Genomic DNA, 72,089 nt, shown 5'->3' on the forward strand with positions numbered 1-72,089 from the left:
TATGGAATTTATAAAAAAAAAAGGTTTTGAAGAACCTAGGGACAGAACAGGAATAAACACGCAGATGTAGAGAATGGACTTGAGGACACGGGGAGGGGGAAGTGTAAGCTGGGACGAAGTGAGAGAGTGGCATGGACTTATATCCACTACCAGATGTAAAGTAGATAGCTAGTGGAAAGCAGCCGCATAGCACAGGGAGATCAGTTCAGTTCTTTGCATCCACTTAGTGGGGTGGGATAGGGAAGGTGGGAGGGAGACGCAAGAGCGAGGAGATATGGGGATGTATGTATATGTATAGCTGATTCACTTTGTTGTACAGCAGGAACTAACACACCATGGTAAAGCAATTATACTCCAATAAAGATGTTTAAAAAAATAAGACTTGTAAGAATTTGGCCCCCAATATCCATTGTTATTGATACTCAAGGTACACTTGAAATTCATAATCATTTCCCTGTAACAGCAATCAAGTTATTTTGTTTGAAAAACACTGTGAATGATAGAACTGGATAAAAGAAGGAAATAATTTCTTTTCCATCATTATATCATCCAGCACTGAATCACTGGGTTCCGATTTGTGGAAAGGCACATTGTAGGAACACAGTAATTATTTGTTGAATAAGTGATAGAAAGAATTAATGAATGGGGTAGGAAGAAAGATTCAGACTTAAAGGAATGTGGGTCTTAATTGTAGCACTCATACTGAGTCTGTCATACAAACAGCAGAACAAGGGAATGTCAAATGTCTCCAGGGACTAAATTCTGGGACGTAAGAACATGTCATTATACAGACCTCATATAAACTCTGCCCAGCCTGAGGCTGCTCTGGCTGGCTGGAGCCCTCACTGCATTTTTTTATATTGTTGTTTTTTATTTAAGCAGCTAGGTTAGTTCCTGGGTTAATAGTATTAATGACATTCTGAGTCTTGATTTTTCTCCATTTTTAATCAGAAATGGAGACATGTCTTTTTAATAGTTTTAATCATTTCTAATTTTAGGAGTGTTTATGAAATCAGTCTGAATTTTAAATGGAGCTACAGGTATCAAAACTGGGTGATTTTTTTTAAATTTTAGAAATACACTAGTTTTCAGTAGAACACCAAATGTGTGTAAGATTTGCATACCCTTGTACAATTTCCATTCATTTACCCTCACAAAAATGAGATAGATTGAATGTCTTATTCTATTAACCTTTTATAAGGAGACTCTGCTTCTTAGCTGTCAGTGGAATTTAAAGTATTGTTAACTCACAAATCAACAGTGTGATTATAAAGCTTCTTGAAGCCAATCACCGGAATGGATTAAGTAACTAGCAAGATTACATGGTGTTTCTAGCCTAATGTGGCACAATTCAGATTGCAGTAATTGGTGTCCAGTGAAGAAAAGTATCTGTCAAATCAATAAACTTACTCTTGTACATTGATTACTGAGCCTAGCTGTTAAAAGTCATTGATTACCTCGAGGACAGCTATTAAAAGTAGAGGCCAAGAAGCTGACTAGGATGTTTTACTCTAATAAAAAGTAGCTCTGCTAAAGTAAATAGTTGTTTCTCAGCAATAAGTCGATATCTGGAAGAGCACATCAGTCATTTCCCAAAGCAGATCCCCTCGGCCATGCTGACCTGCTCAGCCTGTGTATGTTTCTTCCAATTCCATTTTGCTGGGTTTGGTGGCAAAAGACAGAATGGAGGAGGGAATATTTTGACATCTTACTGCAATATTGTGCTAGATTTGGGGTATTGGCACTCTCAGCATCAATGCCCAACCCCTTCTGTGTTGCCTGCTGTTTTAGAAGCCACCACATGGCCTCCCTCCATGACAGCTCTTACTCCACAGTCCAAGAACTAAATGAGAAGGTTGTACAAGCTACCACTTCTGTGTATTTAAGGTATACAAGCACAGATCAATGAGATGACTACTGGGTGGTTTCATAGACTTAATGGACCAACTGTGACCTGGAGCTCCACCAGGAATGCATTGACCTGGCCTCTGTATGCACCTGAAGTAACGGGGGTGTTAAGATGATGCTTTGAATTTCTGGGTATCACTGTCAATTTGCATTCTATGTCCAACAGTCCTCTGGATGTTGATGCATTCATTCCCTTCTCCCTAGTTCATAGTTATCCAACCAAATGGCCTTCAGTCCCAGTCTCTTCTTCAGTAGGGGGCTTCCTGGTGAGAAACGGGACTCAGGTTTGGAGACCAGATAGCGGATCATAGCTTTTAATTGGAGTGATTCCCATCAGCTTCTTGATCATCCATCCTTGATTTCTTTTACTGCTACAATTGGCCCAGCTCCCAAAGCCCGCTTCTCTTACCAGCTGTTGTGGGTTAGGTTCCCTAGGAAGCAGATTCTAAAATGCAGTTTGAGTGTTTACTTGGGATTGCACTGGGGATCAGTATCTGAGAAAGGGAATGGAAGGACTCAGGAGTGGGATGAGGGAGAAGGTGAGGGGCAATAGAGGCTCTCAGAGGACCCCACAGAATCCCACAGGGGATTCTAGAGCCAGAACACTGTTGTCTTTCAGATGGGCTGAGACAGCCAAGCCGTTATGATTCCTGAAAGTCACTGGATGTGGGCTACTCCTGGAAGGGAGTGTGACTTTGAGTGTGGTGGGTCTCTGCAGCTGAGGGCATTCCCTGAAGGAGCAGAAAGCTGAAGGTCATCTGCACACAACAAGCAGTGACAAGTTGTTCATGAGACGGATCTGAGCCGCACACCCCATGTCCAGCACAGTAACCATTATCACTTGCATCAGGACCCTTTTTGTGAATGAGTGGGGGCACTCCTAGTAATGCTGTGGTAACAACAGGCATAAACCAGGACTATCTGTCTCAGGCAGACATCTAGTCACTCTGGCTGTGATAGCACCTGATGACACCCCAAACAGACATTGACAAATTACACCAGCGCCCTGTGATGTGCTGGTGTGGAAAACTGTTCATTCCTCCATTGCTCTTTGAACTTCTACTTATTGACTCTTGGGAGGGATCAATTCTTTGAGGGATATTAACAAGGATACAATATGACGCCTCCTCTCCATGAGTTTGCTGACTGTACAAAAGACTATAATGAAGATTTTCTCAAGGCAAAACTGTGTTTTTGTGTGAAGCCGTTAAGGATAGGTCAGTGCCATTAAATTAAATATTCTCAGGCTTATTTCTCTAAATCATGACCTAGCAATGTAGAATTTTTTTGTATCTCAAAAAAGTCCTTTACCTTGTACCATCAATTATTAAGAGCTGTTTGGTACAGGGTGGCTTAAGGAATCTTGATCATAAGAGAAATGGAGGGTGAAAAATGAAAGAGAATGTGAGAGATATTGAAGGATTGAGAATGTTCCACTAGGACCTTCGTCTGTCCTTTCCTTCCCACCCCATTGGCACATAACCCTAGCCCCTAATTATTCTTCCCCATCCCATCTTGATAAAATTCACCTTGTCCAAACGATTGATGCTAATGCACAAGAACAGGCCCCCCTTCCCAGAACCATCCCTAACCAACTACTCAAAAAACTAGCGGAACTTTAGCACATCTCTCTTGCTTAAAGTCCTATAAAAGAATCTCCCCTTTTCCTCCAGATTAAAGGGCCCCTTCAGAACCTCTCCTGACCAACATTTAAGAATAAACGTTTATACTAATGGTTCTCTGGTTGATTTTCTTCTACTAGAAGAGAGATATTAGAGAGAAGTAAGGAAAATTTGGGTATCAGGAGAAAGTTACTGCTTCTGTGACTGTCAAGATTAATAGGTGAGCTGGACTAAAAGGACAAATTGAAGGCTTAAGGTCACAAATATGGTAGCCTGGACTTGGGATATTCTTTCTTCATCTGAGAAGCATCAAAGAAATAATCTCTAAATCATAAGGAATACAGTCCTTGTGGAATAAGAGTATAGTGGTCTCATTTCTGTAGCCCTTGGCATTCACAAATGAGATTTCACTTGAGATTTACAGCAAGATCCTGAAATAGATGAGAATAGATATTAATAATATCAACATTTGATAAATAAAGAAACTGAGGCTTAGGAATACTGTATGAATTGCCCTAAGGTGGTCAACAGTCAGTGAAGTGTTAGAACAAACAGTTTTCTCTCATGACTGCTGGAAACTGATCTTGCCCTGAACTGAGAGAATCATAGTGGGAAAACAATAAAGCCATCTAGACTCTGGGAAGGCACCTTTTTTTTTTTGTCATTGCTTTATCTTAGCACTAGCAGAGCATCTGGCACTTAATAGGTGCTCAGTAAATATTAACTGAATGGAAAGGTTAAAGAACTGAGTTCTAATGAGATCTACTACACGAGCTCCTGTACATGGCAGTGGTGGTGAGAGAAGTCGTGTTGAACAGAAAGTAGACAGAATTCTTAAGGGAACTAGGTGGAGAGGGAGTGTGCTAGCAAGGGCCTGGAATTGAGTGGCAGAATACACCCATGCAGAAACAAGGAATTTCTAGGTAAGGCTAATTTACGAAGCACAACTGGATTGTGTTTGCATTTATTCTAACTATTTTAATAATCTAGGCTTTGTTGGGTTTAGGATAACTAGCTAATGATTTTAGGTGGACAGATATAAGAATAAAGACAATTCATCAGAAAGCAGCCCCGAGTCTTTGTCTTCTCCTCCCATGTGTAGGGGCCACTGGGACTTTGAACCAAATGACAAAAGCTATGGTTTTTTTTGTGTGTGAATTTTATTTTATTTATTTCTTTATACAGCAGGTTCTTGTTAGTTATCCATTTTATACATATTAGTGTATATATGTCAATCCCAATCTCCCAATTTATCACACCACCACCACCACCCCTGCTTTCCCCGCTTGGCGTCCATATGTTTGTTCTCTACATCTGTGTCTCTATTTCTGCCCTGGTTCATCTGTACCATTTTTCTAGGTTCCACATATATGCGTTAATACACGATATTTTTTTTTCTCTTTCTGACTTACTTCACTCTGTATGACAGTCTCTAGATCCATCCATGTCTCTACAAATGACCCAATTTTGTACCTTTATATGGCTGAGTAATATTCCATTGTGTATATGTACCACATCTTCTTTATCCATTCATCTGTTGATGGGCATTTAGGTTGCTTCCATGACCTGACTATTGTAAATAGTGCTGCAATGAATATTGGGGTGCATGTGTCTTTTTGAATTATGGTTTCTCTGGGTATGTGCCCAGTAGTGGGATTGCTGGGTCATATGGTAATTCTATTTTTAGTTTTTTAAGGAACCTCCATACTGTTCCCCATAGTGGCTGTATCAATTTACATTCCCACCAACAGTGCAAGAGGGTTCCCTTTTCTCCACACCCTCTCCAGCATTTGTTGTTTGTAGATTTTCTGATGATGGCCATTCTAACTGGTGTGAGGTGATACCTCATTGTAGTTTTGATTTGCATTTCTCTAATGATTAGTGATGTTGAGCATCTTTTCACGTGCTTCTTGGCCATCTGTATGTTTTCTTTGGAGAAATGTCTATTTACGTCTTCTGCCTATTTTTTGATTGGGTTGTTTGTTTTTTTAATATTGAGCTGCATGAGCTAGTTATATATTTTGGAGATTAATCCTTTGTTGGTTGATTCATTAGCAAATATTTTCTCCCATTCTGAGGGTTGTCTTTTCGTCTTGTTTGTAGTTTCCTTTGCTTTGCAAAAGCTTTTAAGTTTCAACAGGTCCCATTTGTTTGTTTTTGTTTTTATTTCCATTACTCTAGGAAGTGGATCAAAAAAGATCTTGCTGTGATTTACATCAAAGAGTGTTCTTCCTATGTTTTCCTCTAACAGTTCTATAGAGTCCGGTCTTACATTTAGGTCTGTAATCCATTTTGAGTTTATTTTTGTGTATGGTGTTAGGGAGTGTTCTAATTTCATTCTTTTACATGTAGCTGTCCAGTTTTCCCAGCACCACTTATTGAAGAGACTGTCTTTTCTCCATTGTATATCCTTGCCTCCTTTGTCATAGATTAGTTGACCATAGGAGCATGGGTTTATCTCTGGGCTTTCTATCCATTCCATTGATCTATGTTTCTGTTTTTGTGCCAGTACCATACTGTCTTGATTACTGTAGCTTTGTGGTATAGTCTGAAGTCAGGGAGTCTGATTCCTCCAGCTCCATTTTTTTCCTTCAGGACTGCTTTGGCTATTCGGAGTCTTTTGTGTCACCATACAAATTTTAAGAGTTTTTGTTCTAGTTCTGTAAAAAAAAATGCCACTAGTAAATTGATAGGGATTGCACTAAATCTGTAGATTGCTTTGGGTAGTATAGTCATTTTCACAATGTTGATTCTTCCAATCCAAGAACATGGTATATCTCTCCATCTGTTGGTATCATCTTTAATTTCTTTCATCAGTGTCTTATAGTTTTCTGCATACAGGTCTTTTGTCTCCCTAGGTAGGTTTATTCCTAGGTATTTTATTCTTTTTGTTTCAGTGGTAAATGGAAGTGTTTCCTTAATTTCTCTTTCAGATTTTTCATCATTAGTGTATACAAATGCAAGAGATTTCTGTGCATTGATTTTGTATCCTGCAGCTTTACCAAACTCATTGATTAGCTCTAGTAGTTTTCTGGTGGCATATTTAGGATTCTCTATGTATAGTATCATGTCGTCTGCAAATAGTGACAGTTTTACTTCTTCTTTTCCAATTGGTATTCCTTTTATTTCTTTTTCTCCTCTGATTGACATGGCAAGGACTTCCAGAACTATGCTGAATAATAGTGGTGAGAGTGGATATCCTTGTGCTGTTCCTGATCTTAGAGGAAATGCTTTCAGTTTTTCACCATTGAGAATGATGTTTGCTGTGGGTTTGTCGTATATGGCCTTTCTTATGTTGAGGTAGGTTCCCTCTATGCCCACTTTCTGGAGAGCTTTTATCATAAATGGGTGTTGAATTTTGTCAAAAGCTTTTTCTGCATCTTGGAGATGATCTTATGGTTTTTCTTCTTCAATTTGTTAATATGGTATATCACATTGATTGATTCGCATATATTGAAGAATCCTTGCATCCCTGGGATAAATCCCACTTGATCATGGTGTATGATCCTTTTAATGTGTTGTTGGATTCTGTTTGCTAGTATTTTGTTGAGGATTTTTGCATCTAAATTCATCAGTGATATTGGTCTGTAATTTCCTTTTTTTGTAGTATCTTTGTCTGGTTTTGGTATCAGGGTGATGGTGGCCTCATAGAATGAGTTTGGGAGTGTTCCTTTTTCTGCAGTGTTTTGGAAGAGTTTGAGAAGGATGGGTGTTAGCTCTTCTCTAAATGTTTGAGAGAATTCACCTGTGAAGCCATCTGGTCCTGGACTTTTGTTTGTTGGAAGATTTTTAATCACAGTGTCCATTTCATTACTTGTGATTGGTCTGTTCATATTTTCTATTTCTTCCTGGTTCAGTCTTGGAAGGTTATACCTTTCTAAGAATTTGTCCATTTCTTCCAGGTTGTCCATTTTATTGGCATAGAGTTTCTTGTACTAGTCTCTTAGGATGCTTTGTATTTCTGCAGTGTTTGTTGTAACTTCTCCTTTTTCATTTCAAATTTTATTGATTTGAGTCCTCTCCCTCTTTTTGTTGATGATTCTGGCTAAAGGTTTATCAATTTTGTTTATCTTCTCAAAGAACCAGCTTTTAGTTTTATTGATCTTTGCTATTGTTTTCATTGTTTCTATTTCATTTATTTCTGCTCTGATCTTTATGATTTCTTTCCCTCTACTAACTTTGGGGTTTTTTTGTTCTTCTTTCTCTAGTTCCTTTAAGTATAAGGTTAGATTGTTTCTTTGAGATTTTTCTTGTTTCTTGAGGTAGGCTTGTATTACTATAAACTTCCCTCTTAGAACTGCTTTTGCTGCATCCCATAGGTTTTGGATTGTCGTGTTTTCATAGTAATTTGTCTCTAGATATTTTTTTATTTCCTCTTTGAGTATTTTAGTGATCTCTTTGTTCTTTAGCCTCCATGTGTTTTTGTTTTTTATGTTTTTTTCCCTGTAACTAATTTCTAATCTCATAGTGTTGTGGTAGGAATGATGCTTGATATGATTTCAATTTTGTTAAATTTACTGAGGCTTGATTTGTGACCCAAGATGTGATCTATCCTGTAGAATGTTCCGTGTACACTTGAGAAGAACCTGTAATCTGCTGTTTTTAGATGGAGTGTCCTGTAAATATCAGTTAAATCTATCTGGTCTGCTGTGTCATTTAAAGCTTGTGTTTCCTTATGAATCTTCTGTTTGGATGATCTATTGATTGGTGTAAATGAGGTGTTAAAGTGCCCCACTATTATTGTGTTACTGTCGATTTCCTCTTTTATAGCTTTTAGCAGTTGCATTATGTATTGAGATTCTCCTATGTTGTGTGCATATATATTTATAATTGTTATATCTTCCTCTTGGATTGATCCCTTGATCATTATGTAGTGTCCTTCCTTGTCTCTTGTAACATTCTTTATTTTAAAGTCTATTTTATCTGATATAAGAATTGCTACTCCAGCTTTCTTTTGATTTCCATTTGCATGGAATATCTTTTTCTATCCCCTCACTTTCAGTCTGTATGTGTTCCTAGGTCTGAAGTGGATGTCTTGTAGACAGAATATATATGGGTCTTGTCTTTGTATCCATTCTGTGAGCCTGTGTCTTTTGGTTGGAGCATTTAATCCATTCACGTTTAAGCTAATTATCGATATGTATGTTCCTGTTACCATTTTCTTAATTGTTATGGGTTTGTTTTTGTAAGTCCTTTTCTTCTCTTGTTTTTCCCACTTAGAGAAGTTCTTTTCGCATTTGTTGTAGAGCGGTTTGGTGGTGCTGAATTCTCTTAGCTTTCGCTTGTCTGTAAAGCTTGAGAAAAGCTATTGTTCATACCTAGAGTAAATGCAAATTGATGAAAGTGGAAAGGAGGATAAGTTATGACTAAGATGAATGTTCCATATATTTTAAACCACTGCTTTTTATACTCAGGACTTTAATCCAGGTGGTATTTATTTTTGTGTCTGGTGTAAGAGAGAGATAGAATTTAATTTTTTTCAGGTGGACAGCTGTTATTGCATAGGTAGCTATTATTGACTGGACGATCTTTTCCAATTGGTCTCAATTGCCCATTGATCTCAATTGCCACTAATCTCATTGATTATGGGTTCATATATAAGTCGATCTCTTTGTGTTCTCTCTATTTTATTTCTAATTTCTATGAAATGTATTACAAAATCCAAATTCTGCAAACAAATGTGCATGTATATGTTATAAGAATAGTATAGCAAATATCATACAGCTTTATTTCTGTAGCTCTGTTTCACTTTCTTATCCTAATCAACTCTTTACAAAACGTTTTACCACTCCACATTTATTTGAATGATAGCTGGGTAAAGCTGGAGATCTTTTAGTCTAACTCATCCCTTCATCAGTAAGGGAATGGAAATATACCACTGTTAAAATGAATTGACTTTTATGTGTATCAACATGGATATTTATAAAAACAAGTTAGAGTGGAAAAGGTGAGGGGCAAAGGATATGTAAGGTATAATATGATTTACATTTCTTTTAAACAACACTGTGTACAACATTTTATGAATGATATTTAATACTAATTTTGCATACACACGTAAATTACAAGGGTATACTTATAGGTCCTGAAGGACAGACACCAATTTCAGAATAGTGGAAACTTCTGGGAAGGGAAGGAGGTAGAGAGGGAGTAAGATTTGAGGAGAATATAACTTTAAGCATTGTATCAGTTATCTAGTGCTGTGTAACAAACCACCTCAAAACTTAGTGGCTTGAAAACAGCAAACTATAGCTCATGATTATGTGGATTAACTGTTGGGACTGCAACCGGCTAGGTATTTCTTCTGGTCTTAGCTGGGCTCACTCATACGTTTGTAGTCAACTGGCAGGTCACCTGGGGGCTGGTTGGTGCTGGGGAGATGGGAGTGACTGGGGCTCATGTCTCTCATCACCCAGCCCCAGTCCTAGTCATATAGTAGGTGGCAGGACTTCTTTTAAGCCTAGGCTCAGAACTGGTACACATTGACCAAATCAAGTCACAAAGTCACATTCTATTGGCTAAATCAAGTCATAAGTCCAGTCAGGTTCAAGGAGTACAGAAAAAGGAAGTGCAAAGCTTCATTGGAGGGGGCATGCCTACAGGGAAGAGTGGAAAATTGGATCCCTATGTATTTTCATAATTGACCACTGCCACTTCTATAGCTTTATTTTTTTAATTAAAAAAAGAATTGTCAAAATCCTAAAATTCCGAGAGGTAGATATATGGGTACCTGTTATTTTTGTACCTTTCTGCATGTTTGAAATAATTTGTAATTGATCATTTTAATAACATTGAAAACATGATTATATGGTCATCTTTTGACACCAGAAATATTTCCTGGAATCCCATCAAATCAATGCCAATGACCCGCAGTTACACACCTAAGATTCTTATCACCTGGGTCTTTTAACACTGTATAGATAAAATTTGCAGCTTGCTGGGGACCTAGCTGAATTTTCATTGAAATAGCAACATTCATTCTTCTGATTTGTTCCTGTTGTTCTAATTACTTACCTGGAGAAACCGTTTCCTCATTTCCTAACCCATCCTACCACAGGCCTCTTCTGTGCTGGGTTAGACCCTGGCTAAGGAAAACATCTGTAGACTGCAGGATAATGATAGCAGAAATTATTGCATGGATCTCTGTGAAGTTTTGTGCATGTGTCCACTGATATGCCTATTGCTACAAAAGGAATGAAACAAAATGTTTAATAGACACAAAAGATATTGCTGTCACTTCGCCATTATCTATGGAGAGGTTTATCCACATCTGAATTTTAATGTTGGGGTAGAATCCTCCAATGTAATTCTCAGCTTTCCTTTCCTGCTGTTAGGTTGTGTGTAAGGATAACATAGGCTGATTCTAATAGCAGCCTAAGAAAGCATAATTAAAGATGCAAACATGTTGTCGACCAGACATCCCAAATGCCAACACATATTATTTGGGTAGTCCGCTATTTTGGATTATCCCTTTGTTTCTCTGGGTAATTGAGAGTTTTCTGTATCCACAATTAACTCCATCATCTATGTATAGCTAAGTCCTTTTAATTTTTTATTCAACCTACAATGGAACCTGCTCTACCCAAGAATTAGGCTTTTTCCCTGCCACCTTTTCAGACCTCTGGGTCTTCTCATTCAGCCACTTGTGACAACGTGTCCCAGAAAATTGGAAAACGGTTCACTTTAATTGGTTCTAAAATGGAGGATGCAGTGCCTGTGCTGAGTTTGAGGATGAAACTAACATTTTACAAAGCCCAGCCCAGCAGCAGCTGCCCTTTGGGATTTGGGAGGTAGAACAGCAAGTCACTCTGGAATTTGGAGCTTTGTTACAAAGAAGTGCTAACTCTTCTGGTTCCGCTTATAAATGGAATAAAGGGGGAATCTGGCTCACCCATGAACTCTTTAACCTTGTACGTTCTCAATATCCTTACAAAATGCAACATCTTACGATCCTTTAAATAACAAATGACCTTATTCCCTTTTATGGGGTCATTAAGGCCCCTAACGGTCCAGGTATAAATCCCAGCTACTACTGCACATCTTAATTTACTATTCATATGTGACTCTCTCTTTGGTTCTCAATTACTATACAACAGCAACTGGCTCATCAAATTATCCCCGTCAGAATGTGTCTGTTAAAGATATTGCAGTTTACATCTTAGGGCCCTAATTAAAGTTACTATACTTGATAAACCTTGAACAACTAGTAATTGGAAACTAGCAATTAGTACCAGCCACCTCAGTTGAGATCAGCTCTACAGCTGGCTACATGACTAAGCAAAAGGAAATTAGTACACCAGAGATGGCCCACGTGCCAAATATGTGTTAACGTCCACTCCTGGGTTTCAGCCAAAGTAATGAAAAGAACTTGGCATTAAAATATTATTAGCTAAAAGTCTTTATATAGATATCTGTGCCATGGAATAGATCAGTCTGATATCCCTGTGGCTTTTCAGCCTTTATCATGCTCATTACTGTTTTCATCATCCTATCTCTGGGTATCTGTGGAGATGGTGCTGTCAGCCCACCTCTTTGAGTTTCTTTTCTTCTCAAAAGCCTACAGCTTGCTTTCTTTCTTAACAAAGCATAGGTCACATTGTCCTACTGTATTCTGCATATACTCCCCTCTTCATCCCCCTTATTGCCTACATCTTCAGAATATCTGCAGCTCAAGGCATGGCAGGAAGCACGTGGATTGATTTGGTGAGTCTAAGAGAAGTCTGAAGGACTGCAGGCATTGTGCCATGTCTTCCAATTAGCCGCCATACTGTTCTGAGACCACACATTTTGGATGGCAACTGGGAAGAGTATATTCTAGTTCCGTGTCCTAGAGACTTGCTGATGGGCCTTTTCCAGCTGGAAATGTGTTAACTGCGGTCCTTTGCGAAGGGCAGCAGGAGAGAAAATCTCCTTAGAATGACCTTCTGTTTTGTTGGTCAGCATTGCTCCCCCACTCTCTTGTTCCCATTCCACTGGATAGCTAATGGAATGGGATATTGCTTGGAGGAGCATCAGCAGACTTGATGAAGCATCCAAATGCCTCCTCTATAATCTGCTTACCTCGTGTTTTTCCAGGAGTTCTTGGCAATGGGAGAAGTGTGATGTTTTAGCAGTCTTTCCTGAAAACATTGCTTCACTTACCATGGCAGATACATCTTAAGATGGTTTTGTAATCTTTATCATCCTCTTTTTCACCCTTTGCCAGAGAACCAACATGGCCATTCCAAAGTTTTCCAAGAAACGGATCACACAAATGCATGACAGGTAGTGGCATTTTGTGTTCTTTCATAAAGTGAGCAAGTATGGCTTAGGAAGTTTTGTAGTTTTATTGCAAAATAAATACTTGTTCTCAACACTTTCACTGCCCTGAAACTTGAGCAAATAAAGTTTTACGAAAGCAACTGGGTCCAGGTTCATTCCATGGCAGGCTCTGGGATCTACTTCAAGCTAGTCCTTATGAAGCACTTAGATATATACCAACTAAGCCCCCCACTCTTTCCTACCATGGTGGACCAAACCCAGGAGAGAGTTGAGTCAAATATTATCCAATGTCAAGTTACTGCAAACCAATGATAAGATAGTCTCTTTGTATAGGATAGGTCCTTCCCGCCCTGGGCTATCCTCAAGATTGAATAACTTCGAAAGGCATCGCCTGTGGACACGAACTGCAATACTGCTTAACTGGTTTTGTGTAGAGTTTGTCCATATGGTGAATCTAATCAGTGCTCTTTTGAAGTACTTAAAATTAGCTCTAAACTCGAAATCAAAATTATTCTGTAATTTCCTGTCAAACAAAAGTTTAAATCTATAAATGGATATTGGCCAGTGCTCAAGATAGCCAATGGCTTTTCCATAGGCACTTTAATTGGCCAGGAACAACCCTCCTGAAGACCATCAAGTGGAGATAGAGAACCCTCTCTCCTCGCTACTCCACAGCTTTTTTGGCATCCTTCTAGCTGTTCCCTTTTCTAGAAGTTATCCTATGACATTAATAAAGGGAAGGTTCTCCACTGGTTGCAAACCAGTTCACTTTAAGAAACTTCATGATAACAGTAAATATTACCTGGCACTCTGTAGAATTTTTCTTGAAGCCATCAAGAGAGAAAAGAATGAAACTCTGATCATGCAGGTAGTATAACAAGTAAAGGAGACAGTTTACTGAGACCTTGCTAAGAAAAGAAGCATCAAGAAGGGGAAGATAGGGCTTCCCTGGTGGCGCAGTGGTTGAGAGTCCGCCTGCTGATGCAGGGGACACGGGTTCGTGCCCCGGTCCGGGAAGATCCCACATGCCGCGGAGCGGCTGGGCCCGTGAGCCATGGCCGCTGAGCCTGCGCGTCCGGAGCCTGTGCTCCACAACGGGAGAGGCCACAACAGTGAGAGGCCCGCGTACCGAAAAAAAAAAAAAGAAGGGGAAGATGCCATAGAAAACAGGAATAAATAGGAACCTAACCTTTAAATACTGTATCATATTAAATGGAGCCTATAGAGGGCTGTCTGCCAGTCAGCTCATAGAATCTTTGAGCCTCGAGTTTATAGAGCTTAGAGTTCATTTAGTCTAAGACTTTTTTCTAACATGTTAACCCTTCTTGGATTGGTCATTTAGCCTCTGCTTGCATATCTACAGGGACAAGGGATTCACCTCTTCCAGCTGCAGCATGTTCTGTTGTTGCACAGCTCTGCTTGCTTATGTCAAATCCAAGTCTGCTCCTCGGCACTGTTCTCCCATTGGTCTTGGTCTTCTCTCTAGAGGCATTCAGAAAAAACTCTATTTTTTGTCCCTCAGAGGCAGTTTACTCATCATTTCAGCCCTATTCCCAACCTTCTACTACCCTCATAACAATTTTTATCCTTATTTTAGAAAATAAAGAGAAAAATGTCATCAGTAAACTTCAACCAGGTATAACCAGTATGTTAATATTGTAGTACCTATCTTCCAGTTTTTATATCTTTATGTACATACTCTTTATAGAAAAATTAAGGTTACACTTATATTTTGTTTAAAACCAGCTATTTTCAGATAATAAGTGATCAGAAACATGTTTTGTCATATATTTTCTTCTACAGCATTATTTTTAATGGTTGCATCATATTTTTTGGTATTGTTAGACCATATTTTATTTACTTCATTCCTGCTCCAAGCATTTAAATGTTTTATATAAAAATACTACAATTAGTATTTATCAATATATATATGATTATCTATTGGCTGCTTATTCTGTGCTAGCAGTTGTACTAGGTGCTGCGTAACAGAGGGTAAAACAATTCCAAAATGATACCTGCTCTCAAGGAGCTTATAGTCCTGTAGCTTAATTTATAGTCATCTTATTGCCTTAGGTAATAGGTAATTTTACTTCCCTAGAAGTAAGTAGCTGGACCAGAAAAAATGCATATTATACATTGGATCATTCTTTGGCTATGAAGTAGCCATCCAGGAAAATACTCTCTATTTTTGAACCTGTTTCCTTATACACTTACCAGCACTGAATTTTTATCATTTTGTTAATTCTTCCAAATTTAGGTTGACTATTAAATCATTGTTGCTTTAACTGGAATTTCTTTAATTTCTGCTGATTTACTGTTAAAACAAGCCATATTCATCAGATTGCAGTATTCATCATAAACTACTTTTACTAGGATAAACGAAAAAATAACGTATCCTTTCATAAACTAACAAGTTCAATCAAAGGTAGAAAATACCTATAACCTCATTTCATCTTTTCCTTGAACTTAAATCACATTGTTTGCTTGTTTCTTCAAGTAACTGGTTTCTGTTTCAGCAAGTGTTGCAAAGTGTTCAAAACTGAGTGTTTTCTTTTACACCTGATTTCTCCCACCAAAAAGCCTGTGACCCCATGAAAACAGGTTTTAATACAGTTAATTTAGTTTTTCAGCTTGTCACAGTGACTTAACTCCCAATTACCTTGTGGCAGTATGTATTTTTCTCAACCTACACATTATTTTAATGTAGCTGTGTTTACTCTTTCTTTTTTTTCTTTTTTTTTTTTGGCGGTACGCGGGCCTCTCACTGTTGTGGCCTCTCCCGTTGCGGAGCACAGGTTCCAGACGCGCAGGCTCAGCGGCCATGGCTCACGGGCCCAGCCACTCCGCGGCATGTGGGATCTTCCCGGACCGGGGCACGAACCCGTGTCCCCTGCATCGGCAGGCGGACTCTCAACCACTGCGCCACCAGGGAAGCCCTCAGCATTTCTTGAGTTGTTAACTTTTCTGAAGAATTGAGAGATGTATGGAATGGTATCAAATCCCAATCCACATAGCTGCTGTCCACTCCCTGGTTTTCATTTTCTTTAATATTCATTTTCTCTCTCTCTCTCTCTCTCTCTCTCTCTCTCTCTCTCTCTCTCTCATACACACACACACATACACTTTTTTTCATTCTCTTTGTCTCATTCATATTCATACTCTCATATATATATATTTACCTCTCTCTCTCTTTCTGTCTCTCCATCTCTCTTTCTAGTGCGGGTCTTCTCATCCTATAAGACAGACAAGGCAAGTACAAGGCAAGTCTCCATTTTATAGGTGAGGAAACAGAATCTATAACACATCCCAAGTCAGTTACGATATTCTCATAGAAAGTCAACATTTGAAACGTGGACTCCTTATTCTGAGTTCAGTGTTCTTTCTACTTTGACAATAAGTTCTCAAGTCATCTCCCCTATGAAGCTAGGGTATTTAGAGTAATTGGAGCAAATGAGATCACCTAAGGAAAGAGTTTAGGTGTGTAAGAAAAGGAAGGGATCCAAAGTGGAAGCCTGAGAAATGCTGGCATTTAGAAGAGAATCCTGCAGTGGATGCTGAAATAGAGTGGCCTGAAAAGAGAAAAACCAGAAGAGGGTGTTGAAATAGGAACCAGCAGAAGAGAATATTCCAAAATAAGAAGTGTGGTCAAGTGGGTTTATTCCCTATGAAAGATCCATTTGGAAGATATCAGAGCAGAGTCCATTGGACATAACAAGATGGGGAGCACTGATGACCTGGGAAGACCCGTTTCATTGGAGTGATTGAGGAGGAAGCCGACTAGAGATGGGTTGAAGGATGAATACAAGGTGAAGACTGGAGAATACCATGTGTAGACTACTTGGGGAAAAGAAAAACTGAAAAACAATGTGGTAGTTAGAGGGGCATGCTAGTTCAGGAGAGGGAATTTTCTTTGAGATCAGATTTGCTAGAGCAAGTTTGAATGCTGATGATATTAATATAATTGAGAAGGAGATGGTATATGCAAACAGAGAGGTTAACTGAAGACTTTTTCATTTATTTTCAGTAGCTTTTTACTAATCCCTTCCCTCTCTGTCTTTTTCCCTCTCCTCTCTCTCCCTTCCTTCCTTCCTTCCTTCCCTCCCTCCCTCTCTCTTTTTCCTTTTTTCTTTCTTTCTTTCTTTTTCTTTCTTTCTTTCTTTCTTTCTTTCTTTCTTTTCTTTCTTTCTCTCTCTCTTTCTCTCTTTCCTCTCTTTCTCTCTTTCTTTCTTTCTCTACACACACAAACACACACACACACACACACACACACACACACACACACACACACCCCATATCTCCTTGAAGGTCTAGCATGCAAGATTGCAATCCAAAAAACCAGCTCAGTTCAAAACTTAATCTCTCTCTCTCTCTCTCTCTCTCACACACACACACACACACAGCTTACCCTTGTCAAATTATGTTTCTTTGTCCTCAAAACATTTTTGCTTCCTCAGATCATAAAGTCCTTCAGGCCAACAAATTTAGACCAAAATAGGAGTGATAATTCCATTTATACCATTTCTCAAAAGGTATTCACATTTTTAAAGAGATACAATGGACATGGTAATCACCCTGTGTATTAGTTTTCTATTGCTTCTTAACAAATTACCACAAATTTAGCAGCTTAAAACAACATCCATTTATTCTCTCACAGTTTCTGTAGGTCGATAGTCCAGCATGGTTCAGCCGGATTCTCTGCTTAGAGTGTCATAAGGCCAAAATCAAGGTGGTGGCCTGCTGGCCTCTCGTATGGAGGCTCTGGGAAGGAATATGCTCCAAACTCATTCAGGAAGTTGCAGAATTCGGTTCTTGCAGTTGTAGAACTGAGGTCTCCATTTCCTTGCTACCTGTCACCCAGGGGCTCCTCTCAGCTTCCAGAGGCCATGAGCATTCCTTGGCACATGGTCCCCTCCATCTTCAAAGCCAGGGACAACATGTTGAAACTCCTCATGCTTAGAATCTCTGAATTCCTTTTCTGCTACCAGCTTACCAGCCAGGGAAAACACTGCTCAGGCCGGGGCCACCCACTTAATTTCCATATCTTAAGGCTAACTGATTTAGGACTTTAATTTGATCTACAACAGTTCTTCACAGCAGTATCTAGACTAGTGTTCACTTGACCAGGGCACAGAATTCTTGGGACCATCTACCACACCCTGAACTAAAGAATTTTCTGAATTCTTCAAGAAACTTCTCCACCATACCTCTGGCCACCTGCAGTGGACACTGTTTCATCCACAGCTCCCCAGGCAGTCAAGTATTGTACCATGTGACACTGGGGCCATAGCTTATTGGAGTAAGGATAGCCTCTGACCCATGGAGTAGACTCAGCCCCTTATACATTTCACTTCCTAGTCTTCCTAGATCTCTCAAAAAATCACTTGTATTTTCTGCCCCTGAGTTAAGTAAAATAAGTTAGTTTCTCTTTTGTTGAAGGCACTTTGAGAAGAAGCTCATTCCTTGCAATGAAAAGAGATGTGGTTAAAAGACTAGGGAGCTTACTAGTGACACCCTTACTTCCAACCATTCATTTCAAGGACGTTTAGCATCTTCTATGTCCAGCACCATCCTAAGCAAGCACTAGGATAGAAGGAGGGAAAACAGTGTCTCCACTTCTTACAGAAAGCTACCACCCTAAAGTTGCAGGGAACCATCACTGTGTTTTTGCAAGTGTGGAAGATTGATTCGAATGATAGCCCCCCATCATGCCCTTCCTGTATCCATGTTCTTAGGCTCTGTTATTTCTGTGGAGTCGGAGAGGCCACACTTGGCTGACATTTGGCTCAACCATGTGACTTGCCAATAGGATGCCAGCAGACTTAACATAAGCAGAGGCTTGAAAAAGCAGCAGCACATTTTGTTTCCTCTCTTAGAACCCTACAACCGTGGTGACTATAAGCCCAGGCAGCCTTCAGAAGGAAGAGAGACCATGTGGGGCAGAGCAGAGCCCATCTAGCCCTGCCCATCCTGGACCTGCCAGACCCCTGCCAACCCAACAAGTCAACACAACATGATACAGGAACAAGCCCCACCCAGATCCACAGATCACCCAACTATCTGGAGAGAGGGAAAGATAAGTTGCCTGTGATTTTTGGCCTTATTCACTTGAGAGATTTCAACAGTAAAGAGGCCTTGACTGCTTCAAGTATAGCCCAGCTCTCCCTCTGTTCAGATTTTAACAATTCTGGCAGCTTCTTCTGGCATCAGCATCAGGTCTTTTAATTAACTAATAGAAAGGTAATTAAGACAGAAACATGATTATGTGGGTTATTCTTATGCACCCACAGAGGAAGAAAAGCAGAGATTGCCAGCTGCAAACATCTGCAATAAAAGAAGTCTTGGGACCAAAAGCAGTTTCTGCTGTTGCCTCCTCCCCCTCTTTCAAAAAACACCAGTCATATAGGGCAGTAAATCAGTGGTAAGTTACTAGCTGTATCATATGTGCTGTCCATCTCGTGAGATACTAAACCAAGGTCGCTTTTGCTCACATTCTGTGCCTGTCACCAAGTGTCCAATAAAAATTCTGTTCTCTGAGGGCATGTCAGGAAAGAGCAGGGCACAGACTTGCCCAGCCCTCCATCACCAGTCCAGGAGAGCCCCAGGCAAGGCTGTCCCTGTGGCCTGACCCCAAGGCTGAGCCATCAGAGTTCCTCAACGATCTGTGGCCACTGGCAATCATACAGAGCTCAGGGAAACCAGTGTAAAAGTAAGGAAGTGTCTGTGACACATTCAAGTCCCTCCATCTCCAAGGTGGTCTAGGGAATTTCTAGGGTAGACCTCACCTGGGTAGTGGGGGAGGACCGACAGGGGGTTAGAAGTCAGGAAATGCAGAATTAAATCTTCCTTTTGTCATTTAATTGTGTGTCCTTGAACAAAATTCCTAACTTCCTGGACATATCTTTTGTATCATCTTCCATAAAATAAGGATCATGATGGCTGTTGGTCAACCTCATAATTCAAATTTTTTTTTTTTACATCTTTATTGGAGTATAATTGCTTTACAATGGTGTGTTAGTTTCTGCTTTATAACAAAGTGAATCAGTTATACATATACATATGTACCCATATCTCTTCCCTCTTGCGTCTCCCTCCCTCCCACCCTCCCTATCCCACCCCTCTAGGTGGTCACAAAGCACCGAGCTAATCTCCCTGTGCTATGCGGCTGCTTCCCACTAGCTATCTATTTTATATTTGGTAGTGTATATATGTCCATGCCACTCTCTCACTTTGTCACAGCTTACCGTTCCCCCTCCCCATATCCTCAAGTCCATTCTCTAGTAGGTCTGTGTCTTTATTCCCATCTTACCCCTAGGTTCTTCATGACATTTTTTTTTCTTAAATTTCATATATATGTGTTAGCATACGGTGTTTGTCTCTCTCTTTCTGACTTACTTCACTCTGTATGACAGACTCTAGGTCCATCCACCTCACTACAAGTAACTCAATTTTTTTCTTTTTATGGCTGAGTAATATTCCATTGTATATGTGTGCCACATCTTCTTTATCCATTCATCCGATGATGGAGACTTAGGTTGTTTCCATCTCCAGGCTACTGTAAATAGAGCTGCAATGAACATTTTGGTACATGACTCTTTTTGAATTATGGTTTTCTCAGGGTATATGCCCAGTAGTGGGATTGCTAGGTCATTTGGTAATTCTATTTTTAGTTTTTTAAGGACCCTCCATACTGTTCTCCATAGTGGCTGTACCAATTCACATTCCTACCAGCAGTGCAAGAGTGTTCCCTTTCCTCCACACCCTCTCCAGCATTTATTGTTTCTAGATTTTTTGATGATGACCATGCTGACTGGTGTGAGGTGATACCTCATTGTAGTTTTGAAGTTGTTACTTCTCCTTTTTCATTTCTAATTCTATTGATTTGAGTCTTCTCCCTTTTTTTCTTGATGAGTCTGGCTAATGGTTTATCAATTTTCTTTATCTTCTCAAAGAACCAGCTTTTAGTTTTATTGATATTTGCTCTTGTTTCCTTCATTTCTTTTTCATTTATTTCTGATCTGATCTCTATGATTTCTTTCCTTCTGCTAACTTTGGGGTTTTTTTGTTCTTCTTTCTCTAATTGCTTTAGGTGCAAGGTTAGGTTGTTTATTCGAGATGTTTCCTGTTTCTTAAGGTAGGATTGTATTGCTATAAACTTCCCTCTTAGAACTGCTTTTGCTGCATCCCATAGGTTTTGGGTCGTCGTGTCTCCATTGTCATTTGTTTCTAGGTATTTTTTGATTTCCTCTTTGATTCCTTCAGTGATCTCTTGGTTATTAAGTAGTGTATTGTTTAGCCTCCATGTGTTTGTATTTTTGACAGATTTCTTCTTGTAACTGGTATCTAGTCTCATAGCGTTGTGGTTGGAAAAGATACTTGATATGATTTCAGTTTTCTTAAATTTACCAAGGCTTGATTTGTGACCCACGATATGATCTATCCTGGAGAATGTTCCATGAGCACTTGAGAAAAATGTGTATTCTGTTGTTTTTGGATGGAATGTCCTATAAATATCAATTAAATCCATCTTGTTTAATGTATCATTTAAAGCTTGTGTTTCCTTATTCATTTTCATTTTGGATGATCTGTCCATTGGTGAAAGTGGGGTGTTAAAATCCCCTACTATGAATGTGTTACTGTCGATTTCCCCTTTTATGGCTGTTAGCATTTGCCTTATGTATTGAGGTGCTCCTATGTTCGGTGCATAAATATTTACAATTGTTATATCTTCTTCTTGGATTGATCCCTTGATCATTATGTAGTGTCCTTCTTTGTCTCTTCTAATAGTCTTTATTTAAAGTCTATTTTGTCTGATATGAGAATTGCTACTCCAGCTTTCTTTTGGTTTCCATTTGCATGGAATATCTTTTTCCATCCCTTTACTTTGAGTCTGTATTTGTCTCTAGGTCTGAAGTGGGTCTCTTGTAGACAGCATATATATGGGTCTTATTTTTGTATCTTCAACCAGTCTGTATCTTTTGGTGGGAGCATTTAATCCATTTACATTTAAGGTAATTATCAATATGTATATTCCTATTCCCATTTTCTTAATTGTTTTGGATTCGTTATTATAGGTCTTTTCCTTCTCTTGTGTTTCTTGCCTAGAGAAGATCCTTTAGCATTTGTGTTAAAGCTGGTTTGGTGGTGCTGAACTCTCTCAGCTTTTGCTTGTCTGTAAAAGTTTTAATTTCTCCATCAAATCTGAATGAGATCCTTGCTGGGTAGAGTAACCTTGGTTGTAGGTTTTTCTCCTTCATCACTTTAAATATGTCCTGCCAGTCCCTTCTGGCTTGCAGAGTTTCTGCTGAAAGATCAGCTGTTAACCTTATGGGGATTCCCTTGTGTGTTATTTTTCCCTTGGTGCTTTTAATATGTTTTCTTTGTATTTAATTTTTGACAGTTTGATTAATATGTGTCTTGGCGTGTTTCTCCTTGGATTTATCTTGTATGGGACTCTCTGTGCTTCCTGGACTTGATTAACTATTTCCTTTCCCATATTAGGGAAGTTTTCAACTATAATCTCTTCAAATATTTTCTCAGTCCCTTTCTTTTTCTCTTCTTCTTCTGGAACCCCTGTAATTCGAATGTTGGTGCGTTTAATGTTGTCCCAGAGGTCTCTGAGACTGTCCTCAGTTCTTTTCATTCTTTTTTCTTTATTCTGCTCTGCAGTAGTTATTTCCACTATTTTATCTTCCAGGTCACTTATCCGTTCTTCTGCCTCAGTTATTCTGCTATTGATCCCTTCTAGAGTATTTTTAGTTTCATTTATTGTGTTGTTCATCATTGCTTGTTTCATCTTTAGTTCTTCTAGGTCCTTGTTAACTGTTTCTTGCATTTTGTCTATTCTATTTCCAAGATTTTGGATCATCTTTACTATCATTATTCTGAATTCTTTTTTAGGTAGACTGCCTATTTCCTCTTCATTTGTTAGGTCTGGTGGGTTTTTATCTTGATCCTTCATCTGCTGTGTGTTTTTCTGTCTTCTCATTTTGCTTATCTTACCGTGTTTGGGGTCTCCTTTTTGCAGGCTGCAGGTTCGTAGTTCCCGTTGTTTTTGGTGTCTGTCCCCAGTGGCTAAAGTTGGTTCAGTGGGCTGTGTCGGCTTCCTGGTGGAGGGGACTAGTGCCTGTGTTCAGGTGGATGAGGCTGGATCTTGTCTTTCTGGTGGGCAGGTCCACGTCTGGTGCTATGTTTTGGGGTGTCTGTGGCCTTATTATGATTTTAGGCAGCCTCTCTGCTAATGGGTGGGGTTATATTCCTGTCTTGCTAGTTGTTTGGCATAGGGTGTCCAGCACTGTAGCTTGCTCGTTGTTGAGTGAAGCTGGGTGCTGGTGTTGAGATTGAGATCTCTGGGAGATTTCCGCCATTTGATATTACGTGGAGCTGGCAGGTCTCTTGTGGACCAGTGTCCTGAAGTTGGCTCTCCCACCTCAGAGGCACAGCACTGACTCCTGGCTGCAGCACCAAGAGCCTTTCATCCACACGGCTCAGAAGAAAAGGCAGAAAACGTAGAAAGAAAGAAAGAAATAAAGAGAGAAAGAGAGAAAGGGAGGAAGGGAGGAAGGGAGAAAGGGAGGAAGGAAGAAAAGAAAGGAGAAAGAAGAAGAGCGAGAAAGAAAGAAGATAAAAGAAAATAAAATAAGGTAAAATAAAGTTATTAAAATAAAAAAATATTAAGAAAAAAAATTTTTTTAGGTAAAAAAAAAGCAGACGGATAGAACCCTAGGACAAATGGTGAAAGCAAAGCTATACCGACAAAATCTCACACAGAATCATACACATACACACTCACAAAAAGAGGAAAAGGGGAAAAAATCATAAATCTTGCTCTCAAAGTCCACCTCCTCAATTTGGGATGATTCGTTGTCTATTCAGGTATTCCACAGATGCAGGGTACATCAAGTTGTTTGTGGAGCTTTAATCCGCTGTTCCTGAGGCTGCTGGGAGAGATTTCCCTTTCTCTTCTTTGTTCACACAGCTCCCGCTCCCGGGTTTCAGCTTTGGATTTGGCCCCGCCTCTGCGTGTAGGTCGCTGGAGGGTGTCTGTTCTTCGCTCAGACAGGACGGGGTTAAAGGAGCCGCTGATTTGGGGGCTCCGGCTCACTCAGGCGGGGGGGAGGGACGGGCACGGAGTGCGGGGCGAGCCTGCAGCGGCAGAGGCCAGCGTGATGTTGCACCAGTGTGAGGCACGCCGTGCGTTCTCCCAGGGAAGTTGTCCCTGGATCCCGGGACCCTGGCAGTGGCAGGCTGCACAGGCTCCCGGGAAGGGAGGTGTGGAGAGTGACCTGTGCTCGCACACAGGCTTTTTGGTGAAGGCAGCAGCAGCCTTAGCGTCTCATGCCCGTCTCTGGGGTCCGCGCTTTTAGCCGCGGCTCGCGCCCGTAGCTGGAGCTCCTTTAAGCAGTGCTCTTAACCCCCTCTCCACGTGCACCAGGAAACAAAGAGGCAAGAAAAAGTCTCTTGCCTCTTTGGCAGGTCCAGACTTTTCCTGGACTCCCTCCCGGCTAGCTGTGGCACACTAACCCCCTGCAGGCTGTGTTCATGCCGCCAACCCCAGTCCTCTCCCAGTGCTCCGACAGAAGCCGGAGCCTCAGCTCCCAACCCTGCCCGCCCCGGCGGGTGAGCAGACAAGCCTCTCGGGCTGGTGAGTGCCGGTCGGCACCGATTCTCTGTGTGGGAATCTCTTCGCTTTGCCCTCCGCACCCCTGTTGCTGTGCTCTCGTCTGCGGCCCCGAAGCTTCCCCCTCCGCCACCCACAGTCTCCACCTGTGAAGGGGCTTCTAGTGCGTGGAAACCTTCCTCCTTCACAGTTCCCTCCCACTGGTGCAGGTCCCGTCCCTATTCTTTTGTCTCTGTTTATTCTTTTTTCTTTCGCCCTACCCAGGTACGTGGGGAGTTTCTTGCCTTTTGAGAGGTCTGAAGTCTTCTGCCAGCGTTCAGTGGGTGTTCTGTAGGAGTTGTTCCACGTATAGATGTATTTCTGATGTATCTGTGGGGAGGAAGGTGATCTCCGCGTCTTACTCTTCCTCCATCTTCCCCCTCTCCCCCCATGATAACTATCTTTAGTGTTATGTTTGAATTCCTCTCTCTTTTCTCTGTGTGTATCTGTTATAGATTTTTGGTTTGTGGTTACTCTGAGGTTTATACATAGAAATATATATATATATAGAGTAATTATTTTAAGTTGCCGATCTCTTGAGTTCAAAAGCATTAACAACTCTGCATTTTTACTCATCCCCCTGGTTTACTATTTTTGACATCATATTTTACAACTTTTTGTTTTCTGTATCCCTTAACTATTTATTGCAGATATAGATGATTTTACTATTTCTATCTTTTAACCTTCCTACTAACTTTACACATAGTTGATTTGCCACCTTTATTGTACATTTGCCTTTACCAGTGAGTTTTCCCTTTCATAATTTTCATGTTTCTAGTTGTAGCCCTTTGTTTCTTGCTTAAAGAAGTTACTTTAACATTTCTTTTAAAAATGTTTTTGTGGTGCTGAACTCTTAGCTTTTGTTTGTAACACTTTTGATCTCTCTGTCAAATCTGAATGAAGGCCTTGCCAGGTAGAGTATTTTGGGTTTTAGGTTTTTCCCTTTCATCACTTAAAATATATTATGCCACTCCCTTCTGGTCTGCAGGGTTTCTGTTGCAAAGTCAACTGAGAGCCTTATGGGAGTTCCCTTGTATGTAACGTGTTACTTTTCCCTTGCTGCTTTTTATCTGTCTTTAGCTTTAATTTTTGTTATGTTAGTTGTAACATGTCCTGTTATGGTCCTCTTTGGGTTGATCCTGTTTGGGATTCTCTGTGATTTCTGGACCTAGATGTCTTTTTCCCTTCCCAGCTTAGGGAAGTTGTCAACTATTATGTCTTCAAATATGTTCTCAGCCCCTTTCTCTCTTCTTCTTCTTCTGGGCCCCCTGTAATGCAAATGTTAGTGTGTTTGATGTTGTCCCAGAGGTCTCTTAAACTGTCCTCATTTCTTTTCATTCTTTTTTCTTTTTTCTGCTCAGTATCAGTGATTTCCACTACTCTGTCTTCCAGCTTGCCTAACTGTTCCTCTCATATCATATACTGTTGATTCTTTCTAATGTATTTTTATCTCATTTATTGTGTTCTTGATCTCTGCTTGGTTCTTGTTTATATATTTTCTTTGCTAAAAACTTCTAACTTCTCACTCTGTTCATTCATTCTTCTCCTGAGTTCTTTGAACATCTTTATGATCATTACCTTGTATTCTTTATTGGGTAGATTGCCTGTCTCCACTTCACTTAGTTCTTCTTCTAGAATTTATCTTTTCTTTTCCTTTGGAACATATTCCTCTGTTGCCTTATTTTGCCTAATTTTCTGCTTTTATTTCTCTGTATTTGGTAGGTTGGTTGTACTTCCTCACCTTTGAGAAGTGGCCTTTTGTAGGAGATGCCCTATGTGTCCCAGCATTGCACACCTTCTGGTCACCCAAGCTGTATGCTCTAGAGAAGCTCCCTCTATGAGCTGTGTGGGTCCTTCTGTTTTGGTGGGCTTACTACTGTGAGTGATCTGGTAGGTGTGGCTGGCTCCTGGTTTGGTTGGTTGCTAGGCCTTACCTTATGGGGAGGCTGCCAGCCACTGGTAGGTGGGGCCAGGTCATGAGGTGGCTGGCTGCGGAGCCCCAGGGGGGTCATAGGGCTAGTTCTGGCCCACTGGTGGGCAGAGCCAAGTTCTGGACTGGGTGTTTGACTGGCTAGGATCTTGGATCTAGTGTCGGCCTGATGGTAGGTGAGGTCAGTTCTTGACATGGATGGATGCAGGGTCCAGGATGTCCCCAAACTGGTACTGGCCCCCTGTTTAGTGGGGCTGGATTCCAGGGTGGCTCATTAAGGGATCCAAAGTGTCTCAGAGCTGGTGCAAGTCTGCCGTTGGGGTTCCCAGGGCGAATGCTGACTCACCGGTAGGCAGAGCCAAGTACCGAGGTCTCTGGTTACAGGGCCCTGGGGGTCCCAGGACTGATGTCAGCCCACTGGTGAGCAAGGCCTGCTGCTCATGACACTCTGGCTGTTGAATCTGGGGTGTCCTGAGGCTGGTGTTGGCCTGCTGGTGGGTGGGGCTGTGACTCTGCCTAGCTAGTTGCTTGGCCCGAGGCATCCCAGTACTGGTGCAGAGAGGCTGGTGGATGGTGCTAGGTACTGGGGCTAATAAGCTAGAGGGAGGATTCCAAATTGACGCTTGCCAATACCAGGGTCCTCGTGGTAGAACAAGCTACCAAAAATGGCTGCTGCGTGTGTCTGTGTCCCCAGGGTGAGCTCCAGTTGTCTCCCGCCTCTCTAGGATATTCTCCAAGGTCAGCAGGTGGGTCCGACCCAGGTTCCTTTCAAATTACAGCTTCTGCCCTGGGTCTCAGAGCGTGTGAGAGTACAATCTCTATTTCCCACAGCCCTCTGGCTCTCCTAAAAGTAAGCCTCACTGGCCTTCAAGGCCAAATGTTCCGGGGGCTCATCTTCCTGGTGCAGGACTCCTGGGCTGGAGAGCCTGATATGGGGCTCTGACCATTCCTCTGCAATTATAATTATCCTCCCATTTGTGGATTACCTACCTGGGAGTATGGGACTTGACTGCACAACATCTCCATCCCTCTTACCCATCTTTTTGTGGTTCCTTCTTGATAGCTTTAGTTGTAGAATATCTTTTCTGCTAGTCTTCTGGCTTTTCTCATCAGCAGTTGCTCTGTAAATAGTTGTAATTTTGGTGTATCTGTGGGAGGAGCTAAGCTCTGGGTCTTCCTACTCCACCATCTTAGCCACTCCCTTAGACACTCATTCTTGTTAAGTAATATGAGACCATGGGCACTAGAGTCAGACTACCTGGATTCAGGTCTCTGCCTCTTAATAACTGCTTGACCTTGAGCAATTTACCTAACTTTCCTCATCTGTAAAACAGGGTTAATAAAAATTCCTGTAAGTTTTGAGGATTAAATAGGTTGTGTGTAAAGCCGTCAGAAAAAGCACATGGAATATTAGCATAAAATTAACATTAATGCATTATTATTTTGTTGTTATTTTAAGTACTATTAATCTCTACTTCTATCGGTGGCATTTCTATTTATGCTTTGTTGCAGAGATTACTAAGAGTAAAATAGAAAAATATTTGAATTCATATTTCAGGTCCTTAGCTTCTGAATCCTATAGCCTAGAAAACTATTTAACTTACCTGTGTTTCTTTACCTGCTCAGTGATGGTGTGGACAGGACTGAGTGAAATAAACTAGTAAAGTGCCTGGAAGACAGTCAGAACTTATTCAATATTAGTTACTTTCCCCACTCCCTTTTTTTTTGACTGTGGTAAAAAAATACATAACATAAAATTTACTGTCTTAACTATTTTATGTGTACAGTTCAGTAGTAGTATGAAGTATATTCTCATTGTTTTGAAACAGATTTCCAGAACTTTTTCATGTGGCATAACTGAAACTCATTAAACAACTCCCCTTTCCCCCATCCTCCAAGTCCCTGGCAGCCTCCATTCTATTTTCTTTTCCCATGAATTTGACTACTGCAGATACTACAACATATAAGTGGAATCACACAGTATTTGTCTTTTTGTGACTAACTTATTTCACTTAGCATAATGTCCTCAAAGTCTATCCATATTGTAGCATGTGACAGGATTCCCTTCATTGTTAAGGTTAAATAATATTGCATTGTGTGTATACTACATTTTGTTTATCCATTCATCCATCAGTGGACATTTAGGTTGCTTCTACCTCTTGGCTACCGTGAATAGTACTGCTATAAATGTGGGTGTATTGTCCCTATTATCTCTTGTGCTGATGTAAATAATCAAATAACAAGCATATATACTTTGTTTTCATTTTTGCATCTTCATAGTTAATGCAAATTATAATTGAATAACCATAGTGTTATGAGTGCTATGTTTTTCTTAAGTTAATTTCTTAATATAGACTTCAAACTTAACAGAATCAAAAAATAGAAAGAAAAAGAGAAAGAATACTCATTCTGTATTTATCTATTAACTCAGAGTCTTACTATGAGCTCACTTAACTTACTATGTGCTTGTTACTGAGAAAAGAAGAACAGACTTTCTGTAAATGAGATATAATCTACACTTAAGTTTACATAGTTACTATAGATGAATAACTGTCAACAACCATCCTATCAGAAATACAGCCCAATTCTGTCTTCTTGTTTAGTATCTGTTTTTACTCCCCCTTAAAACTCCTGCCCCTTGTACAGTGCCTGGCACATCATAGGCACTTACCAAATACTCTTAATAAACCTGGAGTGAATAAAGTTTTCATAAGGAAGTAAATCATTCCAACAGGGAACTATTAAATCTCAGGGTGGAAAAGAGAAATGTTTTATTTTGAAGAATTAGGAGGGGAAAGCATTACTTTTTCAAGGAAAAAGAGGAGAGTCCTGAAGGGCTAGTTCAGCAGTGCTTTCCTGTATCAAAGGTGATAAGCTGGTTTTTAAATATCTTCCTTCAGTTAGGCACTTTTCCATCAAAGAGCTAAATGTACATGAGGGATACTTTTTGAATTCATGTGACTTATGCAATCCCTACATATTTTATAAGATACCAACCTTTAATACTTAGAAGTACAAGATTCTTTATTTTTCAACTATGGCTTCTTGTCTGAAAGATTCCACACCAATAATCAATTTACCTCCATATTACAAATGCCTCTACCTGGTTGAGATCATAGACTAGAAACACAAACTCCTTCGGAAAATTCAATACCACAAATAGCAACAGCTAGATTAGTTGACATGCAGTCTGAGGCATATTGCCTTGTTAATGTTTCTTGGGCATGTCAAGGGTAAAAGGTAGAAGAGACCAGGAAAGGAGATTGCAGAAGAGAATCTCTATCATCGTTCTCCCTGCCCTGTCCACTCTCTGCCTCTTGAACTCAAGGGCTGAGGCTGTAGAAAGTGGGCAGAGGGTGGAGGCAACCTTCCCTGGACGTTGACATAAAAAAATCATAACTGTAATTATAGTACATTGCCATAGGATAAATACAGACATATTCCAGATGTATTTCTCATCATATATCTAGCTGTTGTATTGAATAAATGGCTAGATTATCTCCATCTCACTGTAATGTAAATCTACAATTAAAGAATTTGTCCAAGATTACCGTAGCTGGTAAGTGACATCACTCAAGTTCAAGTTCATATCTCCTGATCCCAAATGCAAGAAGTTTAGATTTATAATAGGTAGATGGTTGGATGGGTGGATGGATGGGATGGATGGACACATATTACATTCATACATATACATCTATACTGCTGAGGCTTTATAAGAAAGAAAAAGAGCCAAATCCCTGATCACATTTTACCAAATATACAGTCCTACTTTTTAAGACATCTGACTCCTCTGCCCCAATTATTTTTCTTTTTATTTATTTATTTATTTTAGTTATCTTTTTTTTTTTTTTTTTGCGGTACGCGGGCCTCTCACTGTTGTGACCTCTCTCCTTGCGGAGCACAGGCTCCGGATGCGCAGGCTCAGCGGCCATGGCTCACGGGCCCAGCCGCTCCACAGCATGCGGGATCTTCCTGGACCGGGGCATGAACCCGCGTTCCCTGCATCGGCAGGAGGACTCTCAACCACTGCGCCACCAGGGAAGCCCCTATTTTTCTTTTTTAAAAATGAGTGCCAGATTGACTGTCCAGTTGCCTAATCTGACAAACTTAAACATTAAGTGCTCTCCCATTAGCCATCTGCAGGTTGCCTAGTCTGTGACTGGTCCATCACACAGTCTTGCCCTTTCTATGCCAAGGTCATCAACATGTGGTATGTAACAAGGCATCCAGTACCCAGCCTGACAACGTCATCTTGTGCCTCCATGGAGGGGAAAAAAAGAAACCAACCAACCAACCCCCTAGAAAGGCATTTGCTAACTGCCCACTAGCAATTGTTGAGTGATAACACATGCAGTTCTCCACATGTTTATGCAGAGTCTCAGATTTATCTGACAGTTTTACACCCTCAGGCATGATACACAATAATTAAAATTAAAAATGTTTTGACAGCCTAAACAAATGGCTATATAAATTAGAAAGCTGTAAAAAGTCATGGTAGCCAGAAATAAAGATATATAGATAAATCATAAAATTATAAACAAGGAGAATGTTTTAATACAGGCATGTTTTACCAAGACACTTAAAAATACAGGCTAACTTTTGCCTGAAGGAAGATGGTGGTGAAAAGGAATTGTGGGAACTAGCAAAACCATTCTTTCCTGCTTAGCAAATCTTTTCTCTACCCTTCTCTGGTAACTAAAGAAAAGAAGAAATTTGTTGAGGCTTTCCAACTTCCTCTAAATCTGTAATCAGCTGTAGAATATCCAAATTTTAAAAAGCACCTAAATCGGTTGCCTAGAATCTTTACTATTAACCTTCCCAAATGTGTAAGATGATGTGGGTTATATAAAACTTGGCTTGATCTCACATGTCTCGAATGTATGGCACAAAACGTGTGTTTATGAAATGAGCCAAGTATATGATCTGCATGGGAATATAATTCACTTCAACTAGATGTGCATGAATGTTAAAGTATCATCTTTCACTTAAATCTATCAGGTTGCTGAAAGAAGAAATCATCATATCACCTGGCCTCAGTAATTTTCCGTTTCTCCCAACTAAGCCTGCTCACCACTTCCCTAATGCATTTAAGTACTAGGCCATTTCAAAAGAGGGAACAAAATAATTGGAAGTAATCAATGGGATTTTCTGTACCTAGAACGGCTAGATTGCCTGAAACCAACCATATCATGTGGGTAGTCTTTGTGATAAATTTTCAGAGCAGTCCTTTATTTGGCAGAGTTCCTGAAGATTTATTGCCACTTCATTATCATATCTCATGTATCCATGGATTAAGAAAGGAGAACTGAGGAAACACCGATGCTTTTTATGGTAATCATCCTAGACCTTCCTGCTTTGTCCTGAACTCTCGCTTTCCATCCTTTGCCCTCTTGGCTCCATTTCTTATTCTTTATCCCACTACTGCCTCTCTTGACTTGCTATTGCTATTTGGTCTTCCCAGTTTAATGTTCTGCATGTGCTCCCTGCAAACAAAGGACCTGGTTCAAATCTTCTCTGCTGGGTCATCCCACTGTGAATCACCTTTTGGGGACATACAACCTGATCTCTTTGGACTAAACCCCCATTCTACACTGATGCCTCGATAGTTCTGCCCCACCTCCAGAAGGCGGAAAGAGAATTTTCCCCCTATTTTGATATGTAAATACATGATCTTAAAATAACCATGTGTACAATAATCCATGATTGGAAATCTTTACATTTTAGAGTTTCTCAGATGTTTCTGATAAACAGTTTTGGGAATCGTGGCAGTTTGTTTGGTTTGTTTTAGCAGCAAAACTCTTTCATCTAGTGAAATCTTTAAAAACAACAATAATGACAAAAACAAAAAGCACCTAATTAATAAAAAGACAATTCCTGCTAAAACAGGGACAGTACAAAATGAATGAAATCATTTCCCAATAGAGCGAAGCCTGAGCCAATGGTAGCAAAATCGAGCGCCTACTTATATTTAAATGAATGGAGAGATCAAGTCTAAGGCAACAGGGTCATGAGGACAGGGCTGTGTTACAAGATCTTTTCATTTTTTAAAGAAAGTAAAAACCTGAGACTTAAAAAAAAAATCTCCCAAATGTAAATGTTGACAATTGAATTTTAAAAACCGTTGTCTGTCCCTCCTCCATGAAACAAAACCACGTCAGCAGGCCAGAAATGATCCCACAGCCCTCAGTTTGCAACCTGTAATTTGGGCTTTTGTATTAGTTTGCTATTGCTATGAAACAAATTACCCCAGAATTTAGCAGCTTAAAATAACAAACATTTATCTCACACAGTTTCTAGAGTCCAGAGTTGGCTTAGCTGGATGGTTCTTTATCAAGGTTTCTTACAGGTTACATGTAGTCAGGCTGTCTGTTGGGACTGCAGTCACCTCAGGGCTTGACTGGGGTTTGCTCACTTAAATGACTGTTGGCTGGAGGCCTCCATTATTCTCCATATGGGCCTCGTCTTTGGCCATCTGAGCATGCTCACCACATAGCAGTTGGCTTCCCTTAGAGAGAGGTGAGCTAAAACAGAGAGCAAGGCAGAAGCCACAGTGCCCTTCATGACTTAGTCTCAGGTCATCTATCATCAGCTCCGCCTAATTCTGTCGGTCACACAGACCAGCCTTGGTGTGACGTGGAATTGGACTTCACAAAGGTGTAATAGCATGAGTTGGGAGTCATTGGGGGCCATCTTGGAGACTGGCTATCATAGCTTTAGAAACCTCAAAATGGGCCAGATATTGGCTGTTCAGTTTTACTCAGGTTTATACCATAAATCTGGTGCCCTTTCTCCTAGCTCCATACCTTAATCGTTTATTCCTCTTTTCCATCCTCCCTCATCACCAACTTGACTCACAGGAAAACCCTGCTTTTCTGTTCAAAATCGTCTTCAGGCTGAGATTTATCAGCTAGTTCCTGTACTCCTGGCCCTCTAGTGCTGACGAATTGAACTTCCTTTGTATTTAACTATTGGTTCCACCACCTGGCAATTTGTAGTACCATATGCCTGGGGTCTGGGAGGCAGAGAATAGAAATTAGCATTGGGAGTCTGCAGGTAACTGTGACTCGGATTCCAACACTCTATTCAGCAAACATTTATAGAGAACAGAGTATATGCCAGAGTCTGTGCTGGTATTGGGGGATTTAGTGATAAATCTGATACATTGGAGAAATCAGGAATCAGAGGTCTAGGTGGTTAAATAGAGGGTTGGGGAGCCAGCCAGGAAGTATAGTAATGGATAGGGAAGCATCAAAAGGGTCTTAGAGATGCCTGGGAATGTGTGTACAAAGTGGCAAAGAGACAAGAATGTAGAAACTGGAGAGTTGAGACATAGTACAATTACTAAAGAATAGGTCCTGATTGCCCAACAGTTGCTTTTTCCAGGAGTTGGTGTCAAGTTGGAAGAGTCCCTGAATCCAAGTGAGAAGAGGGATAAGATAGCAGCTGCCTGAGGGAAAGGCCACTGTGACTGCCTGCGGTTGAGTTTAGATGATGGTTGACAACAGGTGGTGATTTTGGCTTGGTTTCCTCATCTGTAAAATAGAAATAATAGTAACATAAAATACTACTATCTAATATAAAATCAAATAAATACAAATATATAAATAAACAAATAAATATATATAGAAATATAAAGTCTCACAGGTTCCCCCCCCCACAGGTTTATTTTGAAAATTAGTTTAATTCATTTAGTATATGCAAGGTACTTAGAGCAGTCCCTGGTACATAATAAGCACCATATAAGTGATAGCTACCATCCTTCAATAATGAAGTTTTAGGAAACAGCCTCGTTTCCTAAATCTAGGGGGAGAATATTTACAAACCCAGGTAGCTTAGATCAAGTGTCTACTCAAGATAATTGATACAAAAACATTGGGACAGTGTACTGAGAGGAAAGAAACATGAAGTCAGGCAAAATACTGGATAATACTGGGTTGGACAAAAAATTTGTTCGTTTTTTTCCATAAAATGGCTCTAGTAGCCCTTAGTTGTCATTAACTTTATTCAGAACAATTTTGTTAGATTGTATTGTAACAGTTGTCATATCAGTGTGCATTTTTAAAAACTTATCAAGGGCTTCCCTGGTGGCACAGTGGTTGAGAGTCCGCCTGCCAATGCAGGGGACACGGGTTCGTGCCCCGGTCCGGGAAGACCCCACATGCCGCAGAGCAGCTGGGCCCGTGAGCCATGGCCGCTGAGCCTGCGTGTCCAGAGCCTGTGCTCCGCAACGGGAGAGGCCACAACAGTGAGAGGCCCGTGTACCGCAAAAAAAAAAACTCATCAAAATTGGTGAATTTTGGGGTAGCTATTTTAATATTGAAGATGGAAGAGAAAAAGCAACATTTTTGGCATATTATGCTTTATTATTTCAAGAAAGGTAAAAATGCAACTGAAACGCAAAAAAAAAAAGATTTGTGCAGTATATGGAGAAGGTGCTGTGACTAATCAAACATGTCAAAAGTGGTTTGCGAAGTTTCGTGCTGGAGATTTCTCCCTGGACGATGCTCCATAATCGGGTAGACCAGTTGAAGTTGATAGTGATCAAATTGAGACATTAATTGAGAACAATCAGTGTTATACCACATGGGAGATAGCCGACATACTCAAAATATCCAAATCAAGAGCTGAAAATCATTTGCACCAGCTTGGTTATGTTCATCGCTTTGATGTTTGGGTTCCACATAAGTTAAGCGAATAAATACCTTCTTGACCGTATTTCCGCATGCGATTCTCTACTTAAAGGTAACAAAAATGTTCCGTTTTTAAAACAAATTGTGGTGGGTGATGAAAAGTGGACACTGTACAATAACGTGGAATGGAAGAGATCGTGGGGCAAGCGAAATGAACCACCACCAACCATGTCAAATGCCACTCTTTATCCAAGAAGATGATGTTGTGTATGTGGTGGGATTGGAAGGGAGTCCTCTATTATGAGCTCCTTCCAGAAAACCAAACGATTAATTCCAACAAGTATTGCTCCCAATTAGACCAACTGAAAGCAGCACTTGACGAAAAGCATCCAGAATTAGTCAACAGAAAACGCATAATCTTCCATCAGGAGAACGCAAGACCGCATGTTTCTTTGATGGCCAGGCAAAAACTGTTACAGCTTGGCTAGGAAGTTCTTATTCGTGTGCCACATTCACCAGACATTGCACCTTCGGATTTCCATTTATTTCGGTCTGTACAAAATTCTCTTAATGGAAAAAATTTTAATTCCCTGGAAGGCTGTAAAAGGCACTTGGAACAGTTCTGTGCTCAAAAAGATAAAGTTTTAGGAAGATGGAATTATGAAGTTGCCTGAAATACGGCAGAAGGTAGTGGAACAAAAGGGTGAATACGTTGTTCAATAAAGTTCTTGGTGAAAATGAAAAATGTGTCTTATTTTTACTTAAATATTGAAGGAACTTTTTGGCCAACCCAATACCAACAACTAAGAGACAGAATCAGAAAATGCATATTTATTAAATTTTAAATGTGTTTGATGGGAAAAGAAACTCCTTTAAACGGATTACGCATCTCTTTAGTTTTTTAAGTAAAGTATTCTCAATATGGTATATGTTTTTCTTGATTTTACAGGTTATAATTTTTATTACTAGGGTGTAATATCACAATAGGTTTGGGGTTTTTTTTAGTATATGAAGTGTTTTATCCTATACTAAATTATCTCAAACTTCTAAACTTTTAAAGTTCTTATATTTACTATTATGTAATAGAGTCAGTAAAACTATACTGCTAATGGCTTTTACTTATTAGTGCTATCAAAATCCCAAATTCAGATAAACTCTCCCTTCTTTCCAATTGCTGCTTCTCTTTGTTCCCTGGGAATCAATGACTGAGATTATTAGGATTATCTGCCAAAAATAAGGTAGATTCTAAGTAAGAACGTGAGAAGTCTTCCTATGAATAAAATATATTTGGTCTTTATTATATCTATTTAGATTGATCAGGAGTCTTTTTTGCCTCTAAATGACTATATCACTCTGAGGATTTCAAACTTAAAGAGAGGCTTACACAATAATAGGAATTGTGGTAGGAATGGCTGGGGGAGTACAAATCAGGAATATTTCTTTGGGGAAAATCAGGAAGTGTAAGAATCACAGGGAAGCTGCCAACAATGATCCCAACTGCTTGCAACACTAATGTGTAGTTCTTATGACTCAGGAAGCCAACAGAAGCCAGTTCTAGTGCTTTTAGCTGTCTACAGCACTTCAAGGGTGATTCTCAGAAGACTCACTGGAATTCATGGAAAACCCCATGAATTCTTGATTTCAGGAGAATCCCCAGAAGCCAAGGGAAGCTGCTGTAGATCATCTTGGTTGTCTACATATACCTGCTGCCAGAATAATGACTTCTCCTCTCCTACTTTCAAATCTTCTGTCCAAGACAGTATCCTAAAACCATGCAATGAAAGGGATTCTGTAAAATGCAGATCCAGACTTCTACTCTACAAATGTAGAAGGGATCAGGGGTGATGCCTAGTTGGCAATAGGGAGTTTGACACAGTCCACCCTTTATTAACTTAACAGTTATGCACATCTCTTTACCCATATTTGAAATTTCAAATAACAACGTCATGCTTATGGCTAATATATATAACTATACCTTGAATAATCAAAGATGTCCCCCAAGATGGAAAACAGAAATTTTATTAGTTTATAAGTTTTTTTACTATTTTTTGAGTAATTCTTATTCCTTTCCTCAGCAAGTACTCTTTTAATATTCTGTAACTTACAAAGAAGAAGACATTACTAAATAACATGTAAAATACATATATAAGAAAGCTAGGAACAAACTGTGTATATCTACTATGGTCGTCATTTCTGAAACTGGTCATGAGGCCATGTTGGTTATTTTCTTCTTCCATAACTTATTCTATATTCCATTTATCACAGCTACTCTGATCCAAACCTTCATTTCCAGGGCTATTAGTGGTCCTCCCAGTGTTGCATTGCCATAGTCTCCCAATAACTTTTACTCTACATAAGTTCTAAATGTTTCACAAGAGAATATCCTACTTTCAGACATACTCCTTCATGGCCCACTATATAACATTATGAAACTACCCCCATTTCTATAGCAAAACCGATATCTCCATTCAGTACCATAATGCCTCTTTGCCCAAAGCATTAGGCATTATGGCATTACAGCTAGCAGCAAAAGAAGCCTCAACTCCCAGTTAACTGCATTCATTGTTGTGCCCCCATGGAAGCACTCCTCCCTCAGGAACTAATATCTTTAAACCAGAGACTTCACAGTTGCGAAAGCAAGAAGCAAAAAGTCTTGGAGTAGGCTATTAAGGGATAATAGAGAAAGAAGCCAATTTTACCCCTTCATTCCCCGAGTTGTAAGTTCTAGCTATAGGAAAACAGCCCCATTATTGATTTCTGGCTCAGAAAATATATGGCGCCATATTGGTTTCTCCCAGATCCATAACAGCTAGCACCATCCCTGGGTCTTCAGTAGGCTGTTCCACTATTCTATTAGGCAAATCCCTTTGGGGTTATAAGAGAGATAAGATCAATGAATATTGTGGTCGTGCCTCTATTCTTTTGTTGTAAAGTGAGCTTCTTTGATAGAAGCAATGTTGAGTGTGATGCCTTGATGGTGAAAAAGATAGTCAGAATATCCACATATGATGTTGTGGGTAGAATCACTGCAGATTACAGGGAGGATAAGCAAATAATATAGAGAGTAAGTATCAATTACAGTGACTAAAAATTTCAGACTTCATGACGGAAGGAGTCTTCCAATGTGATTACTTGCCACCAAGGGGTTGACCAGTATTCCCAAGGAATGATGCCATACTGAGCACTCAGTGTTGTCTCTACTCTTGGTGTGTTGGGTACTCAACAGTAACTGTCATCTGTGTTGTTAAATCTATAGGTAATTTTAACACACCCTTCCTGCAGAGTCCACTTGGTTCATAAACCCATGACTAGAGAAAGAGGCTGACTGAGATCCCCCAAACAGCTATTCCTGCCCACCTGATCAATAAGAGACTCCTTTTCAGGGAAACCGTTTTTTAAGAATTCACATGGATACCAATATTCTCATATCCTGCACCTATTCTGAGATAGCTCCAGCCATGTACTTCTTCCTCTGTCTTCCTTATCATTTGCTCTTCAAATTTACTTCCTTTGACCATCTGGCCAAACCATTAACTGTTGCCCACAAATTGACATAAACTTTACCTCTGCATATGTATCTTTCCAGGTAAAGGTAACAACTAGATGCATCACTAATAGCTCTGCTGGGAGTATTCCCTTCCCAAATGTCTTTTAGAGTCATTTCAGAGTATCCTGCAGTGGTCTAAGTTGGCGTTGTGGTGGCATTCTTTGTGGGATTTTTAGCCTTTAAAATAGGCCTAAAGTCATTCTTATAATTAGTAGCATGAACTTTCCATGGGGTTGAGGGAGAAGTGGCTATGTATCAATCATAGTTACCATGACAGTCAGCTGCACATGAATTTACTTGGTCCTTAACAACCTGCTAGAATCCAGTCTCATATGTCGCCCTTCCATTTGTTGATGAAGTGTTGTCAAACATGACCGAATTTATGTCTACATGGCTCACACAACACCTTATCCATGAGCTATAACTCAAGTAGCATGGTCACGTGGTGTTCTAGGGTCAGTTGTTCAGTCTCCACTATGGCCCAGTAACAAGCAGGCATTGTGTTTTCAAAATGAGACTATTTCTCTGCAAAACAGGGCATGTCTTTCTCTCCAAATTTTAGAGTTACACTCCGTGATTCTCTCATTGGGGTTGCCACAGGTACCATATCAAAACCATAAGAATTACAGATAATTAGGTTACAATTGTATCTAGTGAGTCATATGGTTAAAATGGGAAATCAGCTTGACCTGCAGCCTGGACCTGCTGTGAAATCTCTTCTTGCTCTGGGCTCTAGTCACAACTGGCACCACTGGTAACCAGGGTGGAATAACATGTTCCTATGTTGTCTGTCTGGATTCCAAAATGCAGCCATCTTCACCAGTTATTGTGACTCTATTAGTAGCAGAAGGTACAAGATGCATCAATTTGTCTTCCTCTTTAAATAGGATCCCATTGCTTCCTAGATCGCTGGACTCCTAAAGATCACACTGGAGTAGCAGGTCCCTGAATTTCCCTAGGGTTTATTCCCACCCTCTAACATGCATATATTTAATAAATTCCCCTTGAGTACTTTCTACTTCCACATCCACTCAGCATTGCCATCAACATAGTGGACCAGTATGGTACCCTATGAGATGGTGGTATGATCAAGTTCCTTTTAGACAAGATGAGTTCTTTTCTAACTCCTAATGTGCTCCAAATCATCTGGAGCTCTTGTTAAAATGCATATTTTGATTTGGTAGGTCTGGAGTGGGACCTGAGATTCTGCATTCCTAACAATCTGCCAGGTGATGGTAATCACACTGAGTAAAAGGAGACTAGTTTCAATAAGAGAGTCAGAAAGTTGACATACCCCTGAGTAAAGTCACTGGTGGTATAATGCTCTCTCTTCCAAATGAAAGCAAACTACTTCTGGTGATCCTGTTGACTGATAGAAAAAAGAAGATGCCAAGTCAATATCTGCATAGCAGTTTGCAAGGTTTATGTTGGACATGCCCCAATAAAGAGACTGCAGTTGTAACAGTAAGTGCAAATGGAGCCAGCACTTGATGAAGTCTGTGAAAATACACTTTCATTCTCCAAGAGCAGTCTGTCTTCTGCGCAAGTTAAATTAGGAGATAAAAGAGAATTAACAGAAATCAGTATATTTCATCTTCCGAATCTCTGATGGTGGAACTAATCTCTACATTTTCCCTAGGAAAGCAGTAATATTTATGATTTGCTATTTTGATAGAAAATGTATTCCAGGTGGTTTCACTTGGGCCTTTCTACCATAATAGCCCCCAATGCATTGATGAAGGAATAACCAGGGTATCAAATGTGTGTATTGGGCCAGTTGCCAAGTATATCTGTCCCTTGCTTGCATCTAAGAACTAGAGAAATAACTACAGAGTGGGGCTGTAGACTCATAGGTCTTACTGTAAATGGACTCAGACTTAAACTTCATTTATCAACTGAACTTCTTAAGCCCCTCCTCTGACTGATATATCAGGTCCACAAAGATTAGTGGTTGCATTCGTTTTTAAGAGGTATACTGTAATCTCTGAAAAGTCTCGGTAGTTCTCTTTTCCCAATACACAGTCACTCTGATAAATAACCACTTTGGGGAAATGCTTGGAGGGAGACATGTAGATCATACTTGTGGCACTGTTGCAGGGTCCTTCTTCTAGGAGCCTGTGCCTAGCCTTCATTCAAGAAACTCTGTGTCTGTACTGGTTTGGGAATTGAATGAAGAGCTGTGCCTTTCTCCTTTGATGTCTGAAGTCAGATGTCCATTCACTAGGACTAGAGGGTGTTTCCTTTTTTCCCCACTTCTGTGGATTAAGTGCATCTCGATAAGGCTGTTCACCAACTTCAGTCATAGGGACATCATGACCACTGCCAAAGATTTCTACTGGCTAAATCAAACCATCCTGAATGGGGTTATAGACCTGACACCTAATACAATAATAACATTGATCTTATCATAGGCACTTAAGCCTTGCCGCTTAATCATCTCCCACTTCTGGAGACCATCATCCTCTAATGCAATCAAGGAACCTTTTTCAGTGGCTGTATCTTTCACCCTCATTCCCAGATTAGAGAAAAGCCACAACAGATCCTTTCAGGGCTGCTGGTGCTACCCTTATCAAGTCATTTCTCAATACCTTAGAGAAAAGTGTGCTCTCTTAGCCCTCCTAGGAACGTAGTGTACACGGGGCTGTGTGCAGGAATTGATATGATAAATCAAATTTATCTTTCTTACCTTCATAAACTTCTGAATTCCTTCCTCTGCGTCCTACCAAGGAAGTTCTAACAATTCAAACATCACAGAAAGTAGGACAGTGTTGAGTCTTATTGTCATTCAGATAACCAAGTAAATTATTAAATACTACCTTATTGAGACAACACATGGAATGCAAACTCTGTGCTAAGTGCACCCATGTTGATACAGTTTACATTTCTCTCTCCCTTGTGTTAAAACTTATTTCCCTACACATTCTCTAGGTTCTGCTGATATCAATAGGCAAAAATCTTCTTTCAGTGAAATGCTACCTCTTCCAGAGCCAGGTGTTATAACCGTCTTCTGGAATCTGTAGAGATTTGTCTCAGATTATGAATCTGGAAGCAAAAGAGGTGGTAGAGGTTAGTTTTAAGAAGAATTGATATCCCCTCGCAAGGCAGTTTTTTCAGATGAGGTCCTTCACATGGCTTTAGGCAAGGGAAGTCTAGCATTCCTCCTAGTGACCTATTAATGAGATCAACAATCACAAATGCATTCATGGAAAGAGAGGTCCATTCAATCAGCACTGTTTATCCTGTGCCCTCAGGCATACATGCCTTAGTTTTGTACAAAACTGACATTAAAGGTTTACCTTTAAGGTTTACCTGTAACTTGATATTAAAGGTTTACCTGTAACTAAAATTTATAAACTTTGAAAAGAGTTAAATATTTAAACGCTAAACTTCCATTTAGTACTAGGCGTCATCACTTATGCCACTGTATTCTCTATTAACATGTTAATTATCTAATAATTGTATAACCTAAAGCAAAGAGAAAACAGTACTAATTGTTTACATAGATTGATTTTGCTCATAGATTTATTTTGTTTATAGTTTCCTTCTATTATTTCTGAAATTTATATTTAAATGTCATATATTATACTTTCTGAGAAATAACTCTAAAAATTGTATAATATCTTCTTTCCACCCCACTAACAGTCCAGCCCCCGATTCAATGGCCTTCAGCTGAAAGCTAGTGAAAAACCTGGTCTCCTACTAGATTTACACAGAGGGGCTCAAACTTGATATGCTTTGATGATTAGTGAATGAATGCTTTATTTTGGAATATTCCAACAATGCATTTTAACTATCATGTTAAGAAATAGTAAAGAATAGTAAATATTAGTAAATATACTATTCGTATAAATATACTATTCTTAAATAGTAAATATACTATTCTTAATATGTTAAGAATAGTAAATTATATTTGAATATATATGAACACATGTGGTCATCCTATGAATGAGGATTCTTTCTGGAGAGGTACAAAAAATTATCATTTAAACTACCATTTAAATTATTTTAAGATTAACTTCCAAACAGAACAACATTAAAATGCATAATTCTCACCTGCATAATGTTGCTCTGGAAATCACTGTCTCCATTTAAGAACTGCTTCTATTTAGCAAAGATAAAAATGTGCCAGTGTTTAATTCTCTAGACAGGCCTCATTGAATGTATATGCGTGTCCCAAATAAAGAGGCAACTTCACTGAAGCCGGTTTTTCCGCTTGTATAAAGTTTATAATGTGATGCTAATTCTCTTGACATTAATGCATGTTTATTTATAAGCAACCAAAAATGATTGAAAATAAAAAGTGTCAAGTAATAAATTATGTGAAACAGACATATTGAAAAAGTGAAATGATATAAAACCACATACAAAAAATAATCACAGCTTTTTTCTTCTAAGTGGATGTCTGATTGCTTTTATATTCCCCCTGAAGGTTTTCCTTCAGCCTCGAAGGATAAATTACACAAAAAGGGTAAGTTTTCATTAATCTGCAGGCTGACGTTTTTATAATAAAAAGAGAAAAATGTTTAAATGATACTAAGGGTTGGTCAGAGTGACAAAAACCAGTAGACTAGAAAGGGAAGGTTGGTGCGCCATCCTTTGTGTAAGCTCAGATCAGGAAATTTAAAACGAAAAACTATATTTTGCTAGTAAAAAGTTGCTCATAATAAATAGCCCTTCTGGATGAGTTTAGTCTTTCTTAAAATCATATATACTGAGTTGACTGATTGACTGCTTGATATACCAATAACCCCTATGCATACACTTCAACCTGGGATCCAGAGATTTGGGGAAGGGCATTAGCCTGCATGCAGATTTAACTCTTTGTAGACATCAATCATGTCTCAATGATTGATCAAAGGCTAGAGAAATCAATGCCTAAATCATCAAGAGTGTGAAAACGCATGTGTGGTAGCTGATCAGGTATTTGGAACACAGCTTATGACCATGAGTCCTAGCTATCTAAGAAAATACTAGCAATCAGAAAACACAGTTCACGTCTCTAACCACCTCGCCTCCCATCTGCTTGTGTCTGTGTCTATATTACGTGCCTCCTATAAGGATGAACTGTGTACATACTTACTGAGACCCACCCCTCCACTGAGAATGGTCCCATCAAATACATTGCTCCAGAGCTGCCCATCTCTTCTGTATCTTTATTTCACCCTCTCTGTGAGATCATTTGCTTGACTCTAAAACATCCTGTAATAGCTGCATCTTTCTGAAACCCTCTCTTGACCCGACGTTCCCCCAAGATTCTGCCCATTTCTCTGCTCCCCTTTGTAACAACGCTTCTCAGAGTTACCTCTATTCGGCGTCTTTACTTCTTCATCTTCCGTTTTCTCTTGAACCCCCTTCCATCAAGTCTTTGTCCCCATCACTTTCAGACAAACAACTCTTGTCAAGACAACCCCAGGCCTCTTTGCTGCCAAACCCAACAGGATGTTCTTAGACCTCCTGGTACTGCGTCTCTTCATCACGGCACGCCTGGCTACTTCCTTCTACAGGACGGCCTTTCTTTAGTTGACCGTCAAGGCACTGTTCTCTCAGGTTCTTCTCTTGTCTGATGGACCGTTCCTTCTCAGACTTCCTAGCTGGTTCCTCCTCATCTCCCCGTCCTCCAACTTTGGAATACCCTGCGGCTTACTCCCGAGGCTCCTTCTGTATTTAGACTCGCTCCTCTGGTGATACAATTTCATTGTCATGACTGCCGAGTGCTCCCAGATTTAACACTCTGCCCCAGGCCTCTCCTCCAACCCCCAGACTGACATATTCACTGCCTCCTTAACCTCTCCGCTTGCATGTCCACTTGTCATCTCAAACTCAACCTGTCCAAAGCCAAACTCCTGACTTTTCTACTGAAGGCCTTCTGCTGCCTTCCCCTTCTCCGTGAGCTCAACTCCATCCTTCCAGTATCTTAGGACAAAAGTTTTTGAATTATCCTTGACTTTTTTCTTTCTCTCACACCTCCATCTCCAAACCATCATCAAATTCTGTCAACTCTAATTTCAAAATATTTCAGACTCCAGTCACTTCTCACCTGCTCACGACTATTGTCTGGTCAAAGTTACCATCATTTCCTGGACTATTGCAGAAGCCTCCTAATGGGTCTCCCTGCTCCCCCCATTCCCTGTTATTTCTTCTCCTTGGTTCTCCACACAGCAGCCAGTGTGATCCTTACAAACAGTGAGTCAGGTCCTAGGACTCATTTGCATGGAACTCTTCAATGGCTACTATCTTAGAAGCAAACTTTATGATGAGGGTTCTTGATCAGACGATTTATTAAAGAAGTGCTATGAGAGGGGAACATCAAGGGAGAAGGGAGAGCAGGACAGGGGAGAGGAGGAAGACAAACAGAGAATGTGGTTTCAGGCTGTGGCCCAACCTCAGCCTGACCTGTCAGGGGAGACCTGGAGTATAAACTTACCTGAGCGTTGTCCCTACAAAGGTAAGAAACTGGACCTTCATACTCCCCTGCTGGTCACTTATTTGTTTTAGGCCACTCTTCCCGTGGCTCCTCAAGTAGACCAAGCTCCTTCTCTATTCATTTTCCCTCTGGTGAGATATTTATACCCAGGTCTCACCACGATCTGCTCCCTTATTGCCCCCTAGTCTCTGCTCCAATGTAACCTGTCGCCGAGGCCTCCCCTGGCCACCCTGACTAAAAGAACAACTCTGTTCCCCACTCTGGCTGTCTTTATGCCCTTTAACTTATTTTATGTTTTTCTTAGCACTTAGTATCTCTTGATATAAGAAATAGATCATGTTGGCCTCCCGCACTGCAGGCAGGGGCTCTGTTTTATTCACTTTAATACCTAAGAGCCTAGCACAGTGCCTGGCATATAGCAAGCCCTCAATAAGTAACAAATGAGGAAAAGTGATGACATCACAAAGCATCATGGGGAAGATTAATCTTTGGGACAACGTGGACCCTCTCCCTTAGGATAGGAAGGCAGATTTAGCTACTTTGCTTATACCAGGTCCTCTACCTAAAACATTAGGAAGCATCTTTTTTCCACCTAAGTTATTAAAAAGAAACACACAGTGTCTGCACCACTGTTAATTTCTAGCTCACACTGCAGGTTGGTGAATAGTTCCCCTTGGCCCTTTGCAGTTTGGGGCAGGAACTTTCAGTGTTACCATACATGCAGTTCTTCTGGTGACTAGAAATCTCACCACTGTATGAAACAAAGCAAGGGCAATCAGAACTTATATGGACAAGGTGTCCCAGACACCAAGAATGAACTGCTTCCAGGTTTGACATCTATCCCACTCTCTTTCTTAAAACCTCCAAGATTCTGAAATCAATTACTAGAGACTGGGATGACACAGCAGAGTGAAACTTTTTCTCGTTAAAGATTCCCCATTCCACTAGCCATGACTCTTCCCAGAATCTTTTCATTTAGACATTTACAAGTGTTAAAGGAAACCTAATAGGAGAGAGTAAAATTATAGTTATTTTTATTTACAGATAATTTTAAAAGTACAGTTCAAAGTTGGAGGAATGCTAAAATAAACTGTAACAAAACTTTCCTTCTGAATAATTAACATTAATAAGTTATCTTTGAAAGTCAAAGGGAAGACAAAGGGAGCACAGGTCCACAAAGCAAGGATCACCCGCCCACAGGGATTCTGAGAGCTCCAGCTTCAAGCTCATCTGTGCACTCACATCCAAATAGATACAGTAAGAAGCACATTTGCAGAGCCTTTGGGGGAAACTTCATCATGCTTTCATATCTTCCTGTATTTAAATATTGAATGCGTATTCCCACATACAGCATTCCCTATAAATTGGCTCCTTTCTTCCTAGAAGTATTAGATTCCCTAAAATGGCATACCTAAATAAAAGAAGAAATGGCATACTGGAGAAAATTGGAATGACCAATTGAAATACCAGAGCAAAAGCATGACATTGCCATTCTTCTGATATTTGGTTTGTAGAGCCCCAATACTAGTGTTTCATTAAAAAGGGTGAGATGGTGCCGTATTTTTTACTCTCGGCACATGGTGTCATTCTAGGCAGAGGCCTTGGTACCTGTCTGATGTCCCTCTATGCTTCAGGCTTGAGTCTGTCCAGGTAGAATGACTATGGGGAAACGTTCTGGTTAAAATAAACTGAAGCAGGCGCTAAGAAAATTGACCTGTCTGTGAGGAAAAGAGGAGAGTAGGGACTAAGGAGCAAGTCTTGCCCTGGGATAAAATATGTATTAGTTTGCTAGGTCTGCCGTAATGAAGGACCACAAATGGCTTAAACCACAGAGATTTATTGCCTCACAGTTTTGGAGGCTAGACAGCCAAAAGCAAGGTATTAGCAGGGTTGATTGCTTCTAAGGATGTGAAGGAAAACCTGTTTTGTGTTCCTCTCCTATCTTCTGGTTTTGCTGGAAATCTTTGTGATTCATTGGCTTGTGACAACAAAACTCCATTCTTCACATGGTGTTCTCCCTGTATCTCTGTCTCTGTGTCCAGATTTCCTGTTTTTATAATGAAACCGTCATATTGAACTATGACCCAACCTTATGACCTCATCTTACTTGACCATCTTGCAAATAAGGTCACATTCATAGATACTTGATAACTCCCACATGTTTTAGAGGAACCTAATTCAAGCCGTAATGAAGGAGGGCAGAATGCTCTGTGGGAGAGAGAGGGAATTGGACCTGAGAGACATCCTTGTTCTGTTCCCCTCTTCCTTAATCCCTTTATGACATCCTCATCCAGGTATCTATAAAATTATGGGAGGAAGGGGTAGGGCCCACACTCCATTCTAAAACTCCTTCAGGCTCTGTAGTTCGGCTGAGCTCCTAACTGACTCTGGAAGAAATGGAAATGACTACTAAACATAATGTACTCAACCCCACAGGAAACCTGGGAAATGGAAATTGAAGCAATAAGATATACTGAAAGGAATATAAACAGGGGAGCAACATAGCCTGAATGCTTTCTTTTTTTGTTTGTTTGTTTTTAATTTTTTTTTATTGAAGTATAGTCAAAGTACAATATTATATAAGTTACAGGTGTACAATATTGTGTTCACAGTTTTTAAAGGTTATACACCATTTATAGTTATTATAAAATATTGGCTATATTCCCCATATTGCACAACATATCCTTGTAACTTATTTTATACATAATATTAATAGTTTGTACCTCTTAATCACGTACCACTATGTTGTCCCTCCCCTTTTTCCTCTCCGTGCACTCTGGTAACCACTAGTTTGTTCTCTATATCAGTGAGTCTGCTTCTTTTTGTTATATTCACTAGTTCGTTGTATTTTTTAGATTCCACATGTGATATTATACAGTATTATGTCTTTCTCTGTCTGACTTACTTCACTCAGCATAGCATCCTCCAAGTCCATCCATGTTGTTGCAAATGGCAATATTTCATTTTTAATGGCTGAGTAGTATTCCATTGTGTGTGTGTGTGTGTGTGTGTGTGTGTGTGTGTATACCACATCTTCTTTATCCATTCATCTGTTGATGGACACTTAGGTTGCTTCCATATATTGGCAGTTGTAAATAATGCTGCTGTGAACATTGGGGTGCATGTATCTTTTTGAATTAGTGTTTTTGTTTTTTTCAGATATATACCCAGGAGTGGAATTTAATCTATTTCGTTATAGACAGATACCAAGACTTAAATAGGTTAGATTTATGATTTATAGTAGAAAAGAATTAATTACACCCACAAAATTATCAATACATAAAAATAATTTGGAATTCCATAACACTGAGACTCTAGTAATCCTAACTGTGATTACATGCCTAATTGGGGGAAACCAAAAAAAAAGGCCATCTCAGTGATTTCTAGGGACACCTATATGGAGCCAGAATAAGTGAGTGTTTAGAATTAAGCCCTTTGAAAAGAGGTTAAGTTTAAAAGTCAAAATAGTTTAAATAATTTCTTCTGAAAGGAATGGTCTGGATCACCTCTTTTACACCAGTAAGAAATACGCAGCAGGTGACTCACCCAGTCTGGCCAGTGAAAACGCTGTGGATGAAGCATCTTTGTTTCATACCTGGCCTTTGGAGATAACAGATCTCACCCCTTATCTCAGTCCCACTCTCTACTTGCTCTGAGCCTTGGCCAGGTCGCCTTGCCTCTCTGAGCCTCAGTTTGCTCATCTCTAAAACAGACCAGTGGGTGCACAGCTCCTAGAGGCCTGGTGAGGCTGAAATGAGGTGATGCATGTGCAGTCGTAAAGCACTAGGACCTTGCCCAGCATATTGTGAGAACTCGATAGACAGTGAGTATCAGTTTTAAAAGCCTACGAGAGTGGCTCCTTCAGCTTCTTCACCTCTAAGAGAGAAAAACCCTGTGATGTATAACTTCTAAATCGACACGTCCTTGTACACTGCCTTTTGTGCCAATAATGAAAGGACATGCTTGTTTTCAAATGCCAAAAGTCCCACAAAAGAAATAACTGGAAATTACATACCTCACCTCAGCACCCCTCCCTTCCAAAAGAGAGAACAGCTTTTCATTTATAACCACTGGACATCTTAATCCAAGAAGAATCCTCATCATATTGCAGATTGATGTCGTGTGAACAAAGCCTATTATAAATCGATACCACAGTGCATCTTTCCTTGTTGTTCCAAATTTCAAAGGGCTAGATTACCCTGCTGCGTATTTCTTTTTCCAGTTCAAAGCTTACAAGAAGCTGACAAAAGAAACTGGCCCATATAGTTCAACTTACTTTAGTGAGAAACAGCATGTTCCATGGATAAATATAAAAATGAGACCCAGACTTCCCAAGGCTCAGGATTTCCATGCTAGTGGAACTGTCAGAAAATATGTATCAAAATAAAGACTTTTTCACAAATGTGCAAGTCTTCACAACACCCATAGGGATGGGCAGTATCCAAAATTAAGGTGGTGCAAGGGCAAAAAATTTTTGAACAAATGTGAGGAAGCAGGCATCCGTGTTTTCTGTTATAGGCATTCAAAGCCAGTGTGCTGTCTCCCTTTTCTGTGTTGCATCTGCTCTGATTCTTCAGTTTGGTTTCAAATATATAACTACTTTCTAACTCCTACCAGTTCATTAATTTTTGACAGAAGGCTATCAAGAAGTCAAAACTCTGTTTTAGGCTAATGTGGTTTACATTAGAGTACAACACATTTCTTCCCCTCAGAGAGGGCTTGGTTTATTGCCTCAGTATTAAGAATATGCTTTTTAGGGGCTTCCCTGGTGGCGCGGTGGTTGAGAATCTGCCTGCCAATGCAGGGGACACGGGTTCGAGCCCTGGTCCGGGAAGATCCCACATGCTGCAGAGCAACGAGTAGCCCCCGGCTCGCTGCAACTATAGAAAGCCAGCGCGCAGCAATGAAGACCCAAAGCAGCCAAAAATAAATGAATAAATAAATAAATTAAAAAAAAAAAAAAGAATATGCTTTTTATTCTTATTTTTAAAATTTATTTTACTGAAGTATGTTGTTTTACAGTGTTGTATTAATTTCTGCTGTACAACAAAGTGATTCAGTTATTCATACACATATATATATTCTTCTTCATATTATTTTCCATTATGGTTTATTACAGGATATTGAATGTAGTTCCCTGTGCCATACAGTAGGACCTTCCTTGTTTTTTATCCATTCTGTATAATAGTTTGCATCTGCTAATCCCAAACACCTAATTTATCCCTCTGCAATCCCCTTGCCCCTTTGGTAACCCTAAGTCTGTTTTCTATGTCTGTATGTTTCTGTTTCATAGATAAGTTCATTGTGTCATATTTTTAGATTCCATATGGTATTTGTAAGTGATATCATATGGTATTTGTCTTTCTCCTGACTTACTTCACTGAGTGTGGTAATCTCTGGGTCCATCCATGCTGCTGCAAATGGCAGTATTTCATTCTTTTTTATGGCTGAGTAGTATTCCAATGTGTGTGTGTGTGTGTGTGTGTGTGTGTGTGTGTGTGTATACAGACATATACATATACATATACGTACATACCACATCTTCTTTACCCATTCATCTGTTGATGGACATTTAGGTTGTTTCCATGTCTTGGCTATTGTGAATAGTGCTATGAACACAGGGGTGCGTGTATCTTTTTGAATTATAGTTTTGTCTGGATATATGCCCAGGAGTGGGATTGCTGGATCATATGGCAACTCTATTTTTAGGAACCTGCATACTGTTTTCCATAGTGGCTGCACCAATTTACAAGGAATATTCTTTTTGAGGTATTGTTGGATTGGCTGAATTACTAGAAGGACTTGGTTTTCCAAAGACTAGTTTCCTTTGCCTGAATGACAATCAGTACTGATATGTTCTGGGCTCCGTGGGTAATACAAAAGCAGTAAGAACAATCATTGCCCTTTGGGAACCAACAATTTAAGTAGGATGGAGTGTTCAGAGACTGTAAAGACAACAGGCAGTGCGTGGTAAGAGCTATACATGTGCTGTGGACACAGGGAAGTACTCTGACTGAGCCATGAGGCAGGCTTCAAACATTTGGCTTCAGGGTGTTAAAAGTTTAGGCTTGAGGAAGAGTGTCCTGAGCCACGCTGCGGAGATGGATATGACCTAGATGCAGATGGAAGGAGCGGACAAGTAGCTTGCTTTGGGTTGTTTAGTGGACACCATCCATATTCTGCCCCATATGCCCTTGGCCCTTCTGCGTTCACCCACACCTGTGGGAGACAGTTTCTTTATACAGAGACAAATCCCCACTTCAGCTTCCTGTTCTCTCTGCTTCTCTGCCTGAGAGGAGTGTGGGCAAACAGGCAGCAGGTTCAACCTAAAAGTGTAAACGTGTGTGTGTGTCTGGTGGGGGACCTAACACCCCCAGAGTAAGCCTCAGCCCAGAGGAGATGGAAATGGTGAGTAAATGCCCCACCCCTGTCCTCTGACGTGGTGATTCTGAACCGTATTCCTCTTCAATTTCCCAGGAGATTCCAGAGGGATTGAGTCTCAGGTGCCCACAGCCATAAGCCCGTTGGTAACTCAGTGTTTATTGACTTTTCTCCCTTCTCTCCTTTGTGCTTCATAAACTAGCTTCACCCGAGTCCTTGTCCCAGTGTCTGTTTGGGGGTCTATAAGGCAGAGCCAGATGGGAGGAAGGATGATGTTCCATGATGTGGTTCCAGCAAACGACACCAGGAAAGTTTCTGCTGCTTCGCAGTACCATCAGCACTTCAGCCGTAACCACTTGCTTGTCATTCGCCAAATGTGCATGCTTGCTCACACCATAGGTCCTTTACTGGTTCTCTGCCCACCAGGAGAAATAGTCCGCGTGCCCATTCCACCTCTAGTCTGCCTAAAGAAGTTGCTATTTATCCCTCCAGATTCAGTCCAGGCATAGACTTCTCTGTGCAAACCCTCCTCCATCCCACTTTGCCAGTTCCTCACAGGGCTGAGCACGCCTGTCTCTTCATACCCATGCCCCGTCATAGCATTTAGCATATGATTTGGAGACAGCTGGTCTGCCTGTCTGCGACTTAACTGTGAACTCCTTAAGGGCAGGCTGGGACTTCCTTCTTTTCTCTGAATTCCTAGGACCTAACCATGGGCCTGGTGAATAAACAAATTCTCAACACATGTTTTTTTTAAATAACAGTGTCCTAGAGGTGGCAGCCCCCAGTGACTCCTGGTTTCATGATTTCCTAGTGAGAATCTGTGCAGCTGGATTTTATTTTCAGAGGTCTTTGTTTGCCCTTATTCTCAACCTAAACTTCTTAGGACTGGGAACTACAGAATTCGGTTAACCTCCTGAACATGAGAGAAATCTACTAATGTACTGAAGCCAGAGCAATACTACTGTGCCCACACTCCACTATGGCAGAAATTCAGAAAAAGCCTACTTGTATATTTTCACTCTCATTGTGATAGTAGATCTTCTGGGAACTATATTTTCCTTTTTACAACATATTTTTCCATGATAGCCTTGTTCTCAAAATTTCCAGCTTTTTCTGTTCATATTTTAATGCCATTCACTTCTTTTTCTCATCTCATCAGTTTGATTCTTGTAGATTTTTTCCTCATCTTGCCTATCTCCAGAGTCAGAGCTTTTGTTTGATTCAGGTTCCTGAATTTATTTCCCACTTGCTGCCTACATAGACTAAAAACTCCACCAAAGGATGAAGCCTCAAATGGTAAAGCCCAAAATCCATCCACCAGCCTTTGGCTGGCTTACATTAGATCCACTCTCTTGTTTTTGCTGACCTGTCCTGGTGTCCCACCTTTATTTTGGAATCTTTCTTTTGCTTTCCTTCCCCCTTTCTCTTTTTTTTCTCTCTGCCCTTACGTGTAGGAGACCCAGCGCTCCATCCTCAGTCTCTGCTTTGCTCCTTATTACCCCAGCAGCACCTATACCGTTTCAGGGCTTGCATTGCCCCTGCCCACCAGTTAAGTCCCTTTTTTGACTCTAGCCCTAAGCTTTTCAACAGAATTTGAGTTCTGCCATCCATCTTCCTCTGGAGTGTCTGCACTCTGTGTTCTGTGAATGACTTCAGCTCATATTAAGAATTAAACCCATCTTCCTTCTTTTCCAGCTTCTACTTTTTGCAGGCTTCTTGATCACAACCATCGTGTTCATCTATGATTCTTTCCCCTCTGTTTCCCCTCATAGTCAGTCAGATACAAAGCCACAGAGAACTTATCTCCAAAAGATATACCACATCCAAATAAACTGCTCTATTCTTACTACTGCTGCCATCTTTAAAGGCTTTCCTGAACCTTATTTGGAATCACCCCAGTAGCTTTCTGATTCATCTTTCCATTTGAATCTCTCCTTCATCCATCTACTCTCTTTATGCCACTAGGTGAATTTATTAGTGTCATCATTCAGCATTACACATCAGCGAGAACCCTTGAGTGGAAGTCTAGAAACCTCAACACCGACCAACTGGATACTAATCTTCTTTACCCTCCAGAACCTCACTGTGCCATCTTTAAAATGTGAAAAATGGGCTAAATGATTTCTACATCTCTGTCTTGCCCTACAGTTTTTTTCAATACCTTTATTGAGATATAATTTACATACTTCATAAAGTTTACTTGTTTAAAGTGTATAATTCAATATGTTTGAATGTATTCACAGAACTGTGGAACTTTTATCATCTAATTCTAGAATATTTTTATCGACCCTAAAAGCAAACTATTAGTAGTCGCTCTTCATCTTCCCCGACCCCACTCTCCAGCCATAGGCAACCGCTAATATATTTTCGGTCTCTATAGATTTGCCTGCTTTGGACATTTTATATAAACGTGATCAAACAACATGTGGACTTTTTTGTCAGTCTCCTTTCACTTAACATAATGTTTGCAAGGTTTATCCCTGCTGTAGCATGTATCAGTACTTCATTTTTGTGGCTGAATCATATTAAATTTATGGATATACCACATTTTATTTATCCATGCATCCATTGATGGACATTTGTATTTCCACTTTTTGGCAATTAGGAGTAATGCTGCTATGACAGCTCTAAAATTTTAGACATTATTCTTATCATCATACCAAGAGAGAAGTGGAGCAATATTCCATTTTTCATTACTCTTTACAGATAAACTGTAAAAAACTATCTTTACACAAGGATGGGGGACTGTCAAAGGAAAACTCTATTGACAAACATCTGAGAAGGTCTCTCACCCCACCACCAAAAAAAAAAAAAAAAAAAAAAAAAAGAACTTGAAGAAGTTTCTGTTACTGCTTTCAACTGTGTAGCCATGTCTATTAAAAGCCACTTGTAAATAGCTAACTTCAGCTCTGGCATGCCATAGATTAGCCATATTTGTTTTCCAGGGAAGATTATAAATAGAGGGGGAAGGGGGGAGTGAAACAGAATGTATTTTGCAAATGAGCCCAGATGGAAAACTAACAGATGGCCATGCACTGTATTTTGTGTGTTCAGACCTACATTTAAATTAAAATTTTTCATAATTATGATTAACGTCTGTAGCAGTACTAGTTTTCCTGTAGTGGCATCATATATCATGTATAGGAGGTATTGAATAGAACATTTTCATGAAAAGGTTGCAGACTTTATACAAATTTTGGTACTTGCCTGCCCTTCACTTAAGAAGGAAACAAAACAAAACCTCACTCAGCAACGACGGCAAGTGCTGAGAAAACTTCAATGCAAGTGGACTTTCTATAATAAGCCCGTCTGCCGCCATCTGGCTTTTCCTCCCATGTTAAAACTCAAAGCCAGTCATTCTGTGCAGAGGGGGAAATAATGGGCTCTTATTTGCATGGCTATATTTCTTTTTAGATTCTGATGTGAAGAGTTTTCTTTGGGATCACACACGGTTTTTGATTCTCATCGATATAAGCATTATTTATTTTCTAATGGTAGATGTCTCATCTTACATGTTATCCAGTCTCATCTGCTAACACCCTTTACCCCTTCCCGTTGGTAACTCTGTGTCTTCTTATTTTCCCAGCCTTCTTAGAGGTCAGCAGTGTTGAGCAGGGCCCGTGAAATGTCTTTCCATCCAGAATCAGGAGTTGGGAGTCTGCACAACGGAAGTGTGAAGCCTGACTCGCTCTTTCTAGAACCTTTGGTCAGCTGGGTGGACGTTGTGCTAATTCAGATTCTAGATGTATAAAATGGGGGGATCTCACTTCTCTTCAGAAGGTGTCTGATCTACTCTTCCCATTCTTGCTCTGCCACGGTGCTGTGCCCTGGGGTGTGGCCAGGCTGCCTCCCATTGGGGTGGCTCCTTACTCCTGTCTCCTGATCCTCTGACATACTCTTCCCCTCGTTTTGGATTTTTGCCTCCATCACAACATCACAGCTGTGCTCAGTTTTGACTTACAACACTGTCTCAAAGTTGGCATTTTGCCTTGAGCAGGATTCTTCCTCCTCTGACATAATTTTTCTTTCCTGGTATGAGAGATATCAGTCACAGTTCTGCTGTTTGGCTCCAACACAACATGGTCCTCAAGGTGACCCCTCTGAGGGCCTCTACTGGCCACGGTCCCCTCTAGGGGGAAAGACCTTGGTGAGGAGCTCCAGCTGGACAGACCAGCTCATGTATCGCCCTAGGATGACACTGACCACAGCAGGTCTACGCATAGGAGGGGAATTTTCTTTACTGATATCCCACAGCTGCTGCATTTTGATCAAGGCAGCAACTGATATTGACAAACATACCGAATTTACATGGTGGTAAGACCCAAGGTTTACTGTTGGGATGCTAGTCTATTCATATTAACAACATCCATTGAATCTGGAAAGTGGAATTGAAGAAACTTTGATTTATGCTTTCTGGTTTTGCATTGGAAATTTTACCCTCTAAATACACTAGGGAGAACTGAGTGCAAGGTAAAGATGGGAGTGTAGACAACTGCTTTAGGATATTTCACTTACAATTTGGAAAAGTTAAACTAACGTTTTGAAAAAAACTCATCTGTCCCTTTTCAGGTTCTCAAGAACCTGCAAAGGAGAAATGCGAGGGACTAAGCGGCAGCTGCCCATTTATAAGTCAAACCAGCAGCTTTGTTCTATGAATATTTAAAAATATCCAATGTGCCTATTCATTGGAGAATGAGCATATATTTGATGCCAAAAAAGAAGTCTCAGAAGAGCTGCTGAGCACTTAACAACATCACTAATTACTTGTGTAACGTTTGGCAAACAGTCAAAACCAGAATTTTTTTCTAGGAAACATATTTTTACACATTTGTCCTACCTACAAAAATAACCAGTTGAGATGCATATATTTTCACTTGCACATGTTTGCATTGCTGAGGCATAAACCAGTCCTCCCTTAGAAGGTTCGTTTCAAAGTTATTAGCTAATTCATAAGCCCAGCAAACCTGGGAGCCCACAAGCATATGCTTTGCGTTGAAACACCAGCTTGGTAATCAAACGAGGAGCAATCTAACGTGAGCTTTCAAGGCAGGTGAATATGACCATAAATCATGGTTCTGCACATAGGTTTGTATTTTCTATTCTTAATTACATGTGTGCAAATCTCCATTTGTTTATCGTTGCCTAATACAGCGTGTGGGCTATTTGCATTCCCAGAGGCACATTTCCATGGTGTGCACTTCTCCCAGAAAACAAAAATTGGCTCAACCATTAATTTGAATATTAAGTACAAAAAGAGATACAGAAGTGAATGCTCTTCAATTCAGCAAATACTTCTGGAACACCTGTGCAAAGTGCTGATAGGTAGACACAGGAAATCCATTTCACCTAAACTCACTGAAGCTCTATTTCCTCACCTATAAAATGGGAGTAATAGGGGGAAAAAAGAAGTATTCCTTTGAAGTGCTATATAAATACGAGTAAGAGGTAGTAAATTGCAATCCAATACTTTTTGTTTTGTTTTGTCAACATCACTTAATTACAGATATTTTTCGGTGGACTTCATGAATGTGGTGGGAACAAACATAGAAGGCGTTGCTTTTACATTCAAGTTACCTATTATTTTTTTCTTTTATCCATCTCATATTATCTGAGAAAGGATTTATGATAGCCAATGCCAGTCAAAAGTGTGTGTGATGTACAAGCAATATGACCTAGGGGTACATTTCTTATTTGGGAGATGCTACCCGTTTTGTGATAACAGAAAGAAAGCAGGGGGCTGGCTAGCTCTACATAAGTTTAAGGAAAGATAAAAAAAGAAGACTTTCAGATTGCTCCTTGGTGACTCAGTGGGTTTCCTCAGAGAGACAAGAAAGCAAGGAACAACAACAGATGATTCACATGGTATTGAAAATGACATGTCTAAGTGTAGCCTCTCTGGAGCTGTATCTGCCTGTAAAATGGAAACCTACACGTCCTACCTATCACACGGTGTCCTTATGAAGATCCAAACCCATACTGTATCTAAAAGCTCTTTATAAATACCGACCAGCCAGGTCTTCATTATTTTCCTCTTAATCTGAGTTTAGGAGATGAGAAAACAGGCATTAAAGAGCATTAATAGATATCCTTCCTCAAAGGAATAGGAGTAAATGAGTAAGCCAAGAGACACCTTGGGTTCCACCTAACTTTAACATTTACATCTAACTATCCATGATGTTTTCTCCTCATGGCCATCTGAGAAGCGAGGGTGATGTATAATGGCAAGAATAAAGCTGGATCCTGCCCGTCAGGGACAGAATGAGAAAGCAAAAGTAAGTTGTCGATTCAGACCTCCAGTTCTTCTCTGTAACATAAAGATGCTGGGTCAGATGCTCTCTGAGAGCTCTTCTAACTCTGATGGTCCCTTAGAGAATACATGAGTGCTCGTGTATGTGTGTGGAGGTGAGTGATGACATCAGTGATGTCATGGGGACCTTCTCTTCATAATCATGAGGGGTGAGCATCAGAAGATTCTCCTAATACAAGGCAGTTGGGAGCCATGCTTTAGGGCCTAAGGGTGGCCTTCTCAGGTGGCCACTAAGGGTTAGAGAAGCTTGTTCTGAAAAGCCAGGTCTTTTGTAGGCCCAGCTTATTGGCTAAGACCCTGCCATTCATTAGTCCCTTATCAGTGTCACTAGTTTCCTTCACATGCACTACAAAAGTGTGATTTCCCCAGGTTACCCCAGCCACTGCAGTGGCAGAAAATCATACTTGCAACGGCCTTTAAAGGGTGTTTCAGATTAGAAGTGGACCGCAATTTATGGCCTCAGAAGCCACAGGCAATTGACCTTCTCCATTTAAGAATCTCGCTTGAGAAGACCCAGAAAGTGCTTCTATATCCTTTTTCTTTTTCCTGTGCTTCTCTCATCTGTCCATATTCTTTCCTTTACTCGTACACTCATTCACTTATTAGGTAATTCCTTCATTAGTGTTCTTTCTAAAGAGCCGTTGGCTGTTGAAACCTTGGTCAGTTTAGTCATTGCTGATTGACTGGAGACCTGGGTCATTTTTGGAAAACGGCCTCCCAAAGTGGCTTTCTCTTGCCAGACTATAAAGTCATAATTAGAAATGTAAGTTCTGAACTGAGCTGAAGGGAAAGATGTGGGTAAGAAAACTATTACTTTGAAGAGCGAAGAGGTTAAGTAATTTGCCCAGGGTCCCTAAGTGGCAGGGTTGGAATTCAAACCCCAGTCTTCCTGATGCCAAATCCTATATTTTTCCAGGAACCCCACACCATCAATAGGGATGAAAATTATCCAGAAAAGCAGCCACTCACTAAAAGCTTCCTTCCTGCCTGCAGAGTTTCCAAAAGGCACCACATCCCTGTGCTTTTTAATCCTGGGGACGCTCTTCATGACTGAATCATTGCAGCAGTAACTGAATCTTAGGTCCTAACCTGCTGGCCTCAGCACCTTTACAAGCCTGCTTTCTACAGTCATTGCACTACATGGCCCTGATTTAACATTTCTCTACATTTTATATTCAGGCTAAGTTGATTTCCTGGGAAATCATGATAGAGAGTCTTCATCACAATATACTGAGTTGGATGCACTTAGTACTTGGGGTTTGTAGCATCGGATGTGCATGTCCTAAGAGCTTCCCTCTCTATTGTCTGAAGGCCTTACTTCTTGGGTGGTCTTGGCGGTGGCAGCAGAAACCTTCACAGCAGAGCACAGGAGATCCTTCCATTAATATCAAGTAGCAGAGCTGGAGATACCTGCCAGTAGCCCAGTGTGTAATCAGAGTTGCGGGTCATGCAGAGAAACTTCTATTTCTTCTATTAAATGGCCAAGTATATAGTTGTAGTCTGGCATTCACTAAAATAGGTTCTATGTGACAGGACTTTTTAATTGATCTCTGGTGTTTTGGGGGCTGCCCTTTTCTATATTTTATTTTGCCAGAGGGAGTATTTTATAGAGGGAGTATAAATCCCAAGTAATTGACACAAGTGTGTGAGAACTCTCATCTCTTTCTATTCTGGAAACTAATGGATCAGTTTCAGCTCTCATGCGCTGGGCTTGTGAGAAATAACCTCAGTTAGCGTTGTGTCAGGTTTTGGAGGCTCATGTGTTGCTGAACCTTTGCAGAAGAGAAGTGGGATGTCATTATGTATCATGGCCTTGGTTGGTCCTAGTTATGGTCAGACCGCTCAAACTAGATCCATGTGGCCCGTTGAGGATGACAGCTCTCTGTAGCTTCCTGGCAGTGTTTGCCCCTAAGTTTCTTGAGTAAGTATCTCCTCTGCTTCATTCACCTCTGAACCTTGCTTGCCAAGGACTTGCTGTCTCCATGCTAGTCCTGCCAGGAAGCAGGTCTGTGATGGTTACTCTTACGTGTCAACTTCACTGGGACAGGGGCTCCCCAGACATTTGGTCAAACATTATTCTCGGTATGTAAGCGAGGATGTTTCTGGATGGGATTAGCATTTGAATCAGTAGACTGAGTAAAGCAGATTTGTCCCTCCTCATGTAGGTGGGCCTCATCCAGTCTATTGAAGGCCTGAATAAAACAAAAAGCCTGACCCTCTTGGGAGTAAGGGGAACTCCTCCTGCCGGACTGCCTTTCAAGTTGGGACACAGCATTTTGTTTTGTTTTGTTTTGTTTTTCTTTTTTAAAAATTGAATTACAGTTGGCTTACAATATTGTATTAGTTTCAGGCATATGACATAGTAATTCAGTATTTTTAGATAACACTTTATACAAAGTTATTATAAAATATTGACTATATTCCCCATGCTGTACATTACATCCTTGTAACTTATTTATTTTATACTTAGTAGTTTGTACCTCTTAATCCCCTCCACTGATTTTGCCCCTCCTCCCACCCCCTCCCCTCTGGCAACCACTAGTTTGTTCTCTGTATCTGTGAGTCCGTCTCTGTTTTGTTATATTTGTTCATTTGTTTTAATTTTTAGATTCCACGTGTAAGTGAAAGAATACAGTATTTGTCTTTCAGTCTGGCTTTTCTCTAAGTATAATACCCTCCAGGTTCATCCATGTTGTCACAAATGGTAAAATTTCATTCTTTTTTTGTGGCTGAATAACAGTCTATTGTGTATATATACCACACTTTACCCATTCATCTGTTGATAGACACTTAAGTTGCCTATATATTTTGGCTATTGTAAATAATTCTGCAGTGAACGTTGGGGTGCATGTGTCTTTTTGAATTAGTGTTTTGCTTTTTTTCCGATACACACCCAGGAGTGGGATTGCTGGATCATATAGTAGTTCTGTTTTTAGTTTTCTGAGGAGCCTCCATACCGTTTTCAACAGTGGCTGCACCAATTTCCATTCCCACCAACAGTACATGAAGGTTTTCCCCTTTTCCTCCATATTCTCACGATAGGACATATAGGTTTTCTTCATGCCTTTAGACGTAAACTGAAACATCAGCTCTTCTGGGTCTTCAGCCTGCAGATCTCGAGACTTGTCAGCTTCCATAACTGCATGAGCCAATTCCTTCTAATAAATCAATCTCTCTCTCTCTCTCCTATTGGTTCTGTTTCTCTGAAAATCCTAATACAAAGGCATAGCTCTTCTCTGCTGCTGCCGTTCACAGATCTCTCTCCTCGTTCTCCTCTTCTCTTGCCCAGGCTTCCACTCCTACTTCTGTCAAACTTCTGGCCAAGATAACTGAGTATGTACAAGTATCTCCTTGTATTAGTGTCCTAGAGCTACTGTAATAAAGTAACACACTGAGTGTCTTAGAACAACAGAAATGTACTTCCTCACAGTTATGGAAGCTAGAGGTCTGAAATCAGATGTCAGCACGACCAGGCTGTCTCTGAAGGATCCAGGGAAAGATAGTTAATTGCCTCTTGCAGATTCTGGTGGCTGCTGGCAACCTTTGGTGTTCCTTGGCTTGCAGCTACATTAGGAATTTCTGCCTTTGTCTTTACGTGGCTGTCTTCTCTCTCTAAGTGTCTCTAATTTCTCTTTTTATAAGATGTCCAAAGACATCAGTCTTTGGAGTAGGGACCACCTGAATCTAGTATGATCTCATCTTAACTAAATACGTCTGCAAAGAATCTTGTAGACTATTTCTATTCCCTATGAGAATTACCTCTTATACATGTACACACACACACACACACACACACACACAGAAAGCACACTCTGCCCTTGAGATAATATCCACAGAGCCAGCTGTGATACATGCTTGAACATAGAGTAGGAAGAATATAAAATAAAGAGAAATGATAGATGATAATTTCTCAAAATATGTTTCTGATTCATTGGTAAGAAGTATCTACTATTAGAAAGCATTGCACAGTATAACACTTATATTTTGACATGCTCAGAATTGACTCCTGCCACAGCTAGATCCCTTAGGATGCAAAGGAGTCGTACGACGCTCCCTTTGATGCTAGAGGCATATGTCAAGGTTCCAGGGCAATGTGGGAGTAGTATGAAAAGTTACCTCATCAGCTGCATGGTCAGCCTTCCCGTGGCCATATCGGGTTGCTTCTAGCCTCTCCTGTAGTCCCCCATTCAATCTGCTGTGGCTATGGTAGCAGAGTTGGTTTTACTAACCAGGAATGTTAAGTGAAAAGACCGGCATTCCTCAAGAGGTGCCAAGTACTTGGCTGCCAACTAACACGTCTGGGGAGGCTCCACTCAGCCTGTCCAATTCACTTCCATTTTCTATTCACAGCTCAAGGTTTGTGTTCTCCAGTCAAAACTAGAGTTCAGTATGATTTTTGGAGTCATCTCTATGTTTTATGGGATTGAGAGTCATACACTCAAGATAAACTCACCTCTGGGAGTTCCCTGGTGGTCTAGTGGTTAGGACTTGGTGTTTTCACTAACATAGCCCAGGTTCAGTCCCTAGTGGGGGAACTGAAATCCCATAAGCTGTGGCTGGCAAAAAAAAAAAAAAAAAATTATGAAAGATAAGCTCACCTCTCTGGTGCAGGTTCATCAGTGAAGATGACTGAGAACCTCTCCCATCTCCAAACTCTCCTTCTCCTGGCATCCTTTTGGGGTTGAGCCCTTATAAAAGATAAATATACATGTCAGTCCCAAACTCCTTAACTATCCCTCCCCCCACTGCTATATTTAAAATAGATAACCAACAAGGACCTACTGTATAGCACAGGGAACTCTGCTCAATATTATGTAACAAGCTAAATGGGAAAAGAATTTGAAAAAGAATAGATACATGTATAACTGATCACTTTTCTGTACACCTGAAACTAGCACATCATCGTTAATCACCTACACTCCAATATAAAATAAAAAGTAAAAAAAAAGACAAATATAAATCTAAATACAAACAGAATAACTCAGTCCTCAGCAGCCAGAAAATATAAATAATTAATGTCACTCTAACAGTTATACTCCAAGTTCCAGTGTTATTTTTATCTGCTTGCTCATATAGGACCACTTCAAAGACCCCCTCTCCCCCAAGTATTTCAGGGAATCCACATAAGATTATATCAGACACTGCAGCAAACACCTCATCTGCCTCACCTCGTATCCTGTAGACAACATTTTACTCCAGTCATTAATGTAAGAACCACCTTTACAAGTGTAACCTGAGAGTATGTAGCCTCAGCTGCACCAGGAATCTCTTGTTTTCTGTCAGGGACTTCTCCCATTCTGAGTTTTGTCTAAGGGAAAGGTACTCCCACGTGTATAAACCTGGGCCAGTGGGGGATGAGAGTCATGCATAAATGTTTCCATCTTCCGTGATCCCTCAAATGGGTAATTCTGAGGAGAATTCTACATGGCATTTCAGAGACTTCCAGTAGGATGGAACGTCAGTTACCCAAGTGGTGATCAATTCAGTAATATATTTTTGTACTGGTGTTACCACCCTCCCTATTCAATCTTTCCAGCCCCCAACTCCTGTTCCCTGGGATTACCACACACAAGCCATTGACGTGAGCTCTACTTTCTGGGGGAAACACATATGCTAAAGACATTGCTTCTTTGCGACAAATACAGAGTAATATCAACCATATTCTTTCTCTTTAGCTCAACTTCAGCTAGTCAAAATACGCATGCTACTCACGAACCTTCCTGAAGGAATCTCCCTGTTGCCTCTGCTAATAGTATCCCACATAAGGTTGTTGATGTGTTAAGCTACTTCCTCGAAATGTTCTAAACCAGGAGAACCATCTCCTCCCTAACTCTGAGCTACACTTTGTCACTGCATCCTATAACAAGACAGCTTGGTCAAGAACGTTAAAAAGCCTCTGGTGAAAATAGCTTCTCCATCTTTTGGTGTCATTTCTTTCTAAACACAGAAAGCAGCCCAGACCAAGAGGACATACACAGAAAAGCTACATGTCAAATATTTCCTCTAGTCTCTCAATCATTATCCTACCTCTCACCGCCCCCCTCTTACAAAAACAAACATACCAAGTTCTTCACTTCTCTTTTAGTCAAAGCAAAAAGTTGCGTGTTACCAATACATACGAACAACTGTATGTTGGACTAAGAGGGTAGTGGGGAAGAGGGTCATTTATGATTCTGCCCTGAATCAGCCAAATTCTGACTGCCGTGTGCTATTTTAGTGAATTTTTAAATTTTTCTTTATTTTTTTAAAGTTTTATATAATTTTGTAACGTTACTTTCCATTTACAGTTATTACAAAATATTAGCTATATTCCCCATGTTGTACAATACATCCTTGAGCCTGTCTTACAATACTTTGGACCTTCCACTCCCTCAACCCTATATTGCCCCTCTGCACCCCTCCCCATTGATAACCACTGGTTTGTTCTCTGTATCTGTGAGTCTGCTTCTTTTCTGTTATATTCACTAGTTTATTTTATTTTTCAGATTCCATATATAAGTGATATCATACATGGTTTATCTTTCTCTGTCTGACTTACTTCACTTAGCATAATACCCTCCAAGTTTCTTCCATATCTTGACAATTGTAAATAATTCTGCTATGAACATTGGGGTGCATGTATCTTTTCAAATTAGTGGTTTTGTTTGTTTTTCCAGATATATACCCAGGAGTGGAATTGCTGGGTCATATGTTAGTTCTCTTTTTAGTTTTTTGAGAAACCTCCATACTGTTTTCCATAGTGGCCGCACCAACTTACATTCCCACCAACAACGTATGAGGTTTTTCTTCTCTCCACATTCTCGCCAACATTTGTTAATTGTGTTCTTTTTGATGATAGCCATTCTGATGGGTGTGAGGTACTATCTCACTGTGGTTTTGATTTGCATTTCCCTGATGATTTGAGATGTTGAGCATGTTTTCATGTGCCTGTTGACCATCTGCATTTCCTCTTTGGAAAAATGTCTATTCAGTTCTTCCACCCATTTTTTAATTGAGTTGTTCATTTTTTTGATGTTGACTTGTGTGAGCGATTTATATACGTTGAATATTAATCCCTTATCAGTCACATCATTTGCAAATATTTTCTCCCATTCAGTAGGCTGTCTTTTTGTTTTATCAATGGTTTCCTTTGCTGTGCAAATGCTTTTAAGTTTAACTAGGCCTCATTTGTTTATTTTTGCTTTTATTTCCTTTACTTTAGGAGATGGACCCAAAAAAATACTGCTGTGATTTATGTCAAGGAGTATTGTGCCTATGTTTTCCTCAAGGAGGTTTATGGTATCTGGTCTTACATTTAGGTCTTTAATCCATTTTGAGTTTATTTTTGTATATGGTGTTAGAGAATGTTCTATTTTCATTTTTTTTACATGTAGCTGTCCAGTTTTTCCAGCACCACTTATTGAAGAGACTATCTTTTCTCCATCATATATTCTTGCCTCCTTCGTCAGAGATTAATTGACCATAAGTGCATGAGTTTATTTCTGGGCTTTCTATCCTGGTCCATTGATCTATATGTCTGTTTTGTGTGTGAATTTTTACTTTCTATTTTTATCAAAATTTTACTTGTATACATATAAAAGCCAATTCTTCAAGTTAGTTACCAAAAGTAACAGTTTCTTCCCTCCCCCACCATTTGCCTTTTTTAAAGGTAATCTTTAAAATTTCTACTCATTTAACCCTTTCACAGCTTATGTCCATATGTCTAAAAAGTGTATCAATAATTGTTAACTTTTAAAAGATATTATTATGTCTTTCTTTCTGATTTAGGAATATGAAGAGTTTTCACTTCAGCTCTAGCACTAAAACACTTATACTTTTTCCTTCCCCTATCCTCCCAATAAAGTTATATCACAATTTATTTGTGTCAGTACTCAGTGTTTACTTTACTATGGCTGTGCAAATGCTATTCAGAGCTAAGAAACTACGATAGGAGTTTTTTCCCTGCAATACTTTTTCCTTTGCCTGGAATTAATAATTTTTTTGCTTTTTACTTTGTATAGCTCTGAGTATATTTATCACTATTTCAGCCCCAAACTTTCTGCCAACTATTTCAATATGCTGTCAACCAATTTGCACATGAAGCATTCCAACAGTTTCATCTTCTTGGAGAATTCTCTCCTGGAGCCTTCTGACATGCTCCAGCTGGACTAGTTGCCAATCAACTACTTGACAGCCCTTTTATGGAAATCTCCTTTCACCATCATCAGACAACTTTACCTTTCATCTGTGTCAACTCTTCCTCTTCCGTTTCCTGTACTCCATGCTTTTCACTGCTTGATTTGCTCTCATATTGATGGAGGTCATCTTCTAAGAGCTTCCTGAGAAGTCATTCATGGGAGATAAATTATTTAAGATTGTGCATGTCTGAAAATATTTTTATTCTATCCCAATACTTGATTAATGTTTAGCTGGGTATAGAATTTTAGGTTGGAAGTCATTTTCCTTTAGAATTTTGAAGGTGTTTCTCATTTTCTTCTATTTTCCTATGCTAGTCTTAACAAATTTAAAACCATATTGATTACTAATCTTTTATGTGAGCCCTAATTTGTTTCTTACCTGGAAGATTTTAGGGCCTGTTCTTTGTCTCCAGTGTTTTTAAATTTCACTATTACTTTGCTATGAGCCTGTTTTTATTCACTATTCTAGATAGTCAGTGAGCCCCTTTAATCTGGAAAGCCATGTTCTAATCCTGAGAATTTTGCTCAAATAGCATCATTACTCTTTCCTCTGTGTTTTCTATTTTCTCTTCTGGCACTGTAACTTACTAAACCTCCTGTTCTGTCTTCTATTTTTTTTTGTTTACTTTATCTACCAAGGTTTTTTTTTTTTTTAATTGTATCATCTTTTCAGGCTTTCAATTGAGTTTTTCATTTCTGCTATAATTTTTTATTGCTTGCTAAAAACTAGTGTTATTCTCTGAATATTTCTTTTTTATATAGCATTCTGTTCTCTTTTTGTGGTTGCAATATTTTCTATCTCTGAGGTTACTAAGGAAAATAATATTTAAATTTTTTTCTCATTTCAGTGTCTCTTTACTCCAAGTTGCCTTTTTTTATTTTGTTGGTGTTGACCTTGCTTGTTAGAAGCTTTCCTCTGAATTTTTGTAATTTTTTGATTGTCTCCTTACATTGAGAATGAAAGAGTACAAACTCAATGGGATTGGAGAAACTCAGGTAGGGTTTTGGGACTGTGACCTGCTTGGGCCATTGTATGCAGGAATTCTTAATGTCACATCATTCCTCTTGTATCCTTCTTTAGATCCTCCAGAGAAAACACTTTCCACATCCTACCTGGAGGATAAAAAGTCTGGTGCAAGAATTCTGGAACCCTAGTAGGGAAGATAGCTGGGAGTCTCAGCATCTTGTAAGTATATGTTCACTTAATTTCCTATTTTCATCATGAAACAACTGTTGAGAATGTGGAGAAGCAAGCCTTCATACATTCTTATGGGATGTAATTGCCAAAACTTGGAAGCACCTAAAATATGCTTCAATAGGTGACTTGATAAACAAATTGTGGTACATCCATTCAATGGAATATTATTTAGCAATAAAAACAAATGAGCAATCAAGCCATGAAAAAACATAATGAACCTAAAATACAGATTACTAGTTGGAAGAAGCCAGTCTGAAAAGTCTATGTATTTTATGATTCCAATTATATGACATTATGGAAATGGACAGCAAAATGATCAGTGGCTGTCAGGAGTTTGGGGACAAGAGAGGAGGGATGAGTGGGTGAAGCACAAGGGATTTTTAGGCAGTGAACCTATTCTGTATGCTACTATAATGCCAGACACCTGACACCATGCATTTGTCAAAACCCACAGAACTTTACAGCAAAAAGTAAACTTTAATCTACGTACCTTTTAAAAAATCAATTAAGAGGTCAGAGATCTCAAGAAGAGAAGCAGACTGTGACAAGCAAATCTAACTCTATTACAAATGTAAGAAACAACCTCACTGAAAGGCATGGGGGGAAGCTGCTGACCTAAGTAACTTTGGAATGAGTAGAGTCTGGAGGACTAAAGCAAAAGGAAATGTATATAAGCACAGCACTCTAGGTAATAAAGTTGTTTCCCATGGGGATAGGGATTAACAAATCTGATATATGTGTATACATGCTATATGTGTATACTGGAATTGAAAAATTAAGTAATTGTATGGTAGAGGGTGTGACCCAGGATTTTTACTGTTAGAGTAGGAATCTACAGTTAAGCAAGGGAAGGAAGCTAGAATGGTCCATGTGGTAGTGAATTAGAGTTTGAGACATTATTATGTACTCACGTTTAATATAATATAGATACAGATAACATATGAAAATACTTATGGATATAAGTTTATTACTTGGGTTAATATATATACATATAGTCCTTGCTCTGTCAGTTGAGAGACCCTACAAGCAAGAGTACCCAGTAACAACAATTAAACCTAGCACCTATATCTTGGTTTCTAATATCATTCTCCAATAAATGGAACAAGGGATCCTTGGAGAAATGGTTGATTTGGGACCTAGAGTAGGAAATACACACAAGATGAGCATGGAACACATTAGCGTGGCAGAAAGGAAGAACTAAAAAAGGAAGGAAGAACTAAAGGAAGAACTAACAAAACAAAACAAAACAAAAAACCTACCTTGATGGAATTTTGCCAAAGGGAAAAAAGACAACTCAGTCCAACTTAAAGAGCTCCTAATGGCCAAAGCTGGAACAATTTGAGCAGCAAAAATAAATAAACTAACATTGTACCATACCCCAAAGTATAAAATAAATATCTCTTAGTCCATACCACATATAAATAAATGATAGAATAAATAAGTGAGGAAGAAGAGACAAACCTCCCATGCAGAAGAATTTTAAAGTGATTTATAATTAAGTATTCCATCCTCAAAAAGGGAGAGCATACCACTGCGCTCCTTCAGTGTGGGCTGCACATGGTGACTTCCTTCCAAAGAGTAGAGGATAGAAATGGGGAGAATAGTACTTTACAGAGGAGAAATCTGTTATACAATAACTCAACCAGGTGATTAGGGTCAATATCTAGAGTGTTAAATCACATTGAAAGCACATACCCTTGTTATGATAGGATGAAAATGTCACTTTACTTCTGTTATCATCTTCCCCTAAACCCATTATTCCAGTCTAGTCATGAGACAAACATCAGAAAAATTCCAGTAGAGGGGCATCCTACGAAACGCTTGACCAGTACTGGTCAAAACTGTCAAGTTCATCAAAAGTAAGGGAAGCCTGAGAAACTGTCTCAGCCAAAAGGAGCCTAAGGAGACATGACAAGTAAATGTGATGTGGTCGTCTGGAAGAAATCCCAGAATAGAAAGAGACATTAGGTGGAAAGTAAGGAAATCTGAATAAACTATGGACTTTAGTTAACAGTAATGTTTCAGTTTTGGTTCATGAGCTGTAACAAATATACCACACTAATATGTTAATAACAGGGGAAACTACCTGAAGAAATATATAGGAACTCTCTCCAAACTTTCTGCAAATCTATAACAGTTCTTAAAAAAATAGTATATTTTAATAAAATTAAACATGGAGAAAAGTATCTTATCTCAATAACTCCCCATCAAATATTTAGTAGTTTGTCTTTTACATCTCCAAAATAAATTGTTCATACACCTTAATTTTCAAACACCTGACATTACAGTCATTTGCTTCCTTATTCATTTAATCCATTACAATGATAGATTATATAGCAATTATGTTACCTTAATATACTCTCAAAGCCAATCACAAAAATCTTTAAAAAGTTATCTCAATAGGGACTTCTCTGGCGGGCCAGTGGTTAAGACACCACACTTCCAATGCAGGTGATGTGGGTTTGATCCCTGCTTGGGGAACTAAGATCCCACATGCCATGCGGTGTGGCGAAAGAGAGAAAGAGAGAAAGAGAGAAAGAGAGAGAGAAAGAAAGAAAGAAAGAAGGAAGGAAGGAAGGAAGGAAGGAAGGAAGGAAGGAAGGAAGAAAGGGACTTCAATGGAGAAAAGAATTTTTTAAAAAAGTTATCTCAGTAAACCAACACCAAGGCATCTATGCTTCTTCCTATTAAAAATGAAAACTCTATACTATAGTGAAGGGAGAAGCTAAATATTTTACGTAAATATAGGCTCTACATTATAGCAATATAAGTACCTAAATTTTTTTAAAAGTTCTTAAGAGTTATACCAAAAATAATTTAGAAGTTATTAATTAGGATCTTAAGATTCATTTTTTTCTTTAAGGGGTCTTTTCTAAATAAGAAGATAAAATAGAAAAACAAGATCAGATTATATTTTGCTGGGAGAAAGTAATCATAAGTAATCCTCTCCCAATTAAAATTATAGCAATAGTAGTTCTATTAACTTCAAAAATATTTACTGAGAGCAAGTTATGTATAAAAGTGTATAAATATCTACTAGGCAACTAATTGATGTGTTTCATTTTTTTTCCTTCTATCGTATATCAAGTGGGTACTTATTGTTTAAATATCATGTGAGAGCCTGGAGCTCAGAAGAAGGCCAGTCTAGAGGAGGATTTAGTGGTCTTCTCCCTACAAGTGATGATTATAGCAATGGGAGGAGATAACCTCTTCCACTAAATGCCCCTAGAAAAGAGAAGGGAAGGAATGATAAAGAACAAGAAGGTGCCAACAATAATGTTTCGTAACAAATTATCACAAAACTCAATGGCATATAGTATTTCTTCTCATGCTCATGGGTCTTCAGTTTGACTGAAGGTTAACACATGTAGGCTTTGCTCTAAGGCTCAGGCTGAAGGGACAGAAGCTACCCAGGAGAACATCTTTTCAAGGCAGTTACAGAAGTACAAGCATACTTCATTTTATTGCCCTTTGCAAATACTTTGTTTTTTACTAATTGAAGGTTTGTATCAACCCGACATCGAGCAAGTCTATCACTGCCATTTTTTCAACAGCATTTACTCACTTTGTGTCTCTTTGCACATTTTGGTAATTCTTGCAGCATTTAAAACTTTTTCATTGTTTTTATATTTGTTATGGTGATCTATGATCAGTGATCTTTGATATTACTATTGCAAAAAGTTGACTCACTAAAAACTCAGATGATGGTTAGCACTTTTAAATTAAGGTACCACACTGGTTTTTTAGACATAATACTATTGCACACTTAATAGACTACAGTATAGTGTAAAGTTCACTTTTATATGCACTGGGAAACCAAAAAATTCGTGTGACCCCCTTTATTGAGATACTCACTTTATTGTGGCCATCTGGAACTGAACACTCAGTATGTCCGAGGTCTGCCTGTACTAGAAGGCAAGCTAATTCTGCAAACACATTTAAACTTCTCTTTGGGTCAAGTGCACTAAACATAACATTGACCAAAGAATGGCTAAGCTCAAAGTCAAGGGGTATAGAAGTATACTCCACTTCTACTGAGAGTGACTACAAAGTCACAATATACTGGACATAGATATGGGGAAAGGTGAAGAACTGGAAAAAAGAAAAAGATGGTGAAGGACCAAGAACAGGATATTGAGAAATGTCTACATTTAGGGAGCAATAGACTAAAATAATTCAGTGAAGAAAACTAAAAGTTTACTAGTGTTAAGTCAGGGCAAATTCACACCAAGAGCTATGTTCTAGATTCTTGTGTCACAAAGTTTGGGCATCTATCAAGTGATCTACAAGTGGTATGTTAGTGAAAAAAATGAAGAAAACAATTTTATTCACACATTTTTTACAAATTTGAAACATAAGGTAAATCATGATTTTTCCATAAAATCCTATTGTGCTTCTAAATGTCATTATTTTCTTAACAGGTGGCATTCATCTTGGCTAGAGGAATATTTTCCTGTCTATTTTCTTTATTTTTTTAATAAGCTTTATTAAAATATAATTTATATTTTAAAAATTCACTGATTTTAAATGTGAAGTTTGAGTAGTTTTGACGATTGTGTATAGTTATGTAGCCACTAGCATTATCAAGATATTGAACATTTGCATCACCCCAAGTAGTTCCCTTGTACTCCTTTGCAGTCAATTCCCTTTCTGCTCTCCCAGGATCTGACAACAACTGATTGACTCTCTGTCACTATGGCTTTACAGTTTCTAGAACTTTATATAAATGGAGTCATGTAGGTTTTTTTGGCCTTGATCAATAATAAAGCATAATAAAGCATAATTATTTTGTGATTCATTCATAGTCACATTCATCAGTAATTTGTTCCTTTTCATTGCTGAGTAGCCTTCCATTATATGGATGTACTGTAATGTGTTTATTCATTTACCAGTTTATGGACATTAGGATTGTTTTCATTTTGAGGCTATTACTAATACAGCTTCTATGTGACCTAGCTCTGAAGTTCATGCTCTTAACCTTTACGGTGATGTCTCCTCAATGGAGTTTCTGTGAACATTCAGGTACACATCTTCATGTGGACAGATAT

Source organism: Aethalodelphis obliquidens, unplaced genomic scaffold (genome assembly GCF_003676395.1).
Source record: "Aethalodelphis obliquidens isolate GAN/ISIS:26980383/991018 unplaced genomic scaffold, ASM367639v1 scaffold7, whole genome shotgun sequence".
Classification (NCBI taxonomy): Eukaryota; Metazoa; Chordata; class Mammalia; order Artiodactyla; family Delphinidae; genus Aethalodelphis; species Aethalodelphis obliquidens.